General features: G+C 34.1%; 3 protein-coding genes and 1 non-coding gene across 5 annotated transcripts; 2 read left to right on the top strand and 2 right to left on the bottom strand.

The window, feature by feature from the left end:
• Positions 1–13,084: 13,084 nt before the first annotated feature.
• Positions 13,085–14,734, top strand: LOC141714206 (uncharacterized). Its single transcript, XM_074517738.1, has one exon. The coding sequence runs from the start codon at positions 13,085–13,087 to the stop codon at positions 14,732–14,734; it is 1,650 nt and encodes a 549-aa protein (XP_074373839.1).
• A 32,331-nt stretch (positions 14,735–47,065) lies between these two features.
• LOC141712271 (uncharacterized) lies at positions 47,066–51,365 on the top strand. The gene is made up of 5 exons (XM_074515143.1): positions 47,066–47,355; positions 49,010–49,148; positions 49,535–49,569; positions 50,514–50,600; positions 50,999–51,365. The coding sequence occupies exons 1-5, from the start codon at positions 47,134–47,136 to the stop codon at positions 51,131–51,133; spliced, it is 618 nt and encodes a 205-aa protein (XP_074371244.1). The 5' UTR covers positions 47,066–47,133; the 3' UTR covers positions 51,134–51,365.
• A 688-nt stretch (positions 51,366–52,053) lies between these two features.
• On the bottom strand, positions 52,054–59,360 carry LOC141712270 (PHD finger protein EHD3-like). 2 transcript variants are annotated; one of them, XM_074515142.1, is made up of 6 exons: positions 59,099–59,360; positions 58,137–58,697; positions 56,498–56,746; positions 56,094–56,393; positions 54,797–54,886; positions 52,054–53,364 (listed from the first exon to the last, which is right to left on the bottom strand). In XM_074515142.1, the coding sequence occupies exons 2-6, from the start codon at positions 58,662–58,664 to the stop codon at positions 52,498–52,500; spliced, it is 2,034 nt and encodes a 677-aa protein (XP_074371243.1). In that variant the 5' UTR covers positions 58,665–58,697; positions 59,099–59,360; the 3' UTR covers positions 52,054–52,497. The 2 variants fall into 2 exon arrangements, with proteins under 2 accessions (XP_074371243.1, XP_074371242.1); XM_074515141.1 differs by having other exon boundaries at positions 58,137–58,674.
• A 6,394-nt stretch (positions 59,361–65,754) lies between these two features.
• On the bottom strand, positions 65,755–65,861 carry LOC141716124 (small nucleolar RNA R71). Its single transcript, XR_012572845.1, has one exon. It is a non-coding gene; the product is annotated as a small nucleolar RNA R71 (small nucleolar RNA).
• Positions 65,862–72,089: the final 6,228 nt, after the last annotated feature.

The raw sequence follows: 72,089 nt of genomic DNA, 5'->3' as shown, positions 1-72,089 counted from the left end.
TCTTGTAAATCGGGAACGAGTCTCGTTGTTAGGAGGGGTACATTTACTGGATTTTTCGAATCCTGGCATGCCAGATGAATTTCAAATTTTTTAATAATTTTTTCATATGACTAAAACTGATATATATTAACATCCGTACAGTTGAATCCTTGAAAAATTCATTTTAAAAAATAATCTTGTAAATCGGGAACGAGTCTCATTGTTGGGAGGTGTACATTTACTGGATTTTTCTAATCCTGACATGCAAGATGAATTTCAAATTTGTTAATAATTTTTTTATATGACTAAAATTGGTATATCTTAACATCCGTATGGTTGGATCATCGAAAAAATCATTTTAAAAATTAATCTTGTAAATCAGGAACGAGTCTCGTTGTTGGGAGGGGTACATTTACTGGATTTTTCTAATCCTGACATGCAAGATGAATTTCAATTTTTTTAATAATTTTTTCATATGACTAAAATTGATATATCTTAATATCTGTACGGTTGGATCATCGAAAAAATCATTTTAAAAATTAATCTTGTAAATTGGGACCGAGTCTCGTTGTGTGGAGGGGTACTTTTACTAGATTTTTCTAATCCTGACATGCAATATGAATTTCAAATTTTTTAATAATTTTTTCATATGACTAAAATTGATATATCTTAACATCCGTACGGTTGGATCGTCAAAAAAATCATTTTAAAAATTAATCTTGTAAATCGGGAACGAGTCTCGTTGTCGGGAGGGGACTTTTACTGGATTTTTCTAATCCTGTCATGCAAGATAAATTTTAAATTTTTTAATAATTTTTTCACATGACTAAAATTGATATATCTTAACATCCGTACGGTTGGATCGTCGAAAAAATCATTTTAAAAAATAATCTTGTAAATCGGGAACGAGTCTCGTTGTCGGGAGGAGTACTTTTACTGGATTTTTCTAATCCTGACATGCAAGATTGATTTCAAATTTGTTAATAATTTTTTCATATGACTAAAATTGACATAGCTTAACATTCGTACGGTTGGATCGTTGAAAAAATCATTTTAAAAATTATTCTTGTAAACCGGGAGACATTTTATACAGTAATACTTTTACAATGATTTCCTTGAAACACCATTGTGTAAAGATAAACTAAGACAACGCTTTTTTATTATAAAACCGTTGTGTAAGCATATCAGCATTTTTCAATCTAACGGCTAATATCTAATCTCATTTCAATCAAGGGCTATCATTCAGACACTTCAGCAATCCGAGTAAAATGTTTACAACCTATCATGGGATGCCACCTCATCAGGTGGTGCCCATTAAAATTATAAAATAACTATTTCAGACAACTATTTTATTCCGTTGTATGAAGGTTTCTAAGTCAGCCCTTCTAAAAACTGTTGTGTGAGTTACACAACGTAATATCTAAAAGCTTGTATGAGACCAACTAAGACAACAGTTTTGTTTTAACATAAAACCGTTGTATAAGAATTCAGCTATTTTTCGATCTAACGGCCGATATCAAATCTCATATCAATGAAGGGATCTCATTTCGCCACCTCAGCAATCCTTGTGAATGATTTACCACCTATCACGTGCTGCCACCTCAATACGTGGTAGCCATTGAAATTCCTCAGACAACTGTTTCATTCCGTTGTTTGATGGTTTAGAGGACAACCTTTCTGAAAAACCGTTGTCTCAATTACACAATGTAATGTCAAAACTGTTGTCTTATATCCCTATACGTTAACATAGTAACAACGGTTTGTAATCGTTGTGTTAAAGATCTACAATAACACTATATTTAAAAAACTATTATCTGACTCGATGAGAGGATACAACTAGTACAACAGTTTAAAAAAGATGGATATCCGTTGTTTGTTCCGGAGCTCACACAACTGTTTTTTCTGCAAAATCAATTCACCGTTGTCTGATTTTTTAAGATAACGATTTTTTTTAACCGTTGTCTGTCAACCGTTGTGTGATTGCAAATTTCTTGTAGTGCCTTTTCAAGGTCAATATTCCAAAATTTACTCCAGCTCACGAAGTTATAAAAACTCATTAATACTTCGATCTGGTGATAATTTTAATTTGAATAGATTTAGAATAATTTGAATATATTATAATCTATAGCAGTTTCTAAAATCCAATTCGGGGAATTGGGGTAAACTATTAAAAACTGTTAGATTGGTGTCCAAGATTAAATCAAGGTCCGGTTCCTAGACTTTAGGGTCACCCAAATAAATTAGAGTTTAGGCTATAGGATCTAGGGCCTTTAGCCCTAAAACCTAAACCGTTGTACGCTATATTACAGTCATATAAAAATTTCTAAAATCCAGTTATGAAATTGGTGAACAATAAATTTAAGTCCATATGGCCCATAATATAAATATTTAAAAGATAAAGGTAGTCATTGTATGAAAAATATAAATAATTAAGATATAATATGTATTTAGTAAATAATGTAATATATTTATAATTATTGTCTTATTAAAATCTATGATACTATATATAAGAATTAATTAACAATGTCAAATATCTGTGTTCACACTAATACGAAAAATAAATAAATAAATTTTTAATGCGTACTTATTAAATAAAAAATATATCATTAAAAAGGACATGTTATATAATTTTTAGAAAAAACAGAATGCTAAATTTTATTTATTTAACCAAATTAAACTCAAAAATTTTATAAGTTAATAATTATGGGATAAATTGAGGAGTTTTATATGTACACGTAATTCAAAAATTTATTCATTTTTTTGATTTTGACCATTGTATTTTATCATATTTCGAACTTAGCATTAGAATCTACTCGATTTAAAAAAAATACAAAAGCTGACCGTTTTTCACAAATGTATTAGATCTCGATCGAGTTGAACTACATTTTTCATTTAGAAGATTTAGAAAGTTTGTTTATTGAATCGAAGAGAACGTTATATCAATGAAATAAGGTGTTTGTAACAACATACATCCACATGGATTAATGTGTTCGAGACCTTTATAAGATAAAGTCAATAAATAATATATATCAAAATTGCAAGATTGATTTATTGTGGACTTAACCCGATTATCGCACGTGCGTTATAGTCAACCAATTTTTTCCTTATATTTTACTTTGTTAAAACAAAATATGTAGTAATATCAAAATTTAAACTATATGTATATAATTTTTTTAATAAAGGCGAATTCTTAAAAAGCAAATTTGATATTATAATTTACATTTCATGCATATTCAAAAGAAATATGTTAATTTTTATATAATTAAAACAAATATAACAATTATGTAATTTAAAATACGTATTGACTTTAGCGATTTTAGATAGTACCCTAATTACAAAAATAATGTAAAACGTATATTTTTTTATATAATTATAATTATATAAAAATTTAAAAGTTTTTGAATGAAATATTGAATTTCTTAAAATTGTTTAATTTGGAATGAAGCTATTTCATATTATTATAAAATTATTTTCATATTTGAAATTAAAGTATATGAATGAAGCTTATATACACACTAAACTATATGATTTGATTCGATCTATTTTATGTAAAAATGAAAAGTAATTATATTGATCAAATAAATTATCGTATTCTTTCTTCCATAATAACTTTAAACCATTAAAAATTTATATACTAATACATCTATTTATAAAAGTTTGGCACATGAAGCCAATATGAATACTGAATATGTATCCAACACTGCCACACACAATAACATATTCTAAAGTACATATCTCATGTATAAATGGTAAATATGCATATATTTATTAACTAAACTAAACACTGTCGCAAATAATATAACAATATTATACTGGCACTTTGACACGAGAAATTTGTGATTAAGCTGAGACATCTTCTACGTCATATACAACAAGTTTTCATCACCTGACACTCATATATATGAACTACGCAAATTATAATATACAACAACTTATTTGACTTTGAGATCACGTACAATAAGAACTGTAACACATTAAATCATCAATTTAGAATCTAAATATTCGATGAACGTAAACTATCTACAGTTTTATTTTTTTTATACATTTTAATTAAATTATTAGGGGTTATACTTCATTTATCAATCTTAAAAAAATTAAAAGTTTGAACTTTTTATACGCCGAATTCTGATATATTGCTAAAACATCCAGTGCCTCGCACGCGCTATGATGTTAGTTATACAATCTGTTATGCAACATTATCCTAAATGTCATCTCAACATAAACTCAAAGTCCAATTTCAAACCTTTCATGCAACCCTATATTAAATTCTAAATCTAACCATAATATGCATCTAATATTTTAACCCACGTTATGAAACACCTTATACAAATCATTTATCTAAAAAACTAAAATTGATAAGATATGCACGAACATGAAAAATATTATGAATTATAACTCTTTCTGCATCCCATTATAAAACTAATAAATTAAACTCATATATATGCAATTTTACCAAAAACTTTGGCAACTTAAACCTACACCATATTATACAAATAAATAAATAAAAATAAAAATTATGTAACTTATTATGCAACCCTAAACCCTAATAAACCGTTAACCCAAAACCATTATAATTTAATTTAGGGAAAATAGATTTTTTCGTCACCCAACTTATCATGTTTTTAGGAACTTACCATTCAACTATTATTTTTTTTCTTCTACTCACTAATGTTAGGTTCATATTGGTTTTTAGTCACTAATGTTAGGTTCGAATTTGATTATTAGCATTATGTCAATTTTTTGTAGCATTTTAAAAATATTGTGGTAGTCTATAATATTTTAAAATTTTTTGATATGTCTATATCTTAAAGATAAGTTATAAAACTGTTTGTAAGAAAAATAACTTGTGAGAGTTTTTTGATTTAATACCAAATTCACATTATTACAACATTATTCTATTTGTGTGTTTATATATATACTTGTTTTACAATATTATTAGAATGAATGGGTTTATAGTTATGTTTTTGGGTCGGTAAGAGTTGTATGAAGGAGCTATGATTAGTGATTTCATTGGGTTTTTGAAAGTGTCATTTGTAAAATATTGATATGTAATTTTTTAATATTTTTAGTACTTTATGATCAGTTTTTAATTTGATTATATTTAATTTTTTAATTTTTATTTTCCAATAATTTTAGTACGGATTGGGATGCCTCTTCCTAATAATTTTGGTTTTGAGTTTAGTACCCTACCTAAAAAGTAACAGACGTATATGAACCGGTTTTATGCGTCTGTTTATAATATATATACATCTGTTCTGACAAAATGTTCAAAATAATACAAGTCCTTCCTATAACATATGTATATAATTCAGACATTATACGACTCCTCCATATGCATCTAGCAAACTCAAACATATATAAGCTTTCATAGAAGACATATATGACACTTTTTGTACTAGTTATCACTATATTTTAATAATGCTATAGAAAATTGACAAAATACTAATAATCAAATCTGAACCTAACGTTAGTGACTAAAAAATATCTGAACCTAACATTAGTGAGTAAAACAAAAAAATTATAGTTGAGTGGTAAGTTTCTGAACACACAATAAGTAAAAAATTCATTTTCCCTTTAATTTAACTCTTTAACCAACTCATTATGAAACAAATATATTAAATTCCTCTTTTAACTTGAAATCAATTATACAATTATGAAACTTAATACCATTTATACAATAAATTATAAAGTCATACAATGATACAAAAATATATTCAACATAAACCCAAACCCCTAAAAGGACATGTATACAACCCGTAATAAAACTTATAAAATTATTAAAGCTTTGTAACTTATTACGAAAATCATTATGCAATAATAATCCCTAAAATCTAACCCGAAAATCTAACTAAAACACTAATCCTAAAGAGCATAAACTTCAAAATCATAAACCCTGAAACTCCCAAAAGATAAAAAAAAATGGGATACTATTCATTATTATAGACAATTAATACAACCCAAATTACAACCTCGACCAACACATATGCAACTTAAATTAATTTATGCAACTCTTTATGAAACTTTGAAATTATAACAAACACTCTATGCAAACAATTTTTAGTCATTGTTAAACAATTTTACAACCTCAACTATAACATAAAATATCAATAAAAACCTAAATTCATTAACATTGAAATCAAATAATACTGAAGTAAAACACTTTAACTAAAATACAAAAAATTCTAACATAAAAAGCTACTTAGATCCAATAAAACATTAAACATACATAAACTTTAAAATAGTGTTGTTATAATATATTAAAGCTTCTTATACACTTCTTACAAGTTCATAATATAAATGTAACAATATATTAATGTTTTAGCATATTATAAATAAAAAGGACCACATAAAAATTTTAAATTACAATATCTTAATAATATCTTCAATCGATTTATTCTTCTTCGAACCTGTAGCCATCTTCTTCTTTGGTACGATACTTGAGATACCTTTTTTTTTCTTCGGTTTCATATTTTGCACATAATCATTGGGATCTTCATTATCAATTACAAAAACAAATATCATAACCCAAGATATAAAGATCACCGTTAGTGATTTGAGTATTTATCGTAGACGTCACCATAATATGATAAAGAAAATACAGTAGTGCCATCTTCACAACATCTACGTCATTCTTTCATTTTTTTAGCAAAAAAACATCCTTAACAATGCTTCTAAAGATTGGATTCACACCATCAAAGTAACTCTTAAAAAACCTGTTATCCACCTTCAAACAACTATTCTTGTCAGGATTGCCAACACACCTAAGTCTGGGTATAGTGGCAAACTCCGTTATACCGAACTTCAATTTCACATCAACACCACCAGTCCATAGCTCATCACCATTTGGTTGTAAATTTCCTAACTATTGAATTATGAATAATCTGATTATGAAATACTTTAAAGTTAGACAAGTTCATTAACTGACCAGAACATGATTTACTAAATCACAAAGTTGCTAAACAGAAAGAATGTTCCACAATTCAGTAATCATATCGGATTATATTTGTTTGCACAAACAACTTTTAAACCCTTATATTTGTCAACCGGTAACTCATACTGCATACCCTAAAATTAAACAACAAAACATAAAAAAAGTTTATGAAATAAAAACTATCACATATGAAATGAAACTAAAAAACACAACTCTAACACCTACACAACTACACTCAATGCAAATCAGGTCAATATTATATTTAATTTCAAATAATAGCACGCTAAAAATGAAACATACATACAACTACAATTATAACATTTTCTTATGCATCTAAAGTATATACGTTATGTAACCCACTAACAATCATACATATACTTGAAAACAGAGGGATTACAAAAAACTACATTGGAAGGAGGTAAAGGGTCTTTATCTAGCAATATTTTGCATTTTTTCTTCTTCAACGTAAATTAAACCTTTTTTTCTTTTTAACTTTACTTGCTCTAACTTAAAACTTCAACGTCGAATGTGAGGCAGAAGCTTCCGAGACAGTCAGACTTCAGAGATAATATAGTAATAATCATAGCTAAAAATATATATCAAAAAAGAACCTTAATTAAAAACTACCATATTACCTAGAAAGATTATACTTACATTCAAACACAACATATACATCACTAATAATAAGTATTAAAACACCAAAATCAACAAAATTAAAAGCTAACGGCTTAAAACGCTAATTAAATTTTAAAGGACCTTCAAACAATCGCTACAAATAAATTGGAAAAATAAAATTAAGAAAAAATGATTATTTGGGGGATGTGCCGCCCTGCCTTTCGATCGATACATAGAGAAAGTGATGAAAGAAAGGCTAGTATCAGTAGCTAGATCTGTTGAGGGATAATAGACTAATGAGGTTTATAGTCTCATAACAAGGTATGCGAGTTTATTTATTGTCCAAGTTGTAGGCCTCATAGTCTAGGCTATGCAAACTCCAGTCTTTTTCTAGTTAAAAGAAAAGTTGATTCTGTTTAGGGTACGCAGAAAATCTATACATGTTTCCATATATATAGAGGGAGAGAAACAAAGGGAAAGAGAGGGAGAGAGGGAGAGAAAGAGAGAGATTTTAACAGAGAGCAACGAGGGTAAGATTGAAGAGAAATAGAGAGATGTAGAGTGACAGAGAGTGCAGTAAGGGGAGAAAAAGAGATTGGCAAAGAAATTGCACTACTAGAAATTTGGCCTTAGACAACGGGTAAAAACCGATGTCTTTGTAAAAAATGGGTGATTTCTTCGTGAGTGAATTTAAAAGTATTTTTACATAGACATCGGGTTTTACTTGATATCTAAAGTAGTCTTAGACAAAGATTTGGGAAGATTTCTGATGTCTTAATCATGTTTTTGTAGCATAATTGAGTAATATAGCAAGTTCAAAATTGCTATATTAGGATGATTACGCCTATTTAAACAAATAACACAGAAGCTATTAAGAAGAATTAACATCGTTTCTTGATAAACAACCGATGTCTATTTGTATATTAAACACCGATAACTAAAATATTATGATGTCAATTGTTAATTTGGACATCGGTTATTTATATGGAACCACTGTGAAAATCACAGTTTAACATCAATTACAATAAATAGTTGTTGTTATAGGTGTTTTATAACATCGGTTTTGATTAAATATTTGTTGTTTTATATTTCTATTCTCATCAATTTTTGGTTTATAAATAATGTATTAAACATATTTTAACAACAAATATTTTGATTTTTACATATGTCTTTGGTGCTATTAGATAATGTATTAACCACAATACTAGAAGAACCTAATTCAAAAAACTCAACTAATACATATATCTAATTACTTAATTGAATTCAAGATCAACAAACAAAATAGCCTAATTTGCACAATAAACCTGAAAAACATGATAACCAAAACAAGTCTATCATTCTTAACAAGTTATTTATGCGATAAATACAATTAATCTCAATATGTAAAATCAACCAAAATAGTTTCGAAATGAGTGGGACCTAAAACTTAATCTACAAGATATAAAAAAGTGATCAATTATCAATTATACTACCAAAATAGGAGGTGTTGTCCATATGATTTAGTGAAAACTGTAAAATATCACTACACCATAAATGGGCAAATAAGACACTTTTCTAATGTAATGCATGTTTTGCGTAACATTAGACAGACTTTTTTGACCTATCGTACACTAACGAAATAGCGTTACTTTACATGTGAAGTTACTATTACGTTAGAGGGCTTGTGTTGTAGTAGAAAGCTAGTGTTACAATAGTGCTGACATGACGTAACGCTTTGCTTTATCATTATAATAATATTTAATTTATTTATTATTTTTTTGGGCCCCACCAGTGTACACGTCAGCAAAAGTGGGTCCCACATGTGGGCCCCACTAAATCTTGTTCCAGAAAGTGGGTCCCACACTGACAAGTGGACCCCACATGTGGGCCCACACTGCCGCGTGGCACTGCCACGTCAGCAAAGCGTTACGTTAGCTTTTCTGTTACAACGCTACTGTTACATTTGCTCAACCCTGCCACGTGTGCACCGCCACGCCATTAAATAATTAATTATTTAATTATTTAATAAATAATTATTTAAATTATTAAATAAATAATAATTAAATAAATAAATAATGGAGAAGTGGGCCCCACATGTGGACTCCACTTGTGGGCACCACCTGTGGGCCCCACATTATCCAATTATTTAATTATTTAATAAATAATTATTTAAATAATTAAATAAATAATAATTAAATAAATAAATAATGGAGAAGTGGGCCCAACATGTGGGCTCCACTTGTGGGCCCCCACATGTGGGCCCCCATTTGGGCCTCACATTATCCAATTATTTAATAAATAATTAAATAAATAAATAATGGAGAAGTGGGCCCTACATGTGGGCTCCACTTGTGGGCCCGCCATGTGGGCCCCATATTATCCAATTATTTAATTATTTAATAAATAATTATTTAAACAATTAAATAAATAATAATTAAATAAATAAATAATGCAGAAGTGGGCCCCACTTGGGAGCTCCACATTATTTAATTATTTAATAAATAATTATTTAAAAAATTAAATAAATAAATAATGGAGAAGTGGGCCCCACATGTGGACTCCACTTGTGGGCCCCGCTTGGGGGCTCACTTGTGGGCCCCACATGTGGGCCCCACATTATCCAATGAATTAATTATTTAATCAATAATTATTTAAATATTTAAATAAATAAATAATGGAGAAGTGGGCCCTACATGTGGGCTCCACTTGTGGGCCCCACATTATCCAAATATTTAATTATTTAATAAATAATTATTTAAATAATTAAATAAATAAATAATAAAGAAGTGGGCTCCACTTGTGGGCCTCACACGTGGTACCCACATTATCCAATTATTTAATTATTTAATAAATAGTTATTTAAATAATTAAATAACTAATAAGTAAATAAATAAATAATGGAGAAGTGGGCCCCACATGTCGACTCCACTTGTGGGCCCCACATGGGGGCCCCACATTATCCGATTATTTAATTATTTAATAAATATTTATTTAAATAATTAAATAAATAATAATTAAATAAATAAATAATGGAGAAGTGGGCTCCACTTGTGGGCCACACATGAGGGCTCCACATTATCCAATTATTTAATTATTTAATAAATAATTATTTAAATAATTAAATAAATAATAAATAAATAAATAAATAAATAATGGAGAAGTGGGCCCCACTTGTGGGCTCCACTTGTGGGCCCCACATGTGGGCCCACATTATCCAGTTATTTAATTATTTAATAAATAATGGAGAAGTGGGCCACATATTCGTCGTTTGATTTTTTTAATCGGTTTTCTCCACGATCCAACCGTACGGATGTTATTAAACTGTCTTCCTAACATTGGGAAAAAATAATCAAAAAATATAATGACCGGATCATGGTCGGATCGTAATAGGGTTCATATGTCAGGAAAGGATTCATTTAACGGTTCGACCCACATATCCGTCGTTCGATTTTTTTAATCGGTTTTTTCGATGATCCAACCGTACGGATGTTATTAAACTGCCTTCCTAACATTGGGAAAAAATAATCAAAAAATATAATGTCCGGATCATGGTCGGATCGTAATAGGGTTCATATGTCAGGATATGATTCATTTAACGGTTCGACCCACATATCCGTCGTTCGATTTTTTTAATCGGTTTTCTCGACGATCCAACCATACGGATGTTATTAAACTGCCTTCCTAACATTGGGAAAAAATAATCAAAAAATATAATGCCCGGATCATGGTCGGATCGTAATAGGGTTCATATGTCAGGATAGGATTCATTTAACGGTTCGACCCACATATTCGTCGTTCAATTTTTTAATCGGTTTTCTCGACGATCGAACCGTACGGATGTTATTAAACTGCCTTCCTAACATTGGGAAAAAATAATCAAAAAATATAATGCCCGGATCATGGTCGGATCGTAAAATGGTTCATATGTCAGGATAAGGTTCATTTAACGGTTCGACCCACATATTCGTCGTTCGATTTTTTTAATCGGTTTTCTCGACGATCCAACCGTACGGATGTTATTAAACTGCCTTCCTAACATTGGGAAAAAATAATCAAAAAATATAATGCCCGGATCATGGTCGGATCGTAATAGGGTTCATTTAACGGTTCGACCCACATATTCGTCGTTCGATTTTTTTAATCGATTTTCTCGACGATCCAACCGTACGGATGTTATTAAACTGCCTTCCTAACATTGGGAAAAAATAATCAAAAAATATAATGCCCGGATCATGGTCGGATCGGGACATTAAAATATCGTTTTTTCTAAAATTTACGAAAAAAATGAAAAAAATGAAAAAAATGAAATAAAATGAAAATCGTACAAAAGGTGCAGTGAAAATATGGGCGGCTAAATTCCCCCCCAAAATTTTTCACAAATAAAACCCTAGCCTTGTCTCTCTCTCAGAAACATCACTCTCTCTCGACCTCGCTCACTCACCTCAGCCTCCCACCTCGCTCACTCACTCACCTCTCACCAACACTCCCTAACTCTCACCCATCTCACTCTCCCTAACTCTCACCCATCTCACTCTCCCTAACTCTCATCTCAGCCGCACCTCACCTCAGTCGCACTCTCACCTCAGCCTCACCTCAGCCGCTCTCATTTCGGTGGATTCAACAGCAATTAGGTGGTTCTAAGCAACATTTTGGTGGTTCGGGTTCTCTGCAACGGAGTTGGGGCGTGCAATTAGGGTTTCGGAATTTTAGGGTTTCGATTGGAGCTAGCAATTAGGGTTCAGAGCTGCTTTGTGGTTTCGATTTTGGACCAAGGTAACCTCTACTTGAACTTTATTTTTGATTTTATGTATTTATCCCTACTTATTTAATATGTTTAATATGTGTCTGTGTTTAATATGTGTAATATGTGTAATACGTTTAGAGTTTGTGTTTAATATGAATGTAATATGTGTTTGTGGTCATCTCCCCCCCTCTCTCTGTCTCTCTCTCTATCTCTCTGTTTCTCTCTCTCTCTATGTCTCTCCCTCTCTCTGCCTCTCTCTCTCTCTCTCTCTCTGCCTCTCTGTCCAGTGTATGTGTGTTATGTTTGAGTTTTATTGTTTTAGATTCTTGTAATTATGATTATTGCATTTCTTGATGTGATTACGTGCCGAGATGAATTGATGAAATTATGTTGCTTATTCGCTGTTTTTTGTTATTTAATGTCCAAATGCCAGGCTTAACTCTGTTTGCCATTTGGTTACTGTGTCTTGTTTTTATCGTCTCTTAGCAGTACTGGGCCTTCCTTAGTTCCTTGTACAATTAAATAAATATATATTATTCGAATACTTAAGACATTAATCTAATCTCAAACTGATTTTATGTGATATACAAGTCTTTGACTATTGATCTTTTACATTATAACATTTATTCCCTGTGTGCTATTTAAAAGTTACAGTTGTAGATTGAAGTAAAAAATTTAATAAAAATGGAAGCATGGATAAAAATGGGGAATGAGATGTAGGAAATTATTAGTTTATCTAGTATCACTGCAGTATAGTGCACAGAGAGGATTACACGGGCTTTTTTAGGTAGACTTATAATCTTTTAACTTCGCAGGCTATATTATACAGTGTACTAATGGAAGATGATTATAGTAGCTGGATAGGATTTCCAAAATCTAGTAAAGAATATGTACGAGGGATAAAGGCATTTTTGGAAAATTCATTTCCAATTCATGCTAAAGGAGAAGAAATGAAGTGCCCCTGCAAAGTATGTGTCAACCGTTATTGGCACACTCAAACAGTTATCTATGATCATCTCATATGTAGTGGCCCTTCTCCACTACATATGAAATGGATTTGCGAGATATCACATACCAAAGTAGACGGTAGTACTGACTTCATGGATTCGGGGACGGGGATGGATTTCGAAGATATTTTAGGTGAAATGTTCAATTGTACGGGTAAAAAGTTTCGAGATTTAGAAAATGACTATGAAAGTCTAACAAATGCAGAGGCTAGAAAGTTTTATGGCCATGTTAGGGAGGGTAAACAACCACTATACCCCGGATCCACTAAATTCTCTCGGTTAAGTTTCCTGATCAAACTTTATCATTTAAAGTGTGCTCATGGAATTTCCGAGTCTGCCTTTGGGGAATTGCTGGAGTTAATAAGAGACGCATTTCCTGATGCCCAAATACCTTTGTCTTTGAATTCCGCAAAAAATATGATCAAGGATTTAGGCTTACACTATGAAAAAATACATGCATGCCGAAATAATTGCATGTTGTACTGGGGAGAAAATAAAGACAAAGAAAAATGTGACAATTGTGGTGTTTTTAGGTGGGTGTTACCAGAAAAAAAAGGCAATGATGCTAGTGATCCGGGGCAGGTTATACACAAAGTGCCAGCTAATGTGATGAGGTACTTCCCTCTAAAGCCTAGATTGCAGAGGCTATACATGTGCAAGGAATATTCGAAACTAATGAAATGGCACGATGTGGGACGTCAACAGGATGGAAAAGTAAGACATCCGGCTGATACAAAGGCTTGGAAGATGATGGATGCTGACTATCCTGATTTTTCATTAGAAAATTGGAATGTTAGTTTAGGAGTAGCCTCAGATGGATTCAACCCCTATCGTTCAATGAACCTAAGTCACAGCACCTGGCCAATTGTATTGGTCAATTATAACCTTCCACCTTGGCTATGCATGAAACAAGAAAATCTAATTCTTTCGACACTAATATCTGGTCCAGATTCACCAAAAAATAGTATTGATGTGTTCATGCAACCTTTATTTGCCGAGTTAAAAGAATTATGGGAGGTCGGCGTCAATACTTATGATGCCTTGGCTGATGAAGATTTTAATTTACGTGCTAGAGTGCTATGGACTATTAGCGATTTTCCGGGATATGCTATGTTATCCGGCTGGAGCACAAAAGGTAAACTAGGGTGTCCTGTCTGCCATTATGAAACTTCATCACTTTATTTGAAGCATAGCAATAAAATGTGCTATATGAACTACCGAAAGTTTATTCCTTCTGCACACAAGTGGAGAATGGATACTAAAAGGTTTAATGGCGCAATTGAAATGGGGCAGTGTCCTTCAGTTTTAACGGGACCTGACATTGAAGAGTTGTTGTCTGGGTATGTAAACCAATTCGGCCTGCAGAAGAAAAAGGCAAAGAGTAAAACTGAGGGCCCTTTTAAAAAGAAGTCAATTTTTTCGATTTACCTTATTGGAAGCATAATCCACTTCGACATAACCTTGACGCCATGCAAATAGAAAAAAATGTTTGTGATAACATATTAGGCACTTTACTCAATATAAGTGGCAAGATAAAAGATCATGTTGCCGCTCGTAAAGATTTACAAGAAATGGGAATTAGAAAACCCCTCCATCCTGTTCTATTAGAAGATAGAGCACACCATGAAATACGAGCACCAATCTTTGACTTGTCGAACAAAGAGAAGGAGATCTTTTGTTCAGTGTTGAAAAACACTAAACTGTCGTACGGTTGTGCCTCTAATATAGGGCGATATGTGCACACAAAGGAGAGGAAAGTAGTGGGGTATAAGAGCCATGATGCTCATTTCATACTCCACTACTTGTTACAGTTTGCCATCAAAAAAACTACAAAGGCTGAGGTTGCAGTACCTTTGATGAAATTGAGTGCCTGCCTTAGAGCTCTATGGAGCAAGGTTATCGATTTGGAGGAGCTTGAGAAGTTGGAAACTGAAATCGTCGAGGTACTTTGCCAATTTGAGATGATTTTTCCATCAGCTTTCTTCGACATAATGGTGCACTTGCTTGTTCATCTAACTATAGAAGTTAGACTTGGGGGACCTCAGCACCTTCGAAACATGTTCCCAATAGAGCGTTATCTTGCAAAATTGAAATCATACGTTCGTAATAGAAGTAAGCCGGAAGGTTCTATTGCAGAAGGTTACATAGCCGAAGAATGTGTAACCTTTTGTTCAAGATTTTTGGCTGCTGATGAAACAACAAAAAACAACATGTGCTCAACAGTTTTCGAAAGAGGGCCAACACAAGCTGAATAGCATATCGGAACGAGAAGGAATAAAGATGGAACTATTATTCATTTGGAAGATGTTGATTGGAAGGCAAGTCATCGCTATGTTTTGTTCAATACTGGTAACAAAGAAGTAGAGAGGCTCCTCGAGTAAGTTTAATAAGCTCTAACGTAAATAATTTTAATTCATAATTCAAGAACTTTTTCTTTTCTGCACTGTTTTAACTTAGTATAATTTTAGGGAACATCAAGCCTTGGTGGACACCCACGCAAATACGAACAGATACAAGAGGGCACGAAGACACACGGCAGAATTCGATAGCCATTGACTTGGGGGTGTTTGTGTTGGGGCCTAATCGAACAGCTAGAAGGTTTACTGGTTATGTTGTTAATGGCTATCGATTCCACACAAGTGATAGAGATTCTCGATGCACAACACAAAATAGTGGTGTATATTTGACTGCACAAACAACTAGTTTCTCTAGTTCTAGAGACGAGAACCCTATAGTTGGGGATGTCAGCTACTACGGATCGATAGAAGATATCATAGAACTTGATTACTGGGGATTATTTACAGTTGTCCTATTTAAGTGTCGTTGGTACCAACAACAAAAAGATCCACACGGTCACATTCGAGTAAATTTCAATAGGTTATGCCATAAATTTGATCCTCATGTCCTGGCCAAACAAGTGCAACAAGTTTTTTATGTGGAAGATCCAATCGAAAAGAATGTACATTATGTAATTAAGAAACTACCGAGGGAGTGGTGTGATAATGGAAACGTGGATGCACATGAAGATGTCAATGATACTGATCTCCGTGAGACTGAATTTGTTTGTGGACTTCAAACTCATGTTGATGAAATGAGTTGGTGCAGAGATGATATCCCCACAACAAGAGTTCCCATTCCCGATAAATGAAGCAACCAAACTGCTAAACATTTATAAGTTTAAAATTAATCACAACAGTGAACTTTATTTTGTATTTTCTCTGTGTTTGGACTATTTAGATGTAATTGAATATCTTAATTTATTTCTTCCATGAATTATTCAATGAAATCCATCTTTGTAGTTTAAATTTATTGTCATCGTCGTCTGATTTGTAGTTTATATTTATTGTCTTGGTAAGTTCAGCATGCCCTTGTTATATTTCGTAGTGTTGGGATTAAATCTCCTTACTGAAATTTAGTTGATTCAGTAGATGCATATGATAACTATTTTTTCTTATTTTTATAATCTTGTATGTTAGCTGCAAATATCCTACACGTGTAATAAAAACAAATATAGGATATGAAGTAGATGCTTAATATCTTTTTTTGATCGAAATTGTGTTTGTTGCATTGCTTGCTGTGATTATTTGTGTCGAGTGCCAATTCATGAATATTTTGCTATTTATTATTTAATCTAATATGTGTTTACCAATTAGTTCGAGATAGGTGTTTATGGCATACTAGGATTCGGCAGAGATACATTTGAAATATTTTTGTTTAATGGTCATCCATTGACATCTCTTTGAACTCTGTGTAGGATGGCAGAAAAACACGTTAATATTGGATTGTACCACGGTGGGGAGTTTCGGAGGATAAGTTACTCTGGTGGAGATTGCTTGACTATTTATAATGTAGATGCTGATATGTGGGCATATAATGATCTGATGGAGGAGGTGAAGAATCTCCTCAAACTCAATGAAATCGGAGGAGTCTATGCAAAAGAAGGAAAACATGGTGGTTGGAAGCTGCTGAGGACTGACCTGGACATCATTCAAGAGATAGAAAAATGCAACGATGGCGAAGAGGTCAAGCTTTATGTAGACATAGTTGTTGACCCTGCAATTGAGCCGTTGTGTGAGATGCAGCCACACGTGATTGTCAGGCCGAGGAAAAGCCTGTTTGAAGGTATACATTTATGCTGGACCTCTTAACTTGGTCACGTATTTTACAAATTATGTGGTGTATAATATTTTTAGATTTAGTTTCGACCAACTCTGTTAATGAAATTGCATTTGAGACAAGTTATAATTCTAAAAAGCATGTAAAATAAGAAGGTGACTTAAAATACGACAAATAGGCATTTAATTTTTTGGTCAAGACTGAAACTGTACAATATATGCTGCGTGTCTGAGATAGAATATAAGGGGTATGCCTATTGCTGATAAATAATTAGGTCCCCATTAAATACACATCTCTATCTATTTTTGTATCTTTTTATATATGCATAATGGGACTTGGATGTCCATATTAGTTGAAGATAATTCTTTGACTTGGATTTTTTTCTTGCATAAATACAGTTTCACCGAAGAAAATAAAAAAGCGGAAATATATTACCACACATGAACTCCAGCAGAAGTAGAACCCAAGGAAGATTGTTAAGAAGACACCTGAGCCCAGTCGGAGGTATGCATTACGATCATCGCCAGCTCTGTTGCCTACTCAGCAAGATGCAACTGCTGGGCAAGAAAATGATACAGGGTCTACTAGAAGGAAACTGCAGTTACAAGATGATATTATTCCGGATAAAGAGGTAATTTTTTTTAATTTTCCTTCTTAAAAACATAAGTTATAATGGTTATTGTTGTGTTGTGTCAATTTAATCACTGACCTTGTCTTCATAAATTATTGTAGTTGCCCCCACCACCACTTACCGAAATCAAAAGAAAAAAACCCCGTACTTTGCAAAATAATGAGAAAATGAAAGATCAGCTACAAGGTGATGCACGCCAAGTAAGATGTCCCCTTGAACTTGCTATACCTGACATCTAGGTATCCTTGTTAATGTTCCTCTTTTTTTTCTTCTAACCTGGACTGTAACACTTGTAATAATCACTTAAACACTCCTTCCAAATTTTTAGAAAGAAAGTACAATGCATAGTTGAGCTACACTAATAACAGTGCTGATTTATAATTATTGCAGGTGCCCCCCCACCGCTACCAGCCAGTGAGCAAGAAAGACTTAATCGAATGAAGGAAAATGATAGAAGGTTGGAAGAACTTGGGATCAAAAAATTAGTGGTTGATTTGAGAGCTCGATCAACAACAGTTATTGAGAAATCCAAAGAAAAAGACAAAGCCTCTCCGGATGATGATGATTATAATCCGGAAAGTGAGGACGAACATGATAGTGATGATTCATCTGAGGTATGGATATATTTTATAGTCTTCATTACTTTGGCCTTCCTTGTATTTTCTGAATTCTCTGGATAATTTCAAGCTTTTGAGTTGCTGAAAGGTGAAACTAAAGGGTTCAAATAGAGATTTTTTATACTTAAGTAATCATGTTTTGTTTCTCAAGAGTGTAATTTGTGTTTTTTTATTCGTTTAAGACCTGATATTTTGTTTATCACTCTATCAACTTTCATATATATTTTGTTTTTATTTTATACTCTTTATTGTTTTGGCCTCACATTATATTTGCAATCCTAATAATGAAATCCTAATAATTGTAGAGAACGAAGAATGGGAAGAAAAAGAACCATGTCCCCCTTGGACCAAGAACTCGTTCGCGAGCTAATGTCACCGCTGCAACAAAGAATGAACCATCGCAAGATGGTAAAACATCTGACAAGGAAATGACCTTTAAATCTAAGCTCCTGAAACCAACATGTAGTAAAATCTTAAAATCCGCGAGCAATTCAGAATCACGTGGGTCTGTATCTGCTTATTTAGCAATGCGGGAATGTCAAAAGCAGGGCATTCTTCCTCCAACAACCGAGAATGTGCACGCTTCTAATTCGGAAAATGTTGTTGAGGAAGAAACTGAAGCAGGTACTTTTACTTTCTAAATATAACAATGCGTGAATTATGTACACTGATTATTTATTGATGGAGAGGCAGTAAGAATTTAATTAATTATTAAATTTGCAGTCACCTTCTTTTTGTGTGCATGTACTATGAAGTACGAAAGCCCAAAAAATGGAGAGGAAGGACAAAACTGCTAACTGTTCACGCAAGGACACGTGATGAAAGACCGGTGATTTTTTAAACAAACAAAATGTACCTGTTTCAAGAGACGGAAAAGTTACGAGAGAGCTGAGTAATTTTCTCGGAACAGTTGCAAAGGACAATGTCTCTCTTACTTATGTCAACTGGCGCCTGGTTCCTGAACAATTCAAGAAGAAAATGTGGGACTATACTCGGGTAAATTCTATTACCTAAACCTCAGTTTCATTTATTTTTCAATTAACCCCTTCATTTTATTGATCTTGAGTTTATTATATATTAGGACCATTATATTATTCCGAATGAAGCTTAGTCCTGGGTTTATGAGACAATTAATAGATGCTGGAGGACTTACAAGTCTTGGATGAAGGCAAAGCATTACACACAGCATGCCACTGATGATGAAAGGCTTGAACATAGGCCCAAGGAGATTCCGCTCGAGGATTTTAAATTGCTGATAAAGTATTGGGGAGATGAGTCGGTGAAGGTGCCTTCGTGCTTCATTTTAATATGATTTTAATGATTTTAAAGATACTCAAACTGGATTGTGCAAATTTTTTTTATAGGAATTAGCACATGATAACAAAGTAATCCGCGCTTCGGTAACTGACCCACACAATCAGGGTGCCAACAGTAGTGCAGAAGTTGGAGAGAAGTTGGTATGATTCCTAAATTAACTAGTACATTTATGAATATTTCCCCTTTTATTTTGATATTATAATTACGGCCCCATGGTTAAGTTAAATTGGATTAAATTTTGATTATAGGATAAATTTATAATTTAATTAGATGGGGACATGTTCTTAAATCCAATTTTAAAATGGGACATGTTAGAACCCCCCCCCCTTTTTTTAAATAATGTATATGTCCTTGTCGATATCATCATTATAACTAGCAATTATTTAGTTGTCTGATTAGTTATGATATTCAGATTATTACAAATTTAATTAAGAAGCTAAATAATTCACTGTGAACAACCCAAAAAAACCAATAAATAGAGCTCGCAGACAAAATAATTTAGTTATTCATGTCAAGTGCCATCAAACATTTTTGTGCTTTAATTCTTCAGAAATCAGATGCATGTCTATTTTTTGCTGGTATTTGCTGAATTTAGATATTCAATTTCAGAACTGCATTAATATTGCCTTCATTGACTTCCTGTACACACTTGGATTGTGTCTACTGAATAGTAATGATTACCTCGTTGTTTGTTCATAAATCCTTTGATTGAATGTTAGTGCTTAGGCATTTTTTAAATAGTTGATGTGTAATTTTTCTTAAGTAAATCTATAGTTATGTGGTAACTTTGAGCTAGACAACCTTGTCTTTTTCTTTTGTGCTCTATAACAGAAAGAGACTGATCCTAATCTCGCCTCGCCATCACAAGCTGAAATTTATTTGCAATCTCATGAACAAGATGGCCGAACATACAAGACTACGGCTGCTCCGCAAAAAAGAAACGTAAGTACTTTACTTTTTTTATGGAGGTTAAATGCTGCACGGTAAATAAAGGTGGTTTATTTAGTTCAATTTTTCTATTTCTTGAAAATTAAGAGATACAAAAATGCTTTGCCAAGTATGTTTTGTTGGTTTAATTTATTTGGTAAAACAAATAACATAAGAGACTTAGCGGAAATAAAAGGCTGTTAAGTATTAGTATAGGCCACCTTAATGCAAACCTTGTTAGTAGTTGTGTAGTTGTGTAGCACAATTTTATGGTAAAATTGATTAATATTTAACAATATTTTTCTTGCAGAGACAGAACAAGAAAGCGATGGAATCAGATTCGGCTCCTGTAGACACTTATTTGGAAGATTTGACTGCAAAGATCAGGGGAGAACTTGAGGCTGAACTTGAAGAAAAGGTTTCCAAGAAAGTGCAGGATAACTTGTCAGTTATTCTCAAAAAGATCGCAGCAGCTAATCCAGGCTTGAATCTGGACATTGGAGAAGTTGATGCTAATATTTCAAGCGAGGATGATGAAAATGGTACACCAATGACTGTCAGGACTGCCGGGACTTCCAAGACTGTCGGGACTGCCCAGACTTCTTCTTAGATATTTCTCTTTACAAGCATTAGCTTGAGTTAATAGTATGGACAGTTATGTTATTTAGACTTTTGAATTGTTGGTTTATAACTTTTGGTACTCACTGTAATTGGTGGTGGATGGTGTTTATTTGGTTTGGTTGGTGTTAGAATCTGGGGATTATTTGGTGTTCTTGTTAGTATGATTTTGGTGGAGTGATGTAGTGAATCGTACTATAATTTTGGCGAAGTGGTTATTATGTTGGCGGAGTTGGTGTTCTGAATGGTGTAAGACTAGTTTGTTGGGGAAATATGTTTTGGTATGGTTGAATTGTTATTTTGCTAATAGCAGTATTGTGTTTATCAAAACTACATTTCGAAATGTTATCTATTAGTGTTACAATAGCTATATTTATCACTGTTACAGAATCTAAATTTGTGTTTCTTTTGCCAAAATACAGTGTTACATTAGATTTGTTTACTGTTACGTTAGTAATAAAAGTGGGCCCACATGTGGGTCTCATATGCTGAGGCCTCAAAAAGTGGGCCCCACATATGGGGCCCACTGCCACGCGGCAGTGGGCCCCACTTGATGACGTGGCAGTGGGCCCACTTGATGACGTGGCAGTGGGCCCCCACTTGATGACATGTCAGCGGGTCCCACTTGATGATGTGGCAGCGGGTCCCACTTGATGAGACAATCCACGTGGACAGTCCACGTGGCATTGGCTCGCCACGTGGCAGTGGGTCCCTCTATATGACGTGGCTGCCTACGTGGCAATCCAGTCAAGTGGGTCCAACATGATTTTTTTAAATGCTGAGGTAACACTGAATTGCCGTTATGTTTGATTTATCTAGTGTTACTCTATCTCCCTAAGGTAATGTTTTTAGTTGTGTTACGGTTGATAATCAAAACATTACATTAGATAGCAATGGCAACATTTGCGGATGAAATGGTGATTTGGCGTTACAATAGGCCTATTGCAACATAAAACGGGCCTAAGGTAACGTAAAATGAGTGTCTTATTAGCCCATCTATGGCATAGTGTATACAAGAAAGTAAGTAAATAACAGTTTACATAATAAAATATTATCTATGTGCGTATGTATTGACTGGCACTCGAAACTACACCACCTACATGCTACATTATTTGTCAACACTTCTTTTGGAATGTTCGAACAGAAAAATTTATTGGGAATGAAGTGGGGGAACAAGAAGTATAACTTTATCTATACAAAAATACTGATATATACAAATATACAAACAAATATATGCAGCTGATTGTGATTACCAGCCGATAGATAATAATGCATAGCACATATATTGAGTTTGTAAAAATGTTTGAATAGTTTATAGAATATATTGGTTTTGTTCAGAGGGACTAAAACCAATGAAATCAGCGAAGTCAACAAAGTTACAATCTGAAAAGTAAAAAGGAAACAACTGTAACGAAAATGCAAGAGTTCTGAACATCTTTTGTTAAACAGTTGAAAATTTACCAACTGATTAATCACCAACACCTAACTTTTGTACCTCGCTTCAATGTTCAAGTCGAAGAAATGTAACACACAACCTGCTTCATCAATGACAACTCTTCCCTGTTACAATAAGTCAAATTTAGAAGAAAAGTGAGCATCATGCTTTCTTTGACCATTAGATAGGCGGAAGCAAAAACTTACCAGTTGTGTTAAAAACCAAGCGACAAACACCAAAGCATGAACAAATTCTGTAACACCAAACTCTGCTACATGCTCTAAATTTTATTTCTGAAAGTTTAAATTTCAAAGAACTAATACAAAAAGAGGAATAATCATCAACTACGTATGACGTACATAATTTAATTTTTTACTGGAGATAGACAAAGCTAAATCTTAGCAAGAGCAAGGAAACTACAATTTTTTTAAGATTATTAACAAATTTAAGATAGCTCAAGTGAACACAAACCCATTGAAGCTCAATCAACCTCCAAATCTGTTGAAAAAAAAAAGATTAAAAACCAAACCCAACAATAATTAGGAACTAAATCAAGATAAAGAATAAACAAAACTAAATCGAATAAGTAGACAAAGCCGGTTTTTTGAGAAATTAGGGTTCTCGAATCTGAAGCTTGAATATAATCGAGGATGTTCTACAATTTGGGGTTCAATTGAAACCCTAATTGCAGATAATGTAAAATGGTGAGGTAATTAGTGGTTTAATTAGGGATATGGTCAGAAAGAGATAGAGAGAGTGAGAGAGAGAGAGAGAGATGAAACACAACCCGAGAGAGACGAGGAGAGAGAAGAGAATGAGTGTGAGCTGATAGAGAGAAGAGATTGCGAATGAGTGCGAGAGAGAGAGAGAGAGAGAGTCAGAGAGACGAGAGTGTGATAATGGGGAATATAATTTGGTGCTAAAATGGGAAATTAACAGGGTAATTTTTTTGTTGTTAAGGGGGAAATATTTGGAAACACGTGTTTTTTAATTTTTTGAAATTAATCATCAACAATGGTTGTGATTATAAATCGATGTCTAAGAAAATTCGACAACGGTTATGCTAAAACCCGATGTCCAATTCACTCACGTTTCTCATTTTTAAAAGAACTATTGAAAACGGTTATCGATAGGTCCATATTATTGCATATTATTAATACCTATTTTATGTCCGTTTTCGTAATTTTATTAATAAATAAATTATTTTACTTTATTTTGTAAAAAATAAATAAAATCAGAATTTGAGTTGGAAAATGGCAAATAAGGAAGAGGTGGACTATTCTAGAAGTCAAAGAAATTGGAAGATAAATAGAATACTTATTGGAGAAGAAGAAAGAAATACTTTAAGAATCCTACTTGTATTCCAAGACCCAAACCCTCATATTTTCCCTATATATATGTGTCTTCCCTCTTGTATTTTAACACCGAAGACATCCCAACAGACCCAAGACATCCCAACACACCCAAGACAACCAACATACCCCCAAGATACCCAATTAATTATTTGTTTTGTTCATCTTTTTATCATGTGTAGCTAAACTTGTTCCCTAGGATGAAGATAAAGTTAATTTAATTGCTTTGATATCTTCTCGTTCCTATTATTTGATTCTCATGATTTTTCTTGTTGCTTAATTGTTTAATGGACAAAGTGATTTTGATATATTATTGTTAGCGGATTAATTTTTTATAGCCTATGCTTGCTCCATGAAATTTTGATGTGTTATTGTTAGATAACAAGTTTCATAGTATATGCTTGTCACGTTAATTAAAATTTATTTGTAAAGAAAAGAGGATTGATTTTATGGCAAGTTGATATTAATTTTGATTGATTAACGGATTCGGATTCCTAGGTTTTCCATATTATTTGATCTATTTGCTAATTAGGTTAATTCAAACTCATCTCAAATCGTATTGTCTAGTTTGCCTGAATTTAAATTGTTAGGATTTTGAAAATTCATAGTCTCTGTGGATCGACCTGTATTTGCTACAATTAACCGTTGTGCACTTGCATTTATTTTACACATCAAGTTTTTGGAGCCGCTGTCGAGGACTATTGTTAATTTTCACTCCTTGATATTTAATTCTTCGGACTAGTTTTTTTTCTCTTTATTTTTAGGGAATCGTGAAGTGGAGGAAAGCTTGGACAAGAAGATCGAAAGAACGCCTCACCGTCTCTTTTGGAATTTTTGAAAGTGCTTTTCGGAATTCCGTATCACCTCTCTATTTTTTCTCACTTTTATTAATGAAAAATCCAAAAAAAAATAAATATTTAAAAAATCCAAAAATATTAGTTAGTTAATTGTTAAAAACCAATTTGTTGCATCATTTATTATTTCACATAGGATCACATCATCTAGATTTTTTTTTGTATTTTTTGTTTTCCATCTTATACAATTGTGGTGATTATTGGAGGAAAGAGGTATGTACAATTTAGAATAATACACGTAGTGTAGTGCATCCATAAGTGTTTATTATCTCGTTCTTTGTGTGTTGCATCATCTAATTAATCTTAAAAGCTGCACCCATTATAAGATAAGTTGAGGGATTTCATCACCCTTTCCTTGGCCCACAAATCACTAATTCCTTCATGTTGCATTCAACTACCTTAATAAAATTAAGTAGACATTAGCCCATAAGATTTTGAGCTCAATAGAAAGGTACCTAAAAGAAGAAGTAAATTAAAAATTATTCGAACTTTTGGTGACAAGGCAAGCGGTTCTCTAATTCAGCGCCTTGTTTACAAGAAAGTGCCCCCACTTACCTGGCCAATCAGTTTGAATAAATCTAGATTTATAGACTTTTTGGTTGTCCAAAAGTTAGGAGCTATCTAGATATTTTTTTAGGATTACCCCTAGATCTAAGTTTTTTCTTTTTTATTTTCCAATTTTTCTTGGGTGTTTACTTATAGCTCTTATCTGCTACGTGATTACTTATCTTATATGCAAAGTAATTTGGTTCGAGACCATTCATCTAGATTAATAATACACTATAACCTTTTATCTCCTAAAATAGTAAGGCAACTCGACTCTTCTTCACCCACTAAAATTGAATCAAAAGAAGTAGAAATTCCACCTGTAGTCATGTCTGTCTCACTCAAAGACCGTTGTTACCCCGCTCATTCCGCTGAACCCTCATGCATAGTCCTACCTCAAGTAACCGCGAATAATTTTAAAATCAAACATCACAACATTAGCATGTTACCTAGGTTTGCTGGGGTAGAGGGAGATGATCCATATCTTTTCATTCAAGAATTTGAGGAAGTGTGTGCTTTAAAAAAACTCCAACAACTTAGTGAAGACTCCATTAGGCTCAGACTTATTAACTTTGCTTTAAAAGAAGAGTCTAAATAATGGTTGTATAGTCTACCCGTTAGCTTTATTTCCACGTGAAATGGATTTGTGTCTATCTTTCTTAAAAAATATTTTCCAAACCACAAGGAAAACAGACTTAAGAATGAAATCAATTAATTTCAACAAAATCGAAATAAGTCTTTTTGGAAGTATTTTGATAGATTGAAAATTTTTTTATCTAAGTGTCCTCAACATGGTATAGAAAAATGGAGACTTTGTAAAATTCTTTATGAAGCCTTAGACAGTCAAACCACTGCTTTGTTAGAGTCTATGTTAGATATATTTGATAATGTCATGGCTAATATGTTTTATGTTTAGATTTCAGATTTTATTTGAACAGGACAAATCAGTACTTAACTGATCAGTACTTATACTGGACGACAGAACTTAAGGGATATCAGTACTTATGTTATCAGGAGATAAGCATCAGGAGATAGATATCAGAACTTAAGTGCTGAAGGACGATCAGATAAGGACAGTAGCTGATTAAAGTTAAGAAGATCAAGATAAACATAAGAAGAGATATGCATGAAGAAGGAATTCCGTGAAGAATGGAATACTTGGAATAGAAGATATCTGATTGATATATATTAGGAAGCAGAATTATATTCCATATCAATTAGCGATTATCTTGTAACTGTGTAGTATATAAACACAGACATAGGGTTTACACTACAAGTGTTATCATTATCGAGAATATTATTTACTATAACCCTAGCAGCTCTCGTGATATTTTGTTCATCACTGAGAGATAACAGTTCCAGATTGTAACAGAGTTTATTGTTTAAATAAAGTTTGTTTTCTGTTACATAAGTTCTTGAAGTTTGATTTGATTGTAATAAACACTGTATTCACCCCCTCTACAGTGAAAGTGTGACCTAACAAGTGGTATCAGAGCCTTCTGTTAACACACATACAGTTAAAGATCCAAACACAATCATGTCTGACACAGAAACTCCAACTAAGCCTACCAAAACTGAGGAATCATCAAAGACATCAACTCAGAGTCGATATGAGACTATCAGAGTTCCCATATTGAGACCATCTGAATATCCCATATGGAAGGTAAGGATGACCATATTTCTGGAAGCAACAGATCCAGAATACCTTGATAGAATCAAGGAAGGGCCTCACAAACCTACCAAGCTCGCTGTTGTAGTTGCAGGTGAAGCAGCAATGACCGTACCAAAGGAAAAGAGTGATTACACTGCTGAAGATATAGCATCTATTGCTAAGGATGCCAAGGTACGACACTTATTGCATAGTGTCATTGATAATGTAATGTCAAACAGGGTAATCAACTGCAAGACTGCTAAGGAGATATGGGATGCACTGGAGACAAGGTGTCAAGGAACTGAAACAGTTAAGAAGAACAGGAAGACAATACTCACTCAAGAGTATGAACACTTTGACTCTAGGACTAATGAGTCATTGACTGATGTATATGATAGATTTGTCAAACTCTTGAATGACTTGTCATTGGTTAATAAGGAGTATGATCTTGAAGATACAAACCTTAAATTCCTGTTAGCTCTTCCTGAATGTTGGGATTTGAAGGCAACAACAATAAGAGACAACTACAATCTTGATGAAACAACTCTTGATGAAATCTATGGAATGCTCAAGACTCATGAACTTGAGATGGAACAAAGAAGCAAGAGGAAAGGAGAAAAGTCAAGGACAGTTGCTCTCAAGGCTGAAGAGGAATCCCCCAAATCACCTTCCTCAAAGAAAGACAAGGGTAAAGCTCTTATCATAAAGTCTGATACTGAGTCATCAAGTTCTGAGAGTGATGATGACTCAGATTCTGAAAGCTTGCCTGAAACTGATGCTGATGAGGAGATGATGAAGCTGTGTGCTCTTATGATGAAAGGAATCACAAAGATTGCATACAGGAAGTTCAGGAAGGGAAAGAAGTTTTCCAGAAAAGGCATAAGTTCTGATAAGAAGAATTTCAGAAGATCTGAAGGAAGAGGAGGAAAGTCTGACAGAGGAGATTACGCTAATGTTAAATGTTATAATTGTGGTGAGAAAGGCCACATATCTTCTGATTGCAAGAAGACCAAGAATGACAAAGGCAAAGCTCTTGTCACAAAGCAGAAAAGCTGGACAGACACCTCAGACTCTGAAAGTGAGGAGAACTATGCATTGATGGCAAATGCTGATAAATCAAGTTCTGAGAGCAGTTCTGAAGCTGCTGAAACAAAGGTACCTCAGACTACTTATGCTTTTCATACTGATGATATTAATGAGTTGAGAAGATATCTTAAAACCATGTTTGTTAGTTATAGAGATCAAACTTTGACATGTGAAAGATTAACTTCTGAAAATCTTGCTTTTAGGAAAAGAAATGATTTCTTAGAAAAAGAGTTAGTCATGTTCCATCAAACTCAGCAGGATAGAGATGATGCTTTTTATGTTAGGGATGAAGTGCTAAAAATGAATGAATCTCTAAAAACTGAGTTAGAAAAGGAGAGAGAGATTATCAGAACTTGGACTAACTCTGGCAAAACAACTCAAAATTTGCTAAGCAGTGGAAACTGGAAAGAGGGCTTAGGCTATGGAGAAAATAAAAATGAAAAAGGAACTGTAGAAATTAAGCCTGTTGATAAGCAAAAGCCGAAGTTAAAACCTGTTAAGTTTGTAACTGAAAAATCTGAAAATGAGAAATCAGAAGTTAAAAAGGAATTAGCTTCTGACAAACTAAAACAGGAAAAGACAGCTGAAGTTAACATAGGCTTAATGACAAAGAAGCAGCTTAAGCATAAGCTGAAAGATGTTAAGAATGTAAACAAGGTAAAATCACCTAGGAAAAACAGGAATGGAAAGGAAGGTGTGAATAAAAGCAATAACTATAAATCTGTTCCTGATGCTCCTAGGAAAGCATGTCATAACTGTGGAAGTTCTAACCATCTGGCTTCTTTTTGCAGGAAGAATAAGAATATTAACTCCTTATCTACAAAGTCAGGAGTTAAGAGTCAGTCTGTTAGATACAAACCACAAAATCCTTGTTTTCATTGTGGTAGTTTATGGCATTCCATTTATACTTGTAAGGAATATCATAGTTTGTACTATGATTATTATCAAATAAAACCTTCTTTAAAGAAAGTTTCTGTTGTTCCTTCTAGTGTAAGTTCTGATTCAAAGTCTGGTAGTATAAGTTCTGATAAGAAAACTGTTAACATAAAATCTGATGCTAAATCCGCTGCAAATGTTAACAAACCTAAAAAGGCCAAAGGATCCAAGCAAGTCTGGATCCTTAAAACTAATAATTAGTGGTCTTTTTGATTGCAGGGCAACAGGAAAAATATTTTAGTTCTGGACAGTGGATGTTCAGGACATATGACTGGAAATAAGGCCCTGCTATCAGACTTTGTGGAGAAAGTTGGCCCAAGTGTTTCTTATGGAGATGGCAACATTGGAAAAACTTTGGGATATGGCAATATCAATCTTGGGAATGTCATCATTAAAGATGTAGCTCTGGTCTCAGGACTTAAACACAACTTACTGAGTATAAGTCAAATCTGTGACAGAGGTTATCATGTTGATTTCTTTGCAGAACATTGTGAAATAGTTAGTAAATCTAAAGAAAAAATTGTTCTGAAGGGATTCAGGCGTGGTAACATTTATGAAGCTAAGCTTTCAACAAGTTCTGATGGTTCTGTAATCTGTTTAGTGAGTAGAGCCTCAACTGAAGAAAGCTGGAATTGGCACAAGAAACTCTCTCATTTAAACTTCAACAAGATAAATGAACTGATCAAGAAAGATCTTGTGAGAGGACTGCCAAAATCAGTGTTTGTTCCTGATGGTCTTTGTGACTCATGTCAGAAGGCTAAACAAAGAAAATCTTCGTTCAAGAGCAAGACTGAATCATCAATTCTTGAGCCTTATTATCTGCTTCATGTTGATCTATTTGGTCCAGTAAATGTCATGTCTATTGCAAAGAAGAAATATGCGTTGGTCATAGTAGATGAGTTCACCAGATACACATGGGTGTATTTCTTGCACACAAAAAGTGAAACTGCATCTATCCTGATTGATCATGTCAAACATCTGGATAAATTGATCAAAGATTCTGTGAAAATTTTGAGGAATGATAATGGCACTGAATTCAAGAATCTGATAATGGAAGAGTTCTGCAAAAATCATGGAATAAAGCAGGAATTTTATGCTCCTGGAACTCCACAGCAAAATGGAGTTGTTGAAAGAAAGAATAGAACTCTCATTGAAGCTGCACGAACAATGCTTGAAGAAGCAAAGCTTCCAACCTATTTCTGGGCTGAAGCTGTGCAGACTGCTTGTTTTACTCAAAATGTAACACTCATTAACAAGCATGGAAAAACACCATATGAGATGGTGAAGAACAAGAAGCCAAATCTCAAATACTTTCATGTATTTGGATGTAAGTGTTTTGTTCTCAAGACTCATCCTGAACAGCTATCCAAGTTTGATCTAAAAGCTGATGAGGGAATCTTTGTGGGATATCCACTTTCTACAAAAGCCTTCAGAGTCTATAATTTGAGAACAAAAGTGGTCATGGAATCTATCAATGTCTCTTTTGATGACAAGAAGATCACTGGACTTGAAGATTGCATTGATCATGATCAGCTGAGATTTGAAAATGAAGATTCATATTCTGATACCTCAAGTCCTGACAGTCTAAGTCCTGATACTGTAAATTCTGATGGATTAAACTCTGATGTTATTGAAACTGTGGTGACTACGTCAAAGGAAGATGCACCAATGCAGGGGGAGCATACTCAAGATATTATCACATCTCAAGAAGCATCAGAACATACATCTGGCTCTTCAAATTCTGATTCGTCAAGTTCTGATAAGCCAAGTACTGACAGTACTGAAAATCTAAATACTGAAGGATCCAACTCAGAGAGCATAGTTTCAGGGGGAGCATCAGAAAATGAAACCGAAGACAGCATGAATCATGGGGGAGCATCCAGTTCTAGAGAAAATCTTCCATCTGCAAGGAAGTGGACAAAATCACATACACCTGATTTGATAATTGGAAATCCTGAGGCAGGTGTCAGAACTAGAACAGGTACTTCGAATGAATGTCTTTACAATTCTTTTCTCTCTCAGTCTGAGCCAAAGAAAGTGGAAGAAGCTCTTCAAGATGCTGATTGGGTGCAAGCAATGCAGGAAGAGTTGAATGAATTTGAAAGAAATAAAGTCTGGACCTTAGTGCCAAGACCCAAGAATAGATCGGTTGTTGGTACAAAGTGGGTATTCAGAAACAAAACTGACAGTGATGGCATAATTGTAAGGAACAAGGCAAGGCTGGTTGCAAAAGGATATTCTCAATAGGAGGGAATTGACTATGATGAAACATTTGCTCCAGTTGCTAGGTTAGAAGCCATAAGGATATTCATGGCTTATGCTGCTCACAAAAAGTTTACTGTCTTTCAAATGGATGTGAAAAGTGCTTTTCTCAATGGAGAATTGGAAGAGGAAGTATATGTTGAACAACCTCCAGGCTTTGTAGATTCCAAACATCCAGATTATGTCTACAGGCTTGATAAAGCACTTTATGGACTTAAGCAAGCTCCTAGAGCATGGTATGAGACTTTAGCTCAGTTTCTTCTGGAAAGTGGATTCAACAGAGGAACTATTGACAAAACACTGTTCTATCTCAACCATGGCAATGATTTACTTTTGATCCAGATTTATGTTGATGATATTATTTTTGGGTCTCCAAATGACAAACTTTGCAAAAAGTTTGCCAAACTAATGCAGTCAAGATATCAGATGAGTATGATGGGAGAACTTAGTTATTTTCTGGGCCTTCAAGTCAAGCAGAGTGAAGAAGGAACTTTTATTTGTCAATCTAAGTACACCAGAAACTTGCTGAAGAAATTTGGAATGCAAGACTGTTCAAGTGCATCCACTCCCATGGCCACTGCAACAAAACTGGATAAGGATACTGGTAATTCAGTAGATATTACTGATTACAGAGGTATGATTGGCTCACTTCTCTATCTAACTGCTAGTAGACCAGATATCATGTTTGCTACCTGTCTTTGTGCAAGATTTCAAGCAGATCCAAGAGAACCTCACTTAACAGCTGTAAAAAGAATCTTTAAGTATCTTAAAGGAACAGCTGATCTAGGATTATGGTATCCTAGAGAATCAGATTTTAAATTAATAGGTTACTCAGATGCAGATTTTGCAGGTTGCAAAATTGACAAGAAAAGCACAAGTGGTAGCTGCCAATTTCTTGGAGGCAGGTTGGTTTCTTGGTATAGCAAGAAACAAAAGTCAATTTCCACATCAACTGCAGAAGCAGAGTATATTGCTGCAGGAAGCTGCTGTGCACAAATTCTCTGGATGAAGAATCAGTTACTGGATTATGGGTTAACATATTTCAAAATCCCTATTTACTGTGATAATCAAAGTGCTATTGCTATGACAGGTAATCCAGTTCAACACTCTATGACAAAGCACATCAGCATCAGGTACCATTTCATCAGGGAACATGTGGATGAAGGTACAGTGGAATTGCATTTTGTTCCCACAGATCAACAAGTAGCAGATATCTTCACAAAACCACTTTGTGAAGCTACCTTTTCAAAATTGGTAAATGAACTTGGAATGATTTCAGGTTCTTTCTCTAAATCTGCTTAAACTTGTTCTATGTTATCACACTTTATGATCAGTATTTACAGAATTAATCTCTTTGTATATTCTGTGCATTAATTGATAAATGTCTTTAAGTACTGACTGTTGTCTGATATATGTTTCTAAACTCTGATAAGTGATATGTCTGTTTCAGTAACTATTCAACCCTATGAGGATAATTGTGTTAGATACTGACCTACTAGTCTTCAATAAACAAATGATCCCATGAAAGAAGTAATTATTTCTGTGGAAATCTTATGACACAAGCAAATTCTGATACTTGAGCTTAGTTTAGTTTACTTTATTCATCTTATTACTAAGTCCCAAATTAGAATAATGCTACTCATCTGTTTAAGTTCTGATTCTAGTAAAACTGCTGAATGTACTAAGTGCTGATAAACCTCACTTATCAAAAGAAAAAGAAAAAGAATCAAAGAATAATATCAGGTACTCCTTTGAGATCTAGAGTAAAAATGTGAATGGGACGACCCAAGTGCATTGCTGGTATTAAGTAAATATGCATTAGAAAAGCAAAATATTTTCTTGGTGACTTTTCACACTCTATGATTACTGGAGAAATACTCTGATAATAGCATAAATTCTGATAAACAGTCGTGACTCACTTACACTGAGAAGCCTCTGTAAAATAGAATTTCAAAAGATGCATAAAATTAGCACAAAAACAGTTGAGGTGGACTCATGCATGAACTCATTTATCAGTAGGTTTCAGGATAATGACAGCTCTTTAGCAAAATTTTAATTATGACTTATTTCTAAGATGTACTGAAGTGAATCAGACTTTACTCTTTGTCTGTTATTTAGCTTAATGCACACACTAATCACTCCATATGAATGATGAAATTTCTGTGGTGGTCTATGTTATTTTAGATAAACAGTCATTGTGTCACTTTTGCACAAATTCTGAGGACAAGTTCTAGTTACACGTTCTGATGATTAAGTTCTGACGTTCATAACTAAGAACTTGTATGAGTATTTACTAAGATAGATATTCCTTGTTCGAGTTAAGACATTATGTTCTGATGACTGTTAAGTTCTGGTATAGGTCTAAGTTCTAATTTTTCAGTCTAACCCTTTACTTGACTTATTTGTGAGTAAAATTTGGTAACAGTCTCAGATTAATTTCGAAATGTTGAAGTGGAAGATTAATAGTCTATGGTTAAAACATAATGGCACTCGTCCTTGATCAGTTCACTCTTGTTACATGTGCACATTCTCTTTCCAATGACTGTTATTCTTTTTCAAAGTCTAGGGAGACGAGGTAGAATTAATTCTACCTATCAGCATTAAATATCTTTGCGTCTCTTGGCATTCTCCTGCCTATATAAACAGCCACTTCACATTAGTCTTCTCATCACACTTGTATCACAAATTCAGTCTTGTTTTTCATTTACTATCACAAATGGCTGAATTTGGCTGGTTCTACAATTACGGTGATGAGACTGTGCATGTCTTTTTGAATGGAATTCCAACTCCCTACCCTATCACCAACATCCCTCACAATCTCTGGATTCAATTTCCAGAGGTTATCAAACGTGATCTGGTGGCCGTTCGAAGAGACCTTCACCTTCGTCGTATCCGTCAGCAAGAGCGAATCATACGACTTGCCATCTTGTTTTTTGAAGATAGGAAGAGGAAGATGACTTAATCTCGTCTTCTTCCTGTTCTTCTTCATCCTCAGCTTTGTCAGGCTTCTTAGCTAGGACTAAAGCTGTTGACGTTAGGATTAGAAGCTTAGGGAAAATCTTGTATTGATGTAATTTCTATTTCATATATGTATTGACTTGATATATTAATGAAAACTGTTTTTACTTCAAGATTTTATCTCTGAGTTATTTTATCTTGTGTTGTTAAATCCTGCTTGATATTCTGATGACCATTTAAATTTTGTCTTTATTTAAGTTCTGATTCTTTGTCAGCACTTATTCATCGAAATTATCTCGGTCATTTTTAACATGATTCATTTTCAGAATATTAATGTTGCAGTGAAAAATAATTCAATCAGTGCTAACGGTTTTAATTTTGAATTAAAACTGTGTCTCTTGATAACTGAAATGGTTTTTCCTTGAAACAAGGCAACTGGGTAAGTAATCATTCCTGTTTTCTCGAGCCCAGTAACTATCCGTTATTACTGCATGTCTGACAGGTGTCCAACGGTAACATTTTTTTTCAGAGTATAAGAACAACAGAGAGAAGATTTCTTTAATCTTTTATTTTCTTTATACTTTATCTCTCTTCTTACTTTTACTCTCTTTCTCATTCTTTCTCACGTTGGTTTTTCATACAGACATTATCTCAAACACCTAACAGGCATACTTGAATTTCAATATTTTTTCACATGGCACCAAAGGATTTAATCATTGATGGAGCAAAGTTTGTTCCAAACAACTATGCTGCAATTCTTGATCATGCTGAAGCTCCATCTGAATTGCATTTTGTGCAAGATCTTCTTGCACATAGTGAGGTTGGGTACGCCTTAACTCAGCCTGAATTATTTTCAAGTCAACAAGTTCTGCGGTTCTGGAGGACTGGAGTTTATGATGATGGTGGTAAATGAGGAACTCCCAGTATTATCTTCCAAGTGGGTGATTCTTCCTATGTAGTCACTCCTGGTACAGTACGAAGAGCATTACATCTTCCAGAAGATTGTACCTTCTCTATACTAGAGGAATCAGAACTTCGGGGGTTAATGACTGATTTGGGATATGAAAAGAGTCTGACGAAACTTGGACAGTTGAAACGGGCTAATATCAGAAGAGAATGGAGTTTCTTCTTCGATTGCATCACCAAGGCTTTTGGCAACAAGTGTTCAAATTTTGATGCCATCCCAATTCTGAGTCAGCACATCGGTTAGTCAGCACTCAAACCCCACCTTTTAAGGTTGCAAAAAGGTACTTTAACGACCTGATAAATGCTGACACAAAGAAATCAATGGTGACACAATTACAGATTCCTCAGTCTGTGAAACAGATTCTGGTAAATGCTGATCCTGCTACTTACAAATCTGTTTACTCAAATGTTCAACCAACTCACCATAACCAAAATCCATCAACCTCAGTCCCTACCTCTCATTCTACTCAACCTACCCTCAGAACTTATCTCAAATCCTATCTCTCCACTTCACAGACTGCTCAACCTTCTTCTTCAGCACCTACTGTGAAGTCTACATCCTCTAAGCCAAAGAGAACAAAGACTGTTCCTCAAACATCTCAGAAGAAGAGGAGGATTACTTTGAGAGATGAATCAGATTCTGAGGATCAGATTCCCTCTTCAGAACCTGTGGTAGATGAAGCTGAGAAGGCAACTTCTCAGAAGGATTCTGCAATTGGGGGTTCTAGGCTTCTAAAGAGGCTTAGACGTATGACGGTTCCTGAAACTCCCAAGGAATCCAAATCAACAAGGAAGTACAAGAAACAGAGGGCACAGAGGCCAGTTTCAGATGATGAGGAGGAAGCGGCTAAGGAAGGGGATCAGGAATCTCTGATCTCACAAGACAAGGAATTTGCTCCAGTCACTTCTTCTCCATCAACTCCATCTCAGGAACCTGTATCTGACAAGGCTAATTCACCTTCTATGTCTCTTGTTGATCCAGGCAGAAGTGCTGAAATTAATATTCAGAACCTGGTTGTGCCTAAAATACTTTTCTTAGAAGCTCCAACAGCAAATAATCCTTGCACAACACCTGTTACTGATGCTGTTCAAACTCCTGAGGTATCACTAACACCTTCTTTGCATCAAGATGCTGATGATCAGATTTTAGGTGAGCATCAGGATATGGCGGTTGATCAGAACTTAGTATCAGATCAGCAATTAGAGGATGTTGAAGCCTCCATTGCTACTCACACAGTTGTCTTATCAGAAGATACTGATTCTCTAAGTTCTGATGCAAATGTTGGAGATACTGGTGAAGCTGCTACAACTGTAGATGCTGATAAAGCAGGTCCTTCAGGACATACTCCTCCACTGACTCTTCCTAAGTCTGAACTGGTAAAGGAGTTTGTTATCAGGGATGCACCAGTACCTTGGAGTGAAACTCCTGCAGGTCAGGAGTGGACTAAGGAATGGAACTCAGTTTCATGTGTTCCAAATGCTTTACATCTTGCTGAGCACTTGACTAAAGCTGATGAAATGTTACATTCTGATGATTTTAAAATCCAGCTTAGAGTCACTGCATTGAGTACTAAACATCTACAAGGTCTTCATTCCAACACTCATGCAGAGCTACACAAGATTCAGGAGAACTTTATCAAACAGGAACAAGTTTGGAAAATTGATAAGAAAAAGTTCTTCCAACCTACCATTGACAGGGTTGCTTATATTGAGAAAACTCAAGAGAAGCAACAAGCTCAGATTGATCAAATTCTGACAAATCAAGCTTCTCAGCAATCGCAACTTACTGAAATCCAGACCTCAGTGGAACTACTTATCTCTCTTTTATTACCTGCTGATGCCAAAAAGGGGGAGAAGGTAATTAAGTCCAAATGCAAAACCAACAAGTCACTGCAAGGAAAGGATGATGGAAAAGATGACCAAGGAAACTCTGGAATGGGTAGTGGTCATAGTCAAGGTAGAAGGTTTACATCAAGACAAGCTAGTCACAGAACAAGTTCTGATACTGGGAAAAGAATAAGTTCTGCTGCTGGTAAAAGGATAAGTTCTGATGAACTTCTAGATCTTGATGAGGAAATGTCAAGACAGTTATTTCTTCAAGAAAATCCAGGGATGGACTTGGAAAGTTTAAAGGAAGAAGAAGCCAGACTTAAATCAGAGAAAGTCACATCTAAATCTGAAGCTTCTGGTAAAAAGTTACTTCCAAAACCTAAAGGCATTGTGATCAAAGAAAGGATACATACTGAAGAAACTTTGGCTAGATCACAACCACAGATAGATCCAAGATCCAAGGGTAAAGAAAAGGTTGGTGAACCTATCAAGCCTTATGTACCTCCTGAGGAAGAAGAAATTACTGATGGAAAAGATAATCTTGCTCTGACTTCAAGAAAAGTTCTTAAAACAACCTCTGACATGGCTCAAGTTGTTCAGAGTCAAGAAATTGTAAGTTCTGATATTCAGAAGAAGCAAGTAACCTCTGACAGTGCTCAAGTTAACTTGATATCAGAAAATAAATCTAAAACACTCCTACCAGGATTCACTAAAGCAAAACAGACTCAATCTTTGAAGACTACTTCAAGTGGTTTTGAAGCAAGAGTAGTTACTGGAAAGGAAGCTAGAGATAAAACTGGATTGGGAAGTGCTGATGAAAGAAGAGTACACAACACTACCGATGATCCAACTTCCTTGAGTGAACCAGGTATTGGAGCAACTCCTGAGAGATTGAATCAACTAGAATCTGTATAGATGGTTTACCATACCTACTTGAAAGAATACATCATGTTGTATTTCATGACAGATGGTAGGGTTTATCATATAAGACAAAATGCCATTCCATTGAAGTATTTTGAAGAATTGGAGCATGTATTATTCTTACTTCAAGTGGATGACAGAATAACAGAGACTGCTGCAAACTACTTAAAAGAACAGATTCAGAGACAGAAAAGACTTTATTCTGTTAAGTCTGACAGCAGATATGTTCCAAAGTACAGAAATCACAATGGTGATATTGTTGATATGAAGCCTAATACTGCACAGATCAGAACATATCTTGGTATTAAGGGGCTTGAATTCAATCTAGAGTCTAATAAAGCTTATGTTATAAGACTAGATCGGGAGTTGAGAAAAGCAAAGATTAATGATCTCAGAGCTGCAATATTTCAAACTGGTGAAGATACTGCAGAGCTTAAAGATGTCAAACGGAGAATGATTGATGAACTCAGATATGCTGAGAAATGTTTGCTGAAAAATTATCTCAGAACAACTCCTGACATCAGAGAGATCAGAAAATGATGAAGCCAAGTCGAAGATCTACAACTGCTTAAATTCTGATATTTATACAGATTGAAGTTGTTATCAGAAGTTGAATTGGTAAAAACTTTAAGGACTGTAAGTTGTAGTTATCTTGTCTATTTCTCATGCATTTGTACTTAATGTTTTTGACATCCTCAAATATCTGTTAAACTTGTATATTTTGCTAATTTACAAGTTGGGGGAGATTGTTAGATATATTTGATAATGTCATGGCTAATATGTTTTATGTTTAGATTTCAGATCTTATTTGAACAGGACAAATCAGTACTTATACTGGACGACAGAACTTAAGGGATATCAGTACTTATGTTATCAGGAGATAAGCATCAGGAGATAGATATCAGAACTTAAGTGCTGAAGGACGATCAGATAAGGACAGTAGCTGATTAAAGTTAAGAAGATCAAGATAAACATAAGAAGAGATATGCATGAAGAAGGAATTCCGTGAAGAATGGAATACTTGGAATAGAAGATATCTGATTGATATATATTAGGAAGCAGAATTATATTCCATATCAATTAGCGATTATCTTGTAACTGTGTAGTATATAAACACAGACATAGGGTTTACACTACAAGTGTTATCATTATCGAGAATATTATTTACTATAACCCTAGCAGCTCTCGTGATATTTTGTTCATCACTGAGAGATAACAGTTCTAGATTGTAACAGAGTTTATTGTTTAAATAAAGTTTGTTTTATGTTACATAAGTTCTTGAAGTTTGATTTGATTGTAATAAACACTGTATTCACCCCCTCTACAGTGAAAGTGTGACCTAACAGTCTATGTGCCAAGGTAAATTTATAGATAAAAATGAGGAAGAAGCTTGGAAATTTTTTGAGGAGTTAGCTGAAAAACAATGTTGTGGGAGTCAACTAGGGAACCCAATCTTGAATCTGAAAGATCTAAAGGGCTTACACGTAGTTGGTAATTCTATTGCAACCGAAGCTAAGTTAGTTACACTCACTAAACGTCTAGAAGCCTTAGAAACCAACAATGTGTCTTCTCAATTCTCAATCTGTTCAAACTGTAGTTCTCTTAATCATGTAATAGACAATTGCCCTGAAATTGAACAAGTCAATTCCATGTTTCAACCTAGAGTTAGGAATGATCCTAATTCATATCCTCCTCAAACCCTTGGTCATTATCCTAACTCAGCCCCTTGAATCCTCCTGGTTTTAGTGAACCTGATAAGCGTTTGTATTCCTTGGAGAAGAGTATTGAGGCGTTATTGAAATCTCAAGCTAATATAACTCATTCTCAACAATCTTTCATGCAAACTCTGACCCAAGATAGACAGTTGCTAAATTCAAACACACAAGCTATATCTAAGCTAGAGTTCTAAGTTAGTCAATTGGCAAACACCATCAGTGAGAGAGAGAAAAATCATTTCCCTAGTCAACCCGAGGCTAATCCTAAATTTTATCCATACCAAAAGTCTCATGAAATTGTAAACTCTGTCATCTCTCTAAGGTCTGGCAATCAATTCGACAATCATGCTGGTATTAATAGTCATCACGAAGATAAACTAACATCTGAACCAAATCATCTACTCTTGAATCTTAGTCTTCAACAACCTTCCAATCCAAATCCTGAAAATTCTAAATCTAATGAGTCATCACCATCCAAAGAACCACCTTCAAAACCCCAATTTGATGTGTCTAGTGAAAAAGTCTTTAAGCCGAAAGTTTTGTTTCCTCAAAGACTTATGTCAAACAAACAATCTGCTCAGTTAGATAAGATTTTGGAAGTCTTTAAGCAAGTCAAGATCAACATTCTTCTTTTAGATGCAATTCAACAAGTTCCCTCTTATGCTAAGTGTCTAAAAGATTTATGTACTCATAAAAGAACCAATCATGTTCCTAAGAAAGCTTTACTAACCTCTCATGTTAGTTCTATATTGTCAAATCAAATTCCTATGAAGTATAATGATCCTGGTTGTCCTACCATCTCTTGCGTCATAGATAATACCTTCATTGATAAAGCTTTACTCGATTTAGGAGCTAGCGTGAATCTTCTTCCATTATATGTCTATCAAGCTTTGGGTTTAGGTGAACTTAAAAAGACTAGTGTCACTCTTCAATAGATGATCGTTCTGTTAAAACTCCTAAGGGTATAGTTGAAGATATGTTGATTAAGATTGGTGATTTTGTCTTCCCTATTTATTTCGTTGTTCTAGAAACTGAACCGGTCAAAATGTCAAAAATCAAATCCCCATCATTTTAGGAAGGCTTTTTCTTGCCACCTCTAATGCTTTGATTAACTATAGAAATGGTTCGATGAAACTCATATTTGAAAATATATCGATAGATTTGAATATCTTTAATGTAGTAAATCAACCTAATGAGCTTTTTGAACAGCCTGTAGGAATTAACTTGATAGATAAGGTTGTATCTTGGTCGAATCTTGAGGATAATGTAATTGAGTCTCTTTTTGAAGAAGATATTTTGCGTGAGTATGAGAGCAATAGAGAACTTCATGAGTTATATAAGAATTTCACTTGTGATGAGATGTTAGAGGAATTGAATGCCATTTGTTCTAATCATGAAAACCAAGTTGAGGATAGTTATTTTGATCCTAAGACCATTGTTAAGACTTCTGTTAGTAAGCCACCCGCACTTGATCCGATTCAATCATTTTCCACTCTTAATCAATCATTGGTAGTTAATAATGAAACTCATGATGTTCTTATTTCTAGTAGCAAAGTTCATAACCAAGAATTTCAAGTCATTAATTTTCTTGAACAACATAAAGAAGCGTCTAATTGGTCTATGAATGATGTTAGTGCTATGAGTTTTATTTTGATGCATGATCTTATCTCTCTAGTGGATAATGTTGTTCTTATGGGTGAGTTTCACATGTGTGTTGATTGTGTTACGAAGGTAGTTTTTCCACGATCTGATATTGGTTAATAATTTTTTTTTGTGTTTCCCATAGTGAAGTGTAGGTATGGGGGAGTAATTATGTGTGTGTGTATGTGTGTGTGTTATAGGTAATTTTGTTTCTCCGTCATGCCTTGATCAGGTATTCTCGTCCTTTTACTTTGTCATTTTTCTCTCATTTGCATTCATTGAGGACAAAGTATGATTTAGGTATGGGGGAGGGGTTTAGTAGTACTTATATAAAAAAAATGAAAAAATTCAAAAAAATCAGAGATATTTTAGCTAAGTTGTCCATTCCACTCTTTTACTTTAATACTTGTTGGTGTTAGCAGTTTTTCAAAACTTATATATATATATATAATGTCTTGAGATGATTTGTACATAGTTAAGTAAGGTTGTCTTCATGAAACTTGTGTCGAACGAATTTTTGCTTAAGAGTCCAAGCGGACACATTTGCACAAGGTCTTTGTTGGAAAGATTGTTTAGGGAAGTTTTCGATATCTGAGATAGAGCCCACATGTTGAAACAATGTCGAATCAAATTTTTGCGAAAAAAAAAAGCAAAAAAAAAAGAAAAAAAAGATACTTGAATAAACTACTTCAATACCTAGTATTCCTCACAAATAAAAAATTGAGATGATGGGCACAAGTAGTATAATTGACTAGTCTTGTTTTGTGGCCTTTGTTATTCGAGTAATTAAGTCCGTAAGGGTATTTCAAAACCTAGTGCCCTAAGACCATCTGGTTTGGGAGTCATTGGCTCAAAGCTCGCTACATGGGTAATATAGAAAGCCTTAGAAAACGGACATTGCACAGTCAATTAGAAAAAAAGAAAAAGAAAAAGAAATGTGAATTTTGGCTAGATACTTGTTTTGATGGAGATTGGGTCCATTCAATTTGGATGAAAAAGAGGAAATGTACTTACTCAATTGATTCTTCATAGACCTACTTTCACAACACACCTTGGGATTGTCTGTAAACGTTCAGAGTCGATATAAATGGATTGTTGATACCTATATCTTGGCTATAATTTGAAGAGTCTTAAAGGCATGTATTTTCCTAAAAATTCTCGTGTTCACACTGATAAATGTTATTGTTGATAGAGTGTGGACACTTGCTAGAGTATTTCACAGATTTTATGGGCATATCTTCTGTAAACCCTTAGGAGACAACACTCCTCTTGTAGAGATCGTCTATGAGTTTAACGGGTTGGTCAACCTAAAATTTCCCGTCACGCCTACGAAAAGGAGCATAGGACTTTTCTTAGTTAGTATTTTCTTTTCGATTTTTCTTGAGGACGAGCAAAAGATAGGTATGGGGGCATTTGATAGGTCCATATTATTGCATATTATTAATACTTATTTTATGTTCGTTTTCGTAATTTTATTAATAAATAAATTATTTTAGTTTGTTTTGTAGGAAAATAAATAAAATCAGAATTTGAGTTGGAAAAGGTGCAAATAAGGAAGGAGGTGGACTATTCTAGAAGTCAAAAGAATTGGAACATAATTAGAATACTTATTGGAGAAGAAGAAAAAAATACTTTAAGAATCCTATTTGTATTTATATGGGTCTCCCCTCTTGTATTTTACAAACCGAAGACATCCCAACACACCCAAAGACAACCCAACACACCCCCAAGACACCCAATTAGTTATTTGTTTTGTTCATCCTTTTATCATGTGTAGCTAAATTTGTTCCCTAGGATGAAGATGAAGTTAATTTAATTTTCTTTGATATCTTCTCGTTCCTATTATTTGATTCACATGATTTTTCTTGGTACTTAATTGTTTAATTAACAAAGTGATTTTGATATATTATTGTCACCGGATTTATTTTTCATAGTCTATGTTTACTCCATGAAATTTTGATGGGTTATTGTTAGATAACAAGTATATGCTTGTTTCGTTAATTAAAATTTATTTGTAAAGAAAAGAGAATTGATTTTAGGGCAAGTTCATATTAATTGTGATTGATTAACGGATTCAGATTCCTAGGTTTTCCATATTATTTGATCTATTTGCTAATTAGGTTAATTCAAACTCCTCTCAAATCTTATTGTCTAGTTCACGTGAATTTAAATTGTTAGGGTTTTGAAGATTCATAGTCTTTGTGGACCGACCTGTATTTGCTACAATAACCGTTGTTCACTTGTAGTTATTTTACACATCAGTTATTTTCTCGACCGATGTCTAGTGTTTGCAGTAACATCGTTTTAGAAATAACTGATGTCTAAGGATGTTGTAACGTCGGTTTCCTGACCAACCGATGTCTAAACCGATGTTATATCCTGTTTTTCTAGTAGTGTTGGGTTGAAAAATGGGCCGGATCCTTACAAAAAGTCTTGAACGTATTTTTACAAAATAAATAATGACATTTTAAAAGAAAAAAATATATATTAGCAATAACTATTACATGTTGGAATATTTATCAATAAATACGCCAAAATTGATATTCTTGACAATTTCCTAAAAAATTACCGAGTTTCGTTTGATTTTATTTCGGCTCTATCTTAAGTTCTATAAATAAGATTTTGACGATTTTACAGACCACACGAAACTCATGAAATAATGTTTAATTCAATTATTTTTTTAAAAATTTGTTCAAAAAAATTTATCTAGAATTTGATGAAAAGATACAATTACGAATTTTTCATTATTATTCTCTTCAGTTTAGGATAACTACTTATTTTTTGTTTAAATCATTGAAAGGGTAGGGTATTATATTCAATTTATAATAACTACTTATAGCTGGTTATAGAATATTCCTTTATTTTAGATCCAACGGTTATGATTAATTTGTTTAAAGATCTAATGTTCCATATTAAATTGATGTTACAATAACCATACCTGCTAAATATTCGGATAAAATCCCATCTATACTATCTATACTATATTATAATATACAAAACATTAAAAGTTCGGTAGTCAGTCGGTCGGTACTTGCTGAAATTACTTAATTACCCTTATTTAATTTTTTTACTATAGTATAATAGGTAAAATATTAAAAGTTTGGTAGTCGGTCGGTCGGTACTTGCTGAAATTACTTTTTTTTTACTTAATTATTTTTTATTAATAATTATTTTGACTATTTATTTGTTTTTCAGTAATCGCATAAAAAATTAAAAATAAACATATAATCAAAAGGTGCATTTCTTTCCCTGCTGATTCAGACAACAGATTTAGAAATTAGCTTATAAATCATTATCATATTCATGCCGACGAGTATGGGTCGTATCTTTCGTGATATTATTTATCTTTTCTGAATAATAATTAGGATAATTATACATACATGATTTAACTAATTTTTTTAATATATCACCTTCTTAGTAATTTTTTATAAATATATAATGTAAATAGAAATATTTATTAAAGTAATTTATAATTTGGATAACAATAAAAACACCATCCAGTTAAATAATTATATAATTCAATTAAACAATCAAAAAATTATGAATTTTTTAGGACCGATTTTATAATTAGCGGTTAGCCGTTAATTATAGCATTTTGAATTAGTTGTTTTAAATAGCTGATTGGACAAAACTGTCTGAATTAATAGTTTGAATTTAGCTGTTTTGAATAGATATTTCGATTCAACCAATTCAATTTATAATTTATATTGACCAATTTATTTAAAATATAAAATAGATATTATAAATATTTATATTTTATACTATCAGAAGATAATTTGTTGCTCAGTAATAATGGTCTCACGATGAACAAAATAAGTTGGGCTAAAACAAAATTATAATATTGACCCATACTAAAATAAAATTAAAAATAAACTAAATATGATTAGATAGATTTGGTTGGTATAATATATCTATAAAATACTATTGATCCGATTAAAAGCATTATAAGATTAAATCAGAATAAAATAAAATAATATATACTATTTATCCAGGTTAAAAAATATTATACAATTGATCTAAATTGTACAAAATTAAAATCAAAATATAATTCAACCGATTAATATAAAATCATATATGATATTTATCCAGACTAAAGTAAAATTATCTTATTGAACTGGGCATAAAAAGATTAAGATCAAAATAAAAATGCGAGTTGGATTGGGTAGCTTAATGGGTCTCAAGTTAAAACACAATAATTTTTTTTTTTGAAAAAAACGCACTTGCATATATTAAACTTCTTCAGAAATAAGGTTACAAGCAATATGATACCACTATTGAAGACCTGACAAAGAATACGTGACTCCAGCTAACATATGAGCAACCGTATTCGCAGACCTATGAACAAACACTACTAACACTTCCTCAAAGTGTTTAATTTCTTCCCTACAATCAGCAACAATTGTATCAAAAAATGATCGCCCCATACTTCCATTTACTGCATCAACTAACAGCTTACAGTCAGACTCAAAAATACATCTAGTATTCCTCCATGCTCGTCCATTGCAGTGCCTCTCACAGACTCACCGCCTCAGCCATTCGCGGTTGCATACTTCCCTCTATTACATTACTCCGAGCACTAAGAAATTTTTCGTTGCATCCCGAATAACACAACCCACACCAACAAAGTTTTTGTTTTGCTTACACGCAGCATCAATATTCACCTTTACCCAGTCTGTGGGTGGTTTACTCCATATACGATCGCCTACCTGCATCTGTGATGGGCTCGTAACTGCTTCTGCCTTCGCCTTTTTCCAATCTGTCAACATATTAAACGCCATTGCTTTCATACCAAATACAGACTGATTTACACGATCCCATACCCATTGATTACGTCTGTACCAGAGACCCCAACATAGTAAGCCCACCAATGCACATTGATCTTTATTTATCATATCAAACACCCTTTGCAGTATAGTCATAACAGTATATGTATAATATTCTGCATATGTGTTTGACACCAGGTACAGTTCAAACTAATATTAACCTGTTTAATATGCAGAGCAGCAGCTGTAGGGATACAATTACGACACGCACACCAAATAAAGTTTGTAACTTTTCCTGGCAGATTAAGATCCCACAACTTCCTCCAAAAACGCCAAATAAAGTTTGTAACTTTCCCTGGCAGATTAAGATCCCACAACTTCCTCCAAAACCTCCTTTCAGCGCACTCCTTCTCTCCCTGTAATTGTCTGTAATAATTTAAACTATTGATTAAAGATAAAATTATAGTTTAAACATAATAAGTTGAAAAACTATATTTAAAAATAATTTATTTTAGCTCATTTTATTAAAAAAAATCTGATTTATAAATAAATTATTCAAACCCTTACATATTTATCTACTTATCATTTATAAATCAATAAATGTAAGTAATAAATTTATTATTTTAAGATCAACCGGTCATAGATTCAGACCCCCGGTTGGCATAAAAATCTCTTAAAACATCACAAAAATCCCTGACAAAGAAAAAGGGCTTGTAAATTTATCAATCAACAAGTCATGAAATTGACATGGAACAAGAACAAGAAGAAGCGCCCTCTCTCATTTACAAATCTCCCTTTCCAAGAAGAAGAAGAAGAAGATGGTAACCATAATCTCAACACCAAGAACAATAAAAATAATGATAATTCTAAACATTCACACACATCTTCTTCCGATGATCAACACTCAGCCGCCAAACTAGCCCACTCGTTTCGAGACCAAGGTAACAAGCTTGCCGAGGTACTTACTTCACTCTCTTTCTTTCTCTCTCTAACATATCCCTTTAATATTTCTCACTTATGTAACAATATGGTACACTTCATGTATTAATTGCTATTACCAGCTACACGTACTACACTAGAACCTCCATTAATTGATACCCCATAGATAAATTCATGTTTTTTAAGGTCCCAATTAAAGGGACAATGTATTTTTGGTCTCTTAGATTAATAAATGAATTGAAGTCTTTCGTTTCAGAGATATTCTTTTATTCGGGTTTAAATGTATTTCCCAATTATCCCACATTTGGTTTTAAAGTGATTAGGGTTTTTGTAGATGAGTTTTGTCATTTTAGATGATTAGATCAACCTATGTCCAAATTAAGTTTCTTGTTATGTTCAATTTTAAGTTATGACTTGAAACTAATTAATTAGTTAGAGTTTAAGATCGTTTGTAATGTTGTCTTCATTCTATTTGTCACTTTTACGTTCATTTGCCATTTTTCATAGTTTAATGTGTATTAAGATAGTTTGTAATGGTGTCTTCATTCTATTTGTCACTTTTACGTTCATTTGCCAATTTTCATAGTTTAATGTGTTTTTTAAGTACCAGGGGCAGGCGAGGTGAAAATTGAACTCTTGCCTTGTGCTCTCCTTGATTCTCCTCTTTTCCATTTTTATAACTCAGAACTTATGTATTACTCGTCCTAGACTCCTAGTTAAATTAGGAATACTTCTTATAACTTATAAGTCATAAACCAACATTAAATTAAGAGCTGTATTTCAAAAATAAGCCAAATGAGTCCGACAGGGCCTGTTTGGCAAATCTTATAAGTCAACTTAATGACTTATAAGCTCGCAACAGTTTATCAACGTGTGTTTGTCGACCCAACTTATAAGTTTAATTTACAACTTATAAGCTGATAAGTTGAATGTTAGTAATGACGTACTTTTTCTCAACTTATTTTGATTTTTCGCCTTTTTATTAAATTTAATTTTAAGAGACATATTTTTAAATGTTGATCTAACTTAAAATAAAAGAATTATGATAATTTTATTTAAAAATTATGCATTTTAGTTCATTTTTGTTAAAAAAATTCTGACTTATAAGTAAATTATCCAAACACTTATATAACTTATAAGTATTTATCTACTTATCACTTATAAGTCACTTATTCATGAGTCATAAGTTACTTATCTTAAGATTTCCCAAAGGGGTAGAAATTTTTTGACTAGACATCCCATGTTGGACCTCTATTATATATGATACCACCTATATTTCTTGCATCAAATCTCTCACACCGGACATAATTCAGATGAAGAAAGTCACCCTTCCACATTTACGGTTTAAAATGCATACACGACTCTTTTATGGATCATGCTAATACTGCTTCTATTCTGAACCATTGACCTGATAATTATTTCTCAAAAATAATATTATCACTGTAATCTTCTAGGTGAATTTGTTATATGCTTGTTAGTATACATGGAAAGATTTATATGACTTTGTGGGGAATTATGTGCTGCACAGCAATCGATTAGATGTGTAGTTCACTAGGTTGTTTATAGTCTATACCCTATCTTACTCTAAAGTATGCTGTTTCTACTTAGCAAAAAAAATTAAAATTTATATTTAAACTTTCATATATCGACCCTTTATCTGTTTTGATTTGAAGACTGGGAAATACCATGAAGCACTTGGAAAGTGGGAAGCTGCTCTTACTTTAGTGCCTGATAGAGCAGAATTGCATGAACAAAAGGCTCAAGTACTTCTCGAAATAGGGGAAGCATGGAATGCGTTGAAAGCAGCTACTCGTATGTCTTGCTTTTATCTTACATTCCTCGTTTTTTACAATATACTTTTTAAAAAAATTAATAACAGTTAATTATCAGCCTATTCGTCATGGACATGCAACTTTTCTGCTTTAACATCATTCTACTTCTACTTTTTCAGTAGTATGCTCTTTAGAAGTTTATAATTATCATTTTAATATATTTTAAAACAAATAATAAGGTCTTGCATCATGTGCTCTCTATATATTAACATTACATCCAAAACTATCATGTTTGTATTAACTAATAAATCTTGCAGCAAGTCATCATTTACAATTGTCAAACTAATTGGCAGTGTACCCTTCATAAGTTTTTTCTATTAATTGTTATATGTTCACTTATACGCCATGTATTTTGCTTATTGGCAGGAGCTACTGATTGGATCCTTCATGGGCCGAGGTTTGTAAGTTTTACTATATAGAAGGTCTCCTTTAATCACTTAATAATATGTAATACCTGATAATCATTCATGGATTCATTATTGTCCTTTTGCTTAGGCCACTTAAATATTCAACTTTTCTAGTTGTGAGCTTAACAAAATGTCTCCGCTTAGCGATGTGTACTAAAATTCAATTTGTAATTAGACCATTCCAGTTTCGTATGTATTTAACAAATTTTGTTCGTACAATGATTAGTTAGCTTTAAGAAGTATCAAAAAATTGAAATTGCAAGTAATTGATGTGTCGGTTTTGTACTGGGAGAGACCACCCTAAACATAAGAGATCCAGTTCTATGTTTTTAATGATTTGAGAATCATAGAGATAAAAGTTACAGCAATACTATTTTCTTACAAAAAGACAATTTATGGAATAAATTGGTCCAGAGGATTATTACGATTTACGAGCCTACCATCTCTTGAAAGGAAAACCCAACTTACAAGCCTACAGCTAAAATTTCTGGATATGGCCTGAGGCGCCCGGTGGAAAATTAAGTGCAGCAATTTCTTTGACGCTTTTATTGTTTCACCTTTAATATTTTATATTTGTACAATCTACTATCCGCCTCAACTGCCAATCTCATTGGTGTAGTTATGAAACTGTCATGTCATAGTAACTTACCTATCAGCAATTGTATCTCTCAAGGAATTTGCATAAATATCTATTGAAGGCTAATATATTCTGTTTATGTTGGAACTTGGAGGTGTTTCACTTTTATGTTTTTACCACCTCTAATTACTGCCAATCTCATTAGTATAGTTATCAAACTGTCATGGCATAGTAACTGACCTATCAGCATTTGTATCTCTCAAGGAATTTGCATATATCTATTGAAGGCTAATTGATTCTGTGTATGTTGGAACTTGGAAGTGTTTCATTTTCATGTTTTTAACACCTCTATTACTTTCAGGCATGGATTACCCTTGGAAGAGCACAACTAAACTTTGGAGAACCCGACAATGCTATTGAGAGTTTTGATAAAGCATTGGCAATCAAGGTACATTTCGGAAACATGAATGTCATATGAAACGTCAAATTTTTATTTCCAGCAAATCCCAATTTAAATGGAGGAATAACGAATGACAAGTGGTGTCTATTGCTTAGCAATAATATAACAGGTATTAGCAGACTATGTTTTTCTTGTATAAACTTCAGCTTTCATGGTAATATGATATTTGTCATGCTGTCAAGTTTTCTGCATAGATATTTTCTTTTATGTGATAGAATTAGTTTCGAACTTTTGTGCTTTAGTAAATTGGGAAATTTCTAATCCAGCTTCAAACCCGACACACCTTTTGTTTCAAATGTCTTGGTGTGAGTGTGTGCTCTAGAATTTATACTTGTATCCGTTTTCTGCATCGCATTCCACCTTAATAAGTTTACTGCTGCTTACAGGCTGATTCTGCAGACGCACAAGATGACAAGCAAACTGCATTACATCTTGTGAAGAAAAGAAGGCAACTTCAGTCAACAGGCTTGAGTGCTACAGAAAATCGATATATGGTTGGAGAGAAGACAGAGTTCTCCTGACATTAGATTAAAGAAAATGTTTGGCCTCGTATTTTAGCACGTACAAAGCAGCACCCTGAGGAAGAGTGCAGTTAACCTACCCTCTAGCCATAGGATCAATGTGCTCTGGGTTAGAGTTGCTACTAAATTACATCAGATATGTTGTACAGTGTACACTAATAAGCCAAAGAAATGGCAGCCTCTGTATCTTCTACGACTTGGTAACTGTTCTATGGAAGTGTCATACTTGAAACTTTCTTGCTTACAGTAGGCAGTTAACATCCGTCGTGATCTGTTGTAGTATTATATTGGTTGCTTGTATTTAGTTGTCTTGTTTACCTATTTATGGTTAGGTTAGTAGTATCTGAATGTGCTTGCAGAGTTTGCTAGTAATTTTAGTCTTTACTGAGCGTTAAGTTCAGAAAAAAAAAAAAAGAATTATGGGCCCAAATCGTAGCAGCACATAATACGAGGGCAAGTTGTAGGAACAAAAATTATAAGAACTGATGGGAAATTGATTATCTAACTAAATAGTAGTAATAAGTTAGTGTCATTCGTTAACAGAATTTCTTATATAACTAGGCCTGGTTTTGTATTTATATTATAATTTTAAATTTTAAATTTTATTGCTATTCAATAAAATCAAAATTTCAAAATTTGTAGGTATCATCATTGCATTTAGACACTGGGAAAATGTTTATTATTTTCAAATTGGACTGAATAGCATTAATCCAATAGTACATTGTATGCCTTTTTGTTAATACAGTACTGACAAATAAACATAGTTGTCCCCAACATTCTGTTTCTCTCTTTAACTGTATATCACAACTAAAGTAAAATAAAGAGGTTCATCAATATAATTACATATATTATCTTTTAAATAAGAGCCTATCTTCATATTGAGAAAGAGGACTGGCACTAGGAATCAAAACTAACAAAAATCCAAGAAGAACAATCAGAAATTAGAAAATGTAATATCAACTCTCAAATTAGTCCTACAAAATAAATGGACACTGAATTAATACGCTAAAATACAGTTTTCCATCCAGTAGCTTGGAAGGAATGCCAAGTACAAGGTAATATTCTAAAAGCTGAAACATGTTATAAGCTCATCAGGGTAACACCATACAGTTACAGAAGAAATTTACATCTAAAAAGTTACACAACCTGATATTAGATCATCAAAGTGTGTGCCAGGATTAGATCTGATATCAGGCCATCAAAGTATGTGTCAGGTCCCCCAGTAATTGTTATACAAATCTACACCCGGAAGCTATGAGTACTGTAAAAAAGGATTAAAAAAAACATGTTACGCCAGGGGCTGCCTGAACCTCCTCGGTTTTCCACTTTACAGTTACAAATCACATCCCACAACGAGATCTTCTTCAATCCTCGCTGTTCAAAGTCTTTGCTGCAGTTAAAAGCATGTCCATCCCACCAGATGTGTCCACCTCCCCTTCCATCTCTTTGCTTACGCCTACTGGTCCATTTCCGTAAGTTCCGTTTCCCTTTTCACTTTTCTTAATTATTTTACATTCAGAATTTGTATATGCCCTCTTTGCCTTGCGTATGCGTTGGATTTCTTCGTCACAGATTGTGCAAAACCATTTTCCCTTGGGGATTGATATACGTGGCGGTTGCATACAGTAAATGTGGAAAGCTTGATCACAACCATCACATAATACAATCTTGTCGTCATCTCGATCAGTTAGACATCCTCTGCATAGACAAGATGGGCAATACCAACAATTACCATAAGAATTCAGCTGCTGAACTGTCAAGCACCTCGTGTGGTAATACTTGTTAGGGCAGAAAGGGTGACCACATGTTCTGAAGTCCTCAACTCCTATGTCAATTTTACAAATTTTGCAGCAAGGCAAACTTGCGTCATCATTTAAGAGCCCATCTTGCTCTAGATCATCATAGCTTTCCACCACTCCCTTCCCATTTGTTGCAAGTCCGTTAACTCCAGTACACGAAGATCGTAGAGCATAAATACTTTCACAGATTACACAGAACTCATGGCGCGATCCTATCCCATTGGATCTGCACTTTGCACAGTGCCAGCTTTTCCGGGAAGCTTCTTGAACAGGTTCAATACAAGAAACATGGTATATGTCTTTACAGGTTTCACATACTATACAATCTCTACCACCCGTTTTCCCTTCACAATGCCTGCATGTACAGGTTCTATTGCAACAGCCTTCTCTTTGATCCACTTTGGAAAGCCCATTAGTTTCTTGCATATGGAACTGTTAAAATAACCAAATTGAGGACATCATTTTATAGAAAACTGAAATCCAGTTGGACAAACTTTTGACATGTATAGACACTAGATACAACCACAGCAGTACAGCACCACTCTCAAGGGAACAAGATAAAACTATTAACTAATTAGACGATAAACAAGTTAGCACAGAGCCAAGTGCAAAGACCAACTCTACAGTAGTTTACCAAGAAAAAAGAAAACAAAAAGAATTAGGAGTTAAATATTCACTTTACAACATCCTGTTTTCCGATTTGAGGACTTAAACTCTCGTTGATCTAATACGTGTTGATCCAATACCTGCTAGTACTACATAAACAAATATAAATATTCTGTTCATGCTGCATCTACAATTTAAACAGAAAATTTTAACCCTATTAGTCATTTTACGACCCTGTCATAAATGATTACGGGAACAAGTGATATATATCCCTGTAATGAATGATTACCCGGACAAGTTAAAACAAAACAAATGAAAAGAAAGACTTCATAGTAGTTTGCAAACAAATCAAAGAGATCAGGAATCAGTGAGTTACATATTCAATTTACAACATCCTGGGGTTTGATTTAGCGACTCTCTTTTACCAACAAAAATGACGCTTCAACTGCTACATCAACAAATATAATCCTTTTTTTCTGGCTGTACTATGCGAGCAGAATATGTATAACTTTGGAATAGTCATACATACTATTCTGATCATAAGATACTACTAGGAAAGACCGACCATCAATTACCAAAACTACTTAAGGTTAGTTTAACAATGCCATACTCTACAGATAACCGAAAGACAAAAATGGTGGTTTTAGAAAGTAACATGTATTCCCATAGAGAACCATTATTGTAAAGAACCACATTGAATGATCTAACTATAGTGGAACCAATAAAAGAACAGTTTTATATTGGTACTTCAAAATTTACTAATGCTTCTTTTATGTGCATAACATCCAATTAACGACGGGGAGTATATTCTTTAATACTAGTTATCTAGCGCCAACACAAGTAAGACTCGGTATGTAAGATATATTGCACCTATATATAATCAGTTCATAAAATCCTTTATTTGGCAGGGGAGCATAGTCTTACAGAATATTTATCTTCCTACATCTAGAATTAGTCCTACATCTGGAAACAGTTCGTTATACCCAATGTATGGACGATAAAGCTGTTACTGCATATATAAATATAAATAAATAAAATATATATTTAAAAAAAATGGACTGAGCCTCTAAACAAACCAAGGGAAAATCTATTACAATCAAGCAAGAGACAACAATATTTTGAGAAATATGGTAGACATGCTGTTTATGACTTCTGGCTCTCCCCGCCTCTTCAAACAAAATTGTAACACTGTACCAAGTTAGTCGGCAGAACACATATACGTAAATCAAAAACAATTTGCAATGAAATTAATCTATACCGTGTTATGACAAGAGGCCCTTGACGTTTCCGAGAGACTCATAGCAACTGTGACAATTTCAGTTCCAACCTTCCGAAGTTTTGTCCATACCTGCAAAACAGAGTAATCTTTATCATACAGAATGTTTCATGCTAAAAAGAAAAAGTATAGCATGCAACAGTATGTTCTATGAGCACGATACACTGGGACGTATGCTTTATTTACATGCAAGAATGCTAAGTCGAGGAGCACCTTTATCACACAGAAGTTAACAGATAACATAAAGCGTTTCAGACAACTGTAAGCAAATGTCTACCGTCTAAACTCTCCACGAGAGCATAAACTAGTTTTTGACAGGCAAAGATATAAGCCCCGAGTTAAATGAAAAAAATTATGTGATATCTGTCCAATTACAAGCTACAGATACACACATACACACACATACACACGCATATATAGACACACACACACACATTCATATACATATGATCCTCCAGGAAAATATTTTAATCAGACCAGAAGCCTGCAAACAAGGCCAGACTGAATAAAACTGAATAAAACCTATGGAAAAGGTTCTGACATTGTAATCACGAGTAATTCAAGACATAATGATGTTTACAGACATCCAGAGTAAATATGAAAAGATAATTTAATTGACACCCGATTTATAGTTCATTTCCGCAAACTAGTTCTTTAAAACTCAAAAAGATGTGATAGATGTCATGGAATTCTAATAATATATGATATGATTTGGTGATCAGCATAAAAACAGAATCACTCCTAAGAAGTTTCATCGAATTCATAAGATGAAATGATACATTAACAGCTGATAGTGTACGACTATAAACAGAGAACTTTCAGCAAACTATTGATGATATTACTGCAATTCGGCCAGCTAGTATGAAAATTTTGTCGAACAAAATTACAACGGAATAAAAGAGGAGAAAGAGAATTTGAAGATCAAAGCTTAATTGAGACAATCTTCAACAAGTGAAAAGAAAAAAATAAGAACATAATGACACATAACGTAAAATTAAAGAGTTATGTGAATATACAACAAAACCGAGTGTAGAGAAACAGTTGAGGAGAGAAATACGGAAGGGAACATATTAAGCGATGGATTGTTCAGAAAATATTATTGTTCATGATCTTTTTAAATAAACTGATGATCCTGGTTTTAATTTTTATTTTATATTTCATACAGGATCAGGGACCAAAAACTAGACATTGTGGTGAGAATTAAGCATATTTATGAAAATATTTAACAAAACCAAGAATCACAAACCCGTTCTATAGATACTGAAAAAACACACTATACCTGTTGAATATCAGAATGAAATAGCATTGGCGAATTTTTGTAGGCCCCCTCGTTGATTCTTGAATTGATTAAACCTAGGTTGAAGAGACTGCTAACATTCATTCCATGAAAATTTCCACAAAGCAACTCACATAGTTCAGCAAATTTAGTTGATATAAGAACACTGAATAGAGCCTGCTTCCACATATCACTTTCCAAATGGGAACTTGATTCATTTGTTGAACCATTTGAAGTTGCACCAACTTGATCCTTATATCCATTATAGGCACCAGAAAACATTCTTTCACCAAGACGAAATTCCTGTAGATTATTCCAATTTTTAGTGACTAGAGTAGACCAGGAAATTCTATAAAAAACGTGAAATGCAAGAAAGAAAGATGATTCAATTTGAGACAAACATGCACCTTTATCGAGCTTGTGCAACTACGTTCATGATTAAATACAAGAGCATCTCGGATACAGTCCTGTAAACCACCTTCTGTCTCACTGAGTGATTGATACATCTGTTCAAGAACAACCTTTGGCCAGTCTTTAACTGAGCATTCATGAGATACATTTGTTGAAGTGTGTGAATCCATTCTAACATCTTGCTTGCAAGAACTACGCAAATGTGGTTCTTTAGTGGACTGCAGTAAATCAAAAAAACTAGATACCTGCAAATGAAAAACAAAAGATATGATAAGAAACATGTTCTCTAGAGTTTACAACAAGAAGAGATTTATACAGCTCCAAGTCAAAAGTCTCAATAAAATCTAAGATACTGTATGCTTTCATCTAGTGATTTTTTACTTTTATATGTAAAATGGTGCACAAAGCCAAATAATATTAACTAACCATTTCCATTTTTTATTGCAATTGACAAATAGGTGAGTAAACAGGTCGATAAGTATGCAATGAATATGTATTGACTAGCTGGATGCTAAATGGTTACTTTATATGAAGCATATATTTCATTATAGTAGATAAGGACCATAAATATAAATTTAAGTTTAAAAGGAAAAAAAACGGTAACACTGACCAAGGAATGAACAAGAAAATTAATATATTTAGAAATATTGAAGATTTTTAGTTGTGATGTAGATTAAATGATGCATTCTAATGTTTAGAGAATGCGACAAACAATCGCACTGGAGAGAGGATGTCATAATGAAAACTGGAAGGGGGCTGGTTTTGTCCAATATAAATTTTCCTCCCCGCTTTCATCCTTTTCATCTTTAGACTATTCAGATTAACGGTCAAGTTTTCATTTAGGACACACCAGTGAATTGTTGAACTAAAGTCAGCATCAAACAAAGTCCACAAACTTACAAATTACGCCCCTTGTTTTTAATTGTGCCCTCCTTGGGCAACATTGATTGTGATCTCATTGGTGTATTCACCTAGGCGGATGTGAGGTTTCCTACCAATTACTCATCTAGACCTACTAGTCTTCTTAAACACACCTTCCTGACGTGTGAAAGAAATTCTTTATTAACAAGAATCCAAACACCGAAATTCTTTTTTTATTTTTATTCCCTATCAATAGTATAACAATTGTGTCTTTATTTTTGGATTTCCCCACTTCCAAACCCTAAATCATGACCTATTCATCTCTCTTTCTATTACCGGGTACCAACAAGGCAACAATGCCTCTCAATAATAAAATATTTCTAACCTAAAAAACAAAATGCTTCTTATCCAACTAAAACAACCACCATGCTTCTGCAACGGTCCGGTGATATTCAATTTTTGGAACTATTGTTCAACCTGGGGTTCTAAATCAATTTAAAGATTTGCAAAAGATAATTAACAAATATCATAAAATCATTTTTCTTATAAACAAAAATTATCAGTACCAATAACTTGGTAGTAATTCACGGTTTCGATACTTTTCTCTAAGCCATTACTGACACATTAAAACCATCAAGTCTCTACATAGATTATTCTTTCAATGTAAACATGTAACGAGATTGCTAAAGGAACTTCAATCTACTGCAAGTCAAAACAAAAGATGTTCCGATACAACTAAGAAACAAAGAGACAAACATAACCAAGTATACAAACCTTATCGGTAACTTGGCTATCTGAATTCCAACTAATGGGTAATTTTTCTGCTGAATCACTATTCATTTTCACACGCTTGCGCCTCCTGTATGTAAACTTTTCCACTGGATTGCCCGAAGAATGAGCAGAATTCCCCTCGCCACCAACCCCATTATCAGTTTCAATCACAGACCCATTATTGAGTGTCTCACTCTCCATCTCCACATCCTTTTCACAATTACTGTTTCTTTCTACATCTTCATTGGCCATAATTTCAATCACAGACCCATTGTTGAGTGCCTCACTCTCCATCTCCACACCCTTTTCGCAATTAACTTTTCTTTTTATATTTTCATTAGCCGTAATTTCAATTACAGACCCATTATTGAGTGCCTCGCTCTCCATCTCCACAACCTTTTCGAAATTACCGTTTCTTTCTAAATCTTCATTAACCATAATTTCAATCACAGACCCATTGTTGAGTGCCTCACTCTCCATCTCCACACCCTTTTCGCCATTACTATTTCTTTCTACATCTTCATTAACCATGCCGAAAAATCTACAACAGAAACAAAGTAAACCCTAATTCCCAAAACAATCAGAATTGAAAAAAGTGGGACAAAATCAACACTTTCAATTAATAATAACAAGAAATAACTAATCTTTTTTGTTATAAAAACAAGAACATCTAATACAATTTACCAAAGTTCAATCCTTTTATTCACAAATAACAAGAAAGAACAAATCTTTGAACCACAAATAACAAGAAAGAACAAATTGTTTTAATAGGGCAGAAATAAAATCTTTAAATTACCAACTTTTCTGCAATATAACCAAGAATTATAACATAGTTGACCTAAAGTTCAAATCTTTAAGCATCAAGATAACAGAAATTGCATAAACATCTATACATACACACATAAATTCATACTTTATATCTATCTTTACACAAGAAAGATAAAGATAATGGAAAAAAGACTTACATGGGTTTGGAGATTTACAGGTCTTGAATATGTGTCTGAACTGGGGAAGAACTCACCGACTGTGATATATATATAAATTCTATTTATCCAAGAGTGTATGTCTGTGTGTATAATGTGTGTATAAATTTTATTGGATTTGAATGCAGAAAATGGGGGGTTAAGCTGCCTAGTTGGATACGGGTACGGATCGGTTTGTAAATTATGGTATATCCCTGCCCGCTTTCTTCAGATCTTGAGAGTCAACACTCAATTTAGGCATTTACAGGAGTCATTTTTAGTATGCCAGTCTCCAAATCCAATATACATGTTTTAAAAATAGGCCGATATCGGAGTTCGGACGGTTCCGTTTCGATCAGGTCAAAGTACGATTTTTTAAAAATCGGTTAAAAGTCGGATATTTCGGAAAAAATCGGTCGAATCGGGTCAAAAAACGGTTGAATCGGTCAAAGTTTAAAAATTAAAAAATATAACGACTCGTGTATTTTCTTTTATTTTTAATATTTTAAATGTGTAATAATTGAATAAATAATTAAATAAAATATGTGCATTGGTTTTGGCAGCAGTGTGTTGATGTTATTTATGTGTCTGTGATTTATTGGTATATGGATTGGATTATGTGATTTATTATTGAGTTATATGATTTTATTTCGCTTGTAACAGTGATTTTATTATAGTTTTAATTTCATAAGTAATTGGATTGTCTCTAAAAATTAGTTTTATAATTTTATAATTTCAATAATTATTTTTAGGAATTTATAAAATTGAGAAATCAATATTTCACTAATTATTTATCCTTAAATGATTTTCTGATTGTGTTTATTTATAAAATCCATATTTAATTCCAGAATTCTTCAAAAATCACGAAATTCTTATTTTATGAAGTTTATAATATTATGAGAATTTTAAAATTATTTTAGAAATTTTCGGGATTAATTTCACCCGCGTGTCGATTCATTTAATGATTAAAAGCGGGTATAAATTGTGTTTTAAAAATTATTTTAAAATTATGAAAATTATGTTTTTATAAATTTCGCGATATTTCTATTATTTTAAGATTATTTTTGTAATTTTCAGTTACAGGTTTGTGTGCATCTCGGTACATTTATTTGCGAAATTGAGCCAGAAATCAAGACTATTCGTTATCATGGGACACGTGTCAAAATTCTATACAAGAATTTTGACACGTATCCATTCCAAATAATACATGTTGCATTATAATCAATTGAAGAAAAAAAAATACCCAAACCCCTCCTTTACCCCTGTTCTCGGCTCAGCATCATCTCTCTTTCTCTCTGTTTCGTTTTTCGATTGTCTCTCTTTCTCCACCTCCCTCATCTCTCTAATCTCTCCCTCCTTCCTCCTGTTTCTTCTCCGCTTCTGTTCTCCCATTTTTCCACCGTTTCCGGTGAGTTTTCCGGCCACTGTTTTGGTTCTTTTCCGGTTGGGTATTCGGTTCTATACTTGCTGGATTTGTATATATATATATATAGGTATATATGTATAATCAGTCGAGTTGTATGCCTTGCTTCCCTGTTTTGCTTCCTGCTCTCCTATTTTCCGGTTGTTGTCGGCTCCGTCCGGCGAGGCGGCCGCGTGTGTATATATATATATATATATATCTGTTATGCGTATGTGTTTTTGGTTGGGTTTTTGTTGCTGTGACTTGATAAAATTCTGATGTTTATTTTTATTTATTAATTATGCAGAAAATTAATTTTGAGTAATATTCGTGATATGAATATTCTTGCAGAAAAATATTTCGAATAATTGGTGAAATTTTGGGTTGGAATCCGAATTATCGGGTGCCCCGAGAATTTCGCCGCTGTCGACGATGAGCCTCGGCGAGTCGACGATGGACCGTGATGATTATTATCTGAGTCCTAAATTTTATAAAAAAATAAAATGATTTGTATAAAATGTTTTCGAAAATAAATTGTATATTGGAGTTGTACGTAAATAATTACGAGATTGTGGAATTGATATTGTGACGAAACTTGTAGATTGTTGTGATTGTTGATGTCGATTGTAATCGACGGGTAGACTTATAAACAAAAGAGTTGCTGCCAAAATTTTCTAAAATTTATTTTAAAACGTACTTTATTATATTAAAACGTGTTACCCCTAATTGTATACGGACTATATGATTACGTGATTATGTGTATAATAACTATACGAGTCGGATTATCGGATTGGGTTATTAGGGTTCGAGGATATGAAGCATGTTGGTATAACTGATTAGGGTATTTTGTATCTGTAGATCCCAATCGAGTTTTGCCAGGACCGAAGTCAGCGTAAAAGCTATTTAGAGTTCTGAAAGTGTTGCAAGGCGAGTACCTTGACCATTCTTTTATAGTTCAGTACGTATGAATAGCTAATATTTTATTCTCATAATGGAACATAAATGTTTTAAGTTACGTATCCCCTATAGTTATAAATCACTGTTTTCAACCTATTTTGGGGAAAAGTAACTTCGAAAGGTACCTATCTCGAATGAAATGATTTGCGAACTAGATTTTATATGTGTGCTGTTAAAATGAATGATTTTTGGAAATGAGATAGGTACAAGTGATTTTGAAAAATGGATAAAACGATCAGATATGTGTTACATTGGGGCTAGGGGGCCTATTAAGGTGGCGTAAGAGGCTAATTCGGTTGCGCGCAAATTATAACCGATTAGTCCAGCAGGTCATAGACCTAGCTAGTCTCTGAGTTCCGGAACAGGTAAATGGGATGGCAGTTGGAGCCGTCTGGTGTTGATAGCCTGATCAGCTGTCTTCACATATCTGTTACGTATCTGATTTGGTTTTGTGATTCCCGTAAGGGTATAAGTAATTGATACAGTGGTTTTATAAATATGAATAACATGCTAAAATTGGACTTTAATACTTATACAGCACACTATTACGTTTGTTTTGTTGAAAGCATGTTAATCAGTGATATCCAGTTATCTTAGTTTTTGATATATAATGTTGTTCGCATGATTACAGCTCTGTTCCTATCATTGTTTACATTATTGTTTTTATCTTGTTATTCATATGTTGGTACTGCTGAGCGATTATGATCACCCTTGCAATATATTATATATATATATATATATATCGCAGATGCTTAGAAGACTAATCAGACCTTGGCAGAACTGTGTTTCAGCCCCTTCAGGACCCGGCTCCTCAGAGGTAGTTAGTATCAGACCACGTGCGGTCTGATGAGTTGCTGAATAAGTTAGTGTGTGTCAGACTTTTAAATAAATGGTTTGTATAATGTGTAGCTTGGATCATACTTGAACCTGGATCAGATCTTGGTTCGGGGTCGAGTTAGTTTATCTTAATAATAATCTTGTTGTTTATAATTCTGGTAATTGTGTTTGGTGACGTCAACTCCTGATCCCGGGGTTGAGGCTGTCACAGTTGGTATCAGAGCTACAAGTTCAAGTCCCTGATTCAGGTTAGGGATTATATCGAGTATGTGTAGAATTGAGTCTTAAGGTGTGAGTCAGCAACTCATATAGAGGAGCAAACCCTAGAGTCAATCGAGGGTTCCGACGGCGTTACCCTGACATCTATTAAATGTTTTGATAGAACTGCCTTGACCTTGTTGTGTCTTTCTTGTATATTTATCCTGTTGGCAGTGGCTTATTGTGATATCTAGTTATCCATCCCGAGAGAACCCATCAGACTCGGATAACTCTGACTCCGAGAGGACCATGGATGTTGTTGCTGAGGAGACACCTATGCCTCCCCCACCAGTTCCTCCCTTTGTACCGAGGGACATCCCTGGACCTAGTGCCCATCCTCGCTGGGTACGTAGGTCTGTGTCTGCTGTTAAGGATTTTTCTCCCGGCTGTGGTCCTATTTCTTCCTCGTCGAGACCTCTGGTTCCTCCCGTGGCCCCTAGTGGTACCTCTTCTCCGATTCCCTATCATGTTCACCAAGCGATGAATAGATCTTTTATCAGAGAGCAGAGTCCAGGGCTGGCTGCTCAGTTTGACCAGATACCAGTTGCACCTTTCCAAGGCATCCCTGCCCCTTCCCTTGAGGTGTAGGCTCGTGTGCGATCTTTGACCCAGACTACTGTTGAGAGGGCTAGATCCATTGACCATTTTATTAGCTCAGAGCTTAGAGCCATCCAGTATCAGGATCTAGTGAACTGGTTAGTGTTTGAGTTAGGTTCTATCAGTGGAGGTGGCGGTGGTTAGACCAGGATTGCAGCAGAGAGGTACAAAGCTCAAAGTTGGCTTCCAGGAGTTCTGTAGTTGCTTTCTTTGTATATGTACATTATGTTGTGATAGTTTGTAGTAAACGGAGGCTACTATGGCAGCCAGTTTTGATGTGTATTTGGATGGTTTCTTTTCAGTTGGATTTCAGTTGTACCAGTTGGATTTCTGTTGATTATTGTATCGTAGCTGCTTTATTCTGTTGTTCAGTTTTTGTATATACTTGTGCATTGTTATTATCGTTGTTACTATCATTGTTGCTTCTGTTGCTGGTATTTCTAGATTATGATCATTCACTCGGGATGGATCCAATTAAACTGAGGATGAGGATATTGTCTTAGTGGCAACACTCTCCTGATGCATATGTATAAACTGCTTGGAGCAATCCATTTCCTTATATATATGATTGTTATGTTTTAGGAGAATGCCATTAAAGAAGAATTCTCAACCCAATAACGGATCTACTGGGGATCCCTCCATGAGTGAATTGATGAATTTGTTGCGTCGACAGTCTAACCAGCTGGCCCAATAGCAACAACAATTCCAGCAACAACAACAACAATTGCAGCAACAACAATAACAACAACAACAACAACAACAACAACAGCTCATACAGCAATAACAACAGCAAATCCAACAGCAGCTGCTGCAAATCCATCAGCAGCATTAGATGAGGGGGATAAACCAGGTTGCTAGTTTTAAGTCTTTCCAGGCAGTGAAACCCCCAGAGTTTAAAGGTGAAGTGGATCATATTGATGTCAGGATATGGTTGAAGGAAATGGAAAAGGCGTTTGTACTCACCAAGGTGAGTGAGGATTTAAAGACATATTATGCTAGTTATTTTCTGAAAAATGATTTGAACTATTGGTGGGCGTCTACGCGAGCATTAGAAGGAGATGGTCCTGTCCCATGGACCAGATTTACAGAGCTATTTTTGGAGAAATACTTCCCGGATTGTCTCCAGAGTTAGATGGAGATGGAGTTTTTGGAGTTGAAGCAAGGAGACAGGAGTGTTACAGAGTATGAATCAAAGTTTACGGAGTTGGCCCGTATAGTACCAGAGTATGTGAGTTCGGAATCTCAACGAGTGAATCGGTTTCAACAAGGGTTGAAGCCAGAGATAAGGAGTGGAGTTGTAGCTTTACAACTCAAGACATATACTTCGGTAGTTCAGGATGCCTTATTGATAGAAAGTGATCAGAGATTAGCTGCTAAGGAGCAGGGCGAGAAGAAAAGGAAGTTTGAAAGTGGACCTTCTAGGTCAAAATCAGGTGGGGTAAGTCAGAAGTTCCAGCGTTGGGTTGGAAAGAATAAGAATAAGAAGTTCAAGAGACAGAATTTTCCCCAGGCTAGGCCCAGTACCACTTCAGTATAGGTTCATGTATTTGTTATGCATGATTCATAGGTAATTTTAACCATCTTACTTGCCCTATGTAATCATGATAGATAACTTGTTCATTAAATCTTATGTTGTCAAATTCTATAGATATATAGGGTCTCAACATACTTGGTGTCTATTCAACTTCTATCTCTTTTGTGGATGTCTGGTAGTAGGGTATTCGTACAATGAAAGTTGGTGTTTACTAGTTTCGCGTTATCTGATTAGTGTCATCACCATTACATGCTAAGATTAAGAACAAAAAGGCTATTGAATGAAGTTGGAATCCCATGTTTGTCTCATATAAGTAATTCAACCTCAATTCTCTTAGTTAATGTTATTTATTATAATCTCTTAGTTTAATCAAAACCCAATTTATCAATTATCTTAGCATTGAATGATAGCCATACCATTATTACATAAGTGCATAAATTGAACTTAACCTAAACCAGTATCTTTGGGAACGAATCTGATTTATATCTTATACTACTTGTGAACACGTTTACTTGCGTGTATTAATAGCGCGTGTTTTCACCCTAACAAGTTTTTGGCGCCACTGCCGGGGACCCGGTGTTAATTTTTAGTTTATGTTCTTGTCATCAGTGGTCGTTTAAGTTCACTGACTCGGATTCTTTTACTTTCACGGTTTATTTGTTTATGTTTCAGGTACTCATTACAATGGGAGATCCAGCAGCATGAACGAAAGCCTTGATGGATGTTTCTCAACCCAAGATTAATGACATTCAATCTAGCATTATCAGGCCATTTATCACAGTTAATACCTTTGAGATCAAGCCTGGAATAATTCAGTGGGTGCAGAATTCAATCCATTTTGGGAGTTCTCCAACGGAAGATCCCAATATGCACATTAGGGATTTCATTGAGATCTACGAAACCTTCAAGTTCAACGGTGTTTCTGAAGATGCTGTGAAGCTGTGACTATTCCCATTCTCTCTAATGGACAAGGCTAAGAGTTGGTTACACTCTCTACCAGCTGGTTCTATTACTACTTGGGAAGATCTTGCTCAAAAGTTTCTAACTAAATTCTTCCCTACGGCAAAGACAACTACAATCAGAAACGCTCTTACTCAATTTGCGCAGCAATCGGGAGAATCTCTATGTGAAGCTTGAGAGCGCTACAAGGAAATGCTTAGAAAGTGTCCTCATCATGGAATGCCTGATTGGATGATCATCAATTGTTTTTATAATGGTTTGGGAGCACAGTCAAGACCCATGCTAGATGCAGCATCAGGTGGAGTATTATGGGCAAAGAGCTATGAGGAAGCTTATGATCTAATTGAACTGATGGCTGCTAATGAATATCAGTATCCAACCCAGAGATTGCTACAGAGCAAGGTAGCAGGAATTCTCGAAGTGGATACATCTACGGTTATCACTGCTCAATTAAAGGCGTTTTCTATGAAGATCGATTCACTGGCTAACTATGGTGTTAATCAGATAACCAGTGTTTGTGAGCTATGTGCAGGTTCACATGCGACGGAGCAATGCGCTATATCTAGTGTATCAACTCAGTTTGTGAGCAACTTTCAAAGATCGCAGCAACCAGTTCCAGACACTTATTATCCTGACAACTGGAATCATCGTAACTTCAGATGGAGCAACAATCAGAATGCGATGTAATAGCCGAACCAGCAGTTTAGAAATGAGCAATTCAATCTTCCTGGTTTTCAGCAACAATTTGCACCAAGACAACAACTCCAACTTCAACAATAAACTCATGGAGGTGCAGGTCAATATTCGAATGAAAAATCTGAATTGGAGGAGTTGAGGCTTATGTGCAAAAACCAGGCTCTTATATGCCAAAGCCAGGCTGTTTCTATCAAGACTCTGGAGAACCAGATAGGACAAATTGCTAACACCTTATTGAATTGACTACCAGGAATGCTTTCTAGTGATACAGAAGTTCCAGGCAAGAGAGAAGCAGAAGAGCAGGTTAAGGCAATTACATTGAGGTATGGGAAGGTTGCAAACCCTGAAAAGTCTCAAGTTCCAAAATCTGAGGTTTTGGCTGAAGAAGATGTGCAGAAGGAAGCAGAAGTGGAATCAAGGAAGACTACTGTGGAACACACTCCTCCTGAGGGTAATACATGGGAGAAACAGATGTATCCTCCACCCCCTTTTCCTAAGAGGCTGCAAAAGAAAAAACTGGATAAACAATTTGCTAAGTTTTTGGAGGTGTTCAAGAAACTTCATATCAACATACCTTTCGCTGAAACTCTTGAACAGATGCCTAGCTATACGAGGTTTATGAAAGGTATTCTCTCTCGGAAAGTGAAGCTCGATGACTTAGAGGCTGTTTCTCTTACGGAGGAATGCAGTGTTGTGCTACAACAGAAGTTGCCTCCGAAGCTTAAAGATCCTGGAAGCTTCACTATTCCTTACACCATCGGAAACTTATCATTCGACAAGTGTTTATGTGATTTAGGAGCTAGCATCAATCTGATACCCTTGTCTATCTTCAAAAAGCTTGGTCTACCTGATCCGAAGCCGACACAGATGTCCTTGCAGTTGGCCGATCGTTATATTATATATCCACGAGGCATTGTGGAGGATGTGTTGGTCAAGGTGGACAAACTTATCTTTCCTGCTGACTTTGTAATTCTTGACTTTGAGGAGGATAAGAAGATTCCCATTATCTTGGGGTGACCATTCTTAGCTACTGGCCGAACTATGATCGATATGCAAAAAGGAGAGCTTACGATGAAGGTTCATGATCAGAAGGTCACTTTTAATGTGTTCAAGGCAATAAAGTTACCCACAGCTAAAGAGGAGTGCTTTAAAGTACAGTGGGTCGACTCTGTAGTAAATTCAGAACTTGAGCAATTGCCAAAGTCAGATACCTTAGAGAGATCCTTAATGGGGCAATCAATTATTGATGACAAAGAAGGAGCAGAGCAACTGCAGGTTTTGAATGCACCTCCGTGGAAGAGGAAGTTGGATATGTCATTCGATTCTCTTGGGTTAGCAGAGCTGAAAATTCCTCAGGGGCGTTTTGAACCATCTATTGAAGAAGCTCCCACACTTGAGCTCAACCCACTACCAGATCACTTGAGTTATGCATTCTTAGGTGCACCCCCTCACAAGGGATTATAATATATTTTTGATGATGAAGAGGGTGGCCGAACGGATTCTCCTGTGCCTGTAGAGGGTTCTTCTCATGTGCAGCATGTAATTGATAGGACTGGTGTTGGTGATGAGCAGTACAGGCGATTGACCAGGCGTATGGAGGCCATGCACGACATTCATAGTCATTTTGCTGCAGATTTAACACAGGCTTTGGGCAATATTTTCCGAGCGACTGGTGTCGAGGTTGATTGGCTACCCGATCCTCCACCCGAGGAGGGTGATCATCCTGACAACTAGGTATGCCTGAAATCCTTGTTATTACCTTCAATGAGGACATTGAAAATTTCAAGTTTGGGGGTGATAATGTAAGGATTAGTAGTGTGTGCTATGTCCATATAGTTTATATAGATTCATATTGCATATAGTTGTATCATTCATAGTGTTGCATGGTTGTTCATATAGGATATATTTATTTATTTTTTTATGTGATTTCATATAGTTGCATTTCCATGCATATATAACATGATCCCTTAGGTTGAGCTATTTCTGATTGATTGGTTGATGTTGATGTGAGTGTAGTGATGACGAATAGAGGGATGTTTAAGTCCTAATGAATTGATTTGCATGCCAGAACAAATATTTTCACAAAGTCTTATAGGGTGCTTTTGATCTAGATCAAGATCATACTTGTTTGTTATTGAGATTTAATCACTTGGTTATATTTAGAATTTTTGGTATTCTCGTAATGATGTAAAAACACTGATTTTTAAACTGGAGAAAAACTTGGATTTCATTGCTAGTTGTTGTAAGGCTAGGCGTCAAATGGCTAGTAGCCGACTCATATTTATATGAGTAGTCTAGGGTTGAATGAGATGGAGCGAAACACACTCATTCAGAAATTGTTAAAAAAAAGAAAAAAAAAGAAAAAGAAAAGAAAAGAAAAAAAAGTATGTGTTTATGCATAATTGATCAAGAGTGAGCTCTTTAATACTTGAGTTATTAAGTTCTAGGGGACTTTGTGCCTAGTGACCTAAGGCTTTTATAGTCTGGGATCCGCTAACCTAACGCTCGCTACATGGGTATTATTGCATAAGTCTTTTGGGACCTCATTCATTGCATGGTCAAATAAGCATCTTTGTTTTGTGTTCAATAATAGCGTGAATCCTTGTATAACTCTGGTAGGAAGGAGGTGTTACGAATCATTATGCGTTTAACGTCTATTCTGTTTATAAACTTGTGATTGTTTTGATGATAGAAAAGTTATGGTTATTGATCTAGTATCGAGAGTATATTTGTTAAGCATTTCACACACGCACGTTTATGGTTTGTGGGATTTATTCAAACTCTATTTTAAGTCATTGCATTCTTAGAGGCATTGGCTTATTCATTTGGTTATGGTTATTCTGAGGGGATCGATTGCATTATCATTTAGTTGCATTCACATAGTTGCATTCATACATTAGGTTTATTTTGTAGTTTCGAGTCTGTTTATGCTTGAGAACAAGCATCGATTCAAGTTTGGGGGTGTGAAATGTGGATTTTATATCTAGTTGGAACGCTTCATTACAAGCTTAAGTTGGTGTTTTCGACTCAAGTTATTGGTATTTTTGATATGTTTTTGTGTTATTACATTTCAAGCATCAGTTAAAGGAAGGAAGAAGTTTTTTAAAGAATTATGATGAAAAAAGATCAGAATTGGAAGCCTAGGCCATTCTCAAGTGGTAGAGAATCTAGTTAGCTTCGCGTGAGCAGTTGAATCTCCTAATTCTGACGAGCAGAACTCAAGTTATGGCCAAAAGAAGAATTGTCAGAAAAATTCCAGAATGTCAGCGCGGCCGCACCAGAAGGCAGCGCGCCCGCGCTGCTGAAATCACTATTTCAGCGCGGCCGTGCCAGAAAACAGCGCGCCCGCGCCCGGTTTCTACCCTAGAATCCTGATTTTAGTCGCAATTGAAGTTTTTGAGAGTCCTGGTCATCCTGGAGCCTATATATACCCATAAAAAGACGTTTTTAACAAGAATGAGACCTGGGAGAGCAATAAGAAGACCTAGAGAGCACGAGAAGGCTACGGAGAAGAAGAGTTTTGTTTTCTTTAATATAGTTGATACTTGGATGCTTGTTTTCAATTTATTCTTGAACCCTAGTACTCTTATATTGTTTATTATCATGCTTTTATTGGAACCCATGGTGACGATGAGTTCGATTATGAACTAATCATTATTGTGGGGTTCTAACGGATTTACTTATGGATTTCTATAGTTAATTTGTTTCGATATCTTGGTGTGTGGTGATTGATTGATATCCTAGTATTGGTTGTGCTTATTCATCTTATGTGCGTAGCCAACATATAAGATAGCGTGTTAATCTCTATTGAGGCGACAATGAATATAGAGATTTAGAACTTGCCATGCTAGCATATGTTCATGTATTTGTTATGCATGATTCGTAGGTAATTTTAAGCATCTTACTTGCCCTATGTAATCACGATAGATAACTTGTTCATTAAATATTTATGTTATCAAATTCTATAGACATATAGGGTCTCAACATACTTGGTGTCTATTCAGCTTCCATCTCTTTTGTGGATGTCTGGTAGTAGAGTATTTGTACAATGAAAGTTGGCGTTTACTAGTTTCGTGTTATCTGATTAGTGTCATCACCATTACATGCTAAGGTTAAGAACAAAAAGGCTATTGAATGAAGTATGTAATGAAGTTAGAATCCCATGTTTGTCTCATATAAGTAATTCAACCTCAATTCTCTTAGTTAATGCTATTTAGTATAATCTCTTAGTTTAATTAAAACCCAATTTGTCAATTGTCTTAGCATTGAATGATAGCCAAACCATTGTTGTATAAGTGCATAAATTGAACTTAACCTAAACTAGTCTCTGTGGGAACGAATCTGATTTATATCTTATACTACTTGCGAACGCGTATACTGCGTGTATTAATAGCGTGTGTTTTCGCCCTAACATCGCTAAAAAGTAAAATTTCAATTTTCTATTATAATTCATGAAATAACACTTTTTGACATATTTATATATATATATATTTAGTATTCTATATATTTCTAAACAAATAAGATTGCAATCAAGATAATAATTTTGATGGATTTCAAAAAAAAGATAATAATTTTGATCAATATTTAATATATATAAGGAAAGTTATTATATGAAAAATATAAATAAATTAAGACATAACATATATTCAATAAATAATGTGATATGTTTTCAAATAGCTGTCTTATTTAAATCTACGATATTATATATAACAAATAATAAATAATGTCAAATAATCGTGTTCACGCCAATACGGAAAATAAATAAAGAAAGTTTACAATGCGTGTTTATTCAAGAAAAATTATATTGTTCGAAAGTATATGTATTATAATTTTAAGAAAAAATAGAATGGTAAGCTTTAGTTATTCGGCCAAATTGACCATAAAAAATAAATAAATGTACAAATATGGGATAAATGGAGTAGTGTTAGATGTACACATAATTTATAAATTTATTCGATTTTTTATTTAGACCAATATATTTAGATTTATTTCGAACTTGGCATCAGAATCTACTTGATTTTAAAAAAATACACAAAAAAATTCACAAATGTATCATAGCTCTATTGAGTTGAATTGTATTTTTCAATTAGAAGATTTAGAAAGTTTATTTCTTGGACCAATGAGAACATCATATCAATGAAATTAGGTGTTTATAACAACCTACATCCACACACATTAATGTCTTTACAAGACCGAGCCAATAAATAATATATGTAAAAATTGCATGATTAATTTATTGTGATTTGTCATGAATTTGACCCGATTTATGAAAAGTACTCAGTATTATGTCTATATTATCGCACGGTCGGGTAAAGTTATGAAGTTGTACTTAACCAATGTTTTCCCCATATTCCATTTTATTAAAATAAAATACATAATAATATCAAAATTTAAACTATGTGTATGTAACTTTTTAATATAGACGAATTCTTAAAAAACAAATTTGATATTCAAATTTATATTTCATATAAAATCAAAAGAAAGATGTTAATTTTTTTTCTTTACGATAAAAAGAATCTAGCAATTAAGTAATTTGAAAAATGAATTGGCTTTAATAATTTTAGATAGTTCCCTAATTAAAAAAATGTAAATTGTATAGTATTTTATATAATTAAAATTATATGAATTTAAAAGTTTTTGAATAAACTAATATATTTCTTGCAATTTTTTAATTTGGTATGAAATAATTCATGTTATTATAAAATTATTTTCATATTTGAAATTATAATATATGAGTGAAACCTATATACACA

Source organism: Apium graveolens, chromosome 3 (genome assembly GCF_009905375.1).
Source record: "Apium graveolens cultivar Ventura chromosome 3, ASM990537v1, whole genome shotgun sequence".
NCBI classification, from domain to species: Eukaryota; Viridiplantae; Streptophyta; class Magnoliopsida; order Apiales; family Apiaceae; genus Apium; species Apium graveolens.
Note: the sequence above shows the minus strand (reverse complement) of the source record. Positions and strands in the feature narration are given on the sequence as shown.

Coding starts and splice junctions, on each gene's coding strand:
- LOC141714206 (XM_074517738.1), top strand. CDS start 13,085: ATGGAAGATGATTATAGTAGCTGGATAGGATTTCCAAAATCTAGTAAA.
- LOC141712270 (XM_074515142.1), bottom strand. CDS start 58,664: ATGGTTAATGAAGATGTAGAAAGAAATAGTAATGGCGAAAAGGGTGTG. Junction 54,887..56,093: donor TTCATTCTGATATTCAACAG/GTATAGTGTGTT, acceptor TCTGTTTTGCAG/GTATGGACAAAACTTCGGAA. Junction 53,365..54,796: donor GGGCCTCTTGTCATAACACG/GTATAGATTAAT, acceptor TTATTTTAACAG/TTCCATATGCAAGAAACTAA.
- LOC141712271 (XM_074515143.1), top strand. CDS start 47,134: ATGAAATTGACATGGAACAAGAACAAGAAGAAGCGCCCTCTCTCATTT. Junction 49,149..49,534: donor TGCGTTGAAAGCAGCTACTC/GTATGTCTTGCT, acceptor GCTTATTGGCAG/GAGCTACTGATTGGATCCTT. Junction 50,601..50,998: donor ATAAAGCATTGGCAATCAAG/GTACATTTCGGA, acceptor TGCTGCTTACAG/GCTGATTCTGCAGACGCACA.